This window comes from Tetrao urogallus (genome assembly GCF_951394365.1).
Source record: "Tetrao urogallus genome assembly, chromosome: 12".
Taxonomy (NCBI): Eukaryota; Metazoa; Chordata; class Aves; order Galliformes; family Phasianidae; genus Tetrao; species Tetrao urogallus.
Window position 1 is genome coordinate 4,592,581 of NC_136825.1, and position 72,089 is coordinate 4,664,669.

Consider the following 72,089-nt stretch of genomic DNA (forward strand, 5'->3'; position numbering starts at 1 on the left):
CCATAGAAGCATCAACTTCATCTGCAGACAGAAGATACTTGAGCTGTCCAGAATAGCCTCATTTGCTGGTCTGAAAGAGAAAAAAAGAAGAGACTTGTGCATTTCCCTGGTGTGAATTTATTAGGGTGTGTCATTTGGCGTTGTCATTTGCTGAATCAAATGATTCTACCTCGTGCATTACTGAATGCTGGCAGGAATCACATCTACTGTGTCACCTCAGGCTGTGCTACCCATCTGCCTGTGGCTTTTAGCCTGGGCACTGCTTGGAGCAGGGACACTGAACGTGGCATTGAGGAGCACTTGTATGGAGTGCTGCATGTGGATGTGCTGGGAGGGAGTTTGCCACTAGGACTGGCAGCTGGCTGCTGTGTGCTGTTACGTTCCTGAAAATGCCTGTTGAAGATGAGGGGATTGGAGGGCAGCAGCTTGCTGGATGGGATATGTGGAAGATGGGAGGCAGGAAATTGGAAACAGGAAACAAAAGAGTTTTTTGTCGTCTTGTATAAAAAGCTGCCTGATAACAACACACCTGACTTTCTGTATTCATAGTCTTCTCTGAAATATAGCTTGCTTCTCCTTCAAAGCAAACTGAGAGGAGTCAGAATAGCAAGGCAGAGTCAGTAATAGAAAGTGACATGAGTGTAGGAATGAGTGGCATTTTGAGGAAACCCCTTCAGTAAGTATGCATTTCAGTGATTAACCCAGTGAAGGGTTTTGTAATCTTACAGCAAAGAAGCAGAGGAGGAAATTCTAGGCAGAAATATTTGTTCTTGACCAAGCAAGCAATGTTTGGTCAAAGTAGGCTGTTATTATTTGGATAGTGAAGTAGTCTCAAAGCCACACTTGGTTTTGTGCTTCTCATTGCAGCATTAAAAATATCTAGCTTCTGTCATGAAGAGCTTGCAAGGAGGTACGGAAGTATGTGTGTAAAGGAGGAGCCTTCCCTTCTCAGTTCATGTCTGTGCTGCATACATCAGACCTGGTGTGTTCTCCTTTATGTGCTGTTACAAAGCAGATCAGTCTGGCTTTATCTTCTGTTTAAAAAAAAAAGATAATCGTGGACTGTTCTGCACAGAGCAGTTTTAGGAAACGGGTTAAATTCATCCTCACAAGATTTCCTCAGAATGCATTTAAACTTTTGTTACTTTTTCAGCTAAAGAGCAATGCCAGTTGGTGAGATTGTTATCTGCAGTGGGCAGGGAAATTGAAGAGCTCTGAAGGTTTTGGTCTGAGCTTGTTACCCTTGTGTTGCAGAAATGCAGCTGCCATAGGTGAGGTGTAAGTAGCTGTAGGGTAAGAGTGGTTTTGAATAGCGTTCCTAACCTGTACAGCAGCTCTGCTGTTTGGTTTTATTTCCACAAAGAAGACACTGCACTAATAAATGCTTTTACATACACTAAGACACATGCAATTTTTTTTTAACCAAGCATGCACTAGAACACATAGCATTAATTGCAGGACAAATGTAGTCATCCTATGCATAAGAAATAAGAGTAATTTTGAACATGACAGTATTATCTGTTCTTCAGTGCAGAGAAACGACGTATATTTTCTACACTGACAGAAGCAGCAACAGAAGTTAAAACATCATTTCTGAGGTTCTATAAACCAAACTGACTGATGTGCTGTCTGCTGAAATATACGTTGCTTCAAAATTGATGTTGCTGTTGGTTTGGTTTTTTTTTTGTATGTCAAAACTTTGAGTTATCTATCTTCTTCAAAGAGAGAGAAGAGGTTGGGGGAAAGAGATTCCCAGCATCTGCCCATAATGAAGGATTCTTTTTATTCTGTGTTTCAAATATTTCTTTATCAAAACCATGCCATTCTCTGAATTGCTTCTCAAGGAGGAAACAGTTTTCATCTTTGAAGGCAGGAACTAAACAGCTTGCCCCAGAGGGCTTTAAAACTAATAGCAAGGGTGAACATGCTTGTAATTATTCATCCTGGTGTTTTAGGTTTGGAAAATGCAATGCAATCTGAATCATCTTTCTAAATTGCTGCACAGTAAAAGATTTTCTTGTTGTGAGAAGGTTAGGAGATAACAAACCTAGTACAGAAGATGACCTGGGATGCTTTAAGACTTTCTTGCAATATAGTTAAAGTTAGTTTATTCTTTTCCAGGCCATTACTCTGGACAGAAGGACGCGTAATATTTCTCATTAAGTGAAATGAATTTGCCATTCTTGTCTCTGCCTTTTATATATTGAAGCTATGAAGCCCTGGCTGCTTCATTACTCCAATTCAGAATAAACCAAGATTTCAGTTTAAGAAGGCATTTCCCTGCTCTTCCCCTTCCCCAGTTTTTGCCTGTTCAATGCAAAGTCAATTATTTACCTGTTTAGCATCCAGTGATAGTGAAAGGAGTCAGTGAAGTGCTGCTCGTTGCACGAGGGGAGGAGGAGCGGGTTGGAGGGGTGAGGGCAGCGGACACCTTTCCAGCTTTCATTAATCTGGATTTTTCTGCTGTGTTCAGAGGAAGGTCTATGCTAATCTTGTTTGTTTTGCCTGAAGTGGTTTTCATGCCGTTTAAAGGGAACAGCCAAGAACTGCTCTGAAAGGCAGTAACCTCTGCAGCTGAACTGCTGATGAACATCTGGGATTAACCTTTTCCACCAGAACGACCCTCTGCAAAGTGGGTGTTTATCTGTGCCTTTAATTCCTTCTCTCTGCAGGGCTGAACTAAAAATCTAATACAAGAGGTGCCTTTATACAACAGTCTTAGATATCATTTTGTGTTCAAAGCTTTGCATATTAATTTCTTAGTGTCTCTTACCCTTTTGTGTTTGTATTTTAGATTATTGGAATACAGAGCACAGGGAGGTGGGTGCTACTATGACACGTCTTGGGAAAATATACTAGCTCTTGAACGTACTGTTAACTGAAGGATTAGCAAAGTTCTTATTGTATAGTTGCAAGAAAATATTGGCAAGATACTGCTTTTTATTTTACTTTTTTCCCCATGGGTTGAATAACTTCTTGAGGAGTTAATAGCTGCATCTTCCTTCTCTTCCCATTTCTTGATCAAGGATTTGCAGTAGGATGAAGCAGAGAAGAGCTGGTGGCAGAGGTTGTGTTTTGCAGAACTGCCAGTGTGGTGCCTTTAATTGTTAATTAGGTATCGATTAAGAACGCGTGGCATTGTCTTAAGAGGGAAGATGAACTCGAATGGTGAGCATCCCTGTCAGCCCTGTGCCACTACGGTGCAGAGTAAACCTGTTCCTGTTTTTAGAGATTGGGAGCAATGTCCTTGCACAGTTGTAAACAAAGTATGCTCCTTTATGGTGTGTGGGCTGTGGGAGTACAGCGTGTAAGTCTTACACTGTGAATTCTTGATCCTGTGAGAAGGCAAAGCAGTCTGTTACGAAAATTCTTATTTGGAAAAATGTCATTTCTAGACTTAAGTTTGCAGGAAACACATAAACCACACTTGAGGCAGGTAAACAATGTGCTAAGGTTTTCTCAGAGTGGTGGAGTCGCCATCCCTGGGGTTGTTCAAGGAAAAAGACACGGTTAGTGGGCATGGGGATGGGATGACATCTGGACTGGGTGATCACAGAGGTCTTCTACAGCCTTCATGATTCCATGGTTCTGTTTGTCTTCGCCATCCTCTTTATTCTCTTCATTATTTTCTTCTTGAGAAAATACCTTAACATGTCAAGAGCACAACGCTTGGAAATTAAAGCTTGGGTAAATGATTGTCTAGTACAGAAGAAACTGACGTTAAAAAATTATAGAAGGAAGTACATTTTAGTGAAGTAGACTCTTCTGTGCAGATCGTAACAGCTGAAGTTGGTTATTTAGCCTTTGGGAGAGCTGGTCATAGTTTGTGGTGGAAAATTAGAGATGGTCTAGAATTACAATAAAGATCAGCAGCTTCTTCCTGCTGTTCTGCTTTTCTTAGGCTTCAGTGCCTTGTGCAGTGTGTGCTGGAAGACCTTTGGAACAAAGACATCCTAGATTTGATATTGTCTCATGACTACGGAAGAAAAAATATTTCGCTTTGCAGATATAATAAAAAAGACTCTCCTTGTGTGTAAATTATTACAGCTCCATTTACTTTAGCAGATCACAGTACATAATGCACAACTTGGAGATCTGGTTCAGAATAATGTTTGTACAATATTGTATGCCACTAATATTGATATCTTTCTTGCAGCCTAGCTAAACAGCTAGCAGATATCTACGTAAAAACAAAATAAAATTTAAAAATACATTACAGATGTACATCCCACCAGAATGATAATATTTGAACAGTTTGTGGGGGAAGAAATAACCACTCCAAGTATTGTATTTGTGCACCTGCATTATACTGGCTGTGAAAATAAGGAAAGTGTTCTCCTGAATCATGTATTGGTTTTAAAACTGAGAAGCCTGGTTTGGGAAATTGATGTGATCTCAGCTTCTTGCTGTGTTCACTCACACCTGTAGGAGAATATGGAGTGTCAGAACTCTCGGATACATCAGCGTTGTTTCTGGCAGATGACACAGACTGGTAAAAACCTAGTATTGTTTCTTATAGATCAGTGGCAAATGATCTGCTGTCACTGTCATCTGCCCCACCTACCAACTTCTGGAGTAAAAAGTAAAGAATGAATGAAGTAAATATGTCAGCAGAGCTGCATTTCCGACCTCGTAAATGCTCTGAACATCTCAGATTCCTCTCTGTGTATCAGTTTGAATGTTAGTGCCTCCTGGTAGATCCAATGGAGTGCAACCGACTGAAACATGAGGGTTGGGATTCATAGTGAGAACTGCTGAAAGACCATGAGATCAGAATGCAGGAAGTTGGGGTGTGTCAGCAAGGAGAGCTGATGTACACGGGGACTGAGGAGGCGACAAGAAAAATGGTCTGAATTTTATCTGTGGTTATAGGATTGCTGCAGAAGTTGTTGCACATGAATGCATGCACTCACAGCTGGTTTTTAATGTACATGAGCAGTGCACGTCTTCCGTTCTACATTATGCTTCCTCCTCCTCCTCTCAGCAGCAGTGAAAACCCTGCTTGCAGTTGCTGGTTATGGCCATGCATGGAGGCAGTAGTGCAGAAGCCAGGCTTTCAGTAATGAATACACGCTTATCCAGCAGTGTGTGTTTTCCAAAGTACTTAGAGTTCAAAAAGAGTAAGTTATTTTTGGAGTTTTCGGTGTTGTTTCATGGTTAATTCCTTTTCTGTAACAGCAAGAATTCATCTGCAGTTCTTGCTCCGCATGGAGCTGAATGAGGGGGATTGTAAAATAATCTCCATTAAGAAAAGTTGTGTTGTAGAGGAAGATCTGCTGTGCAACCTCATTCTGCAGTGTGGTTTGCAGCGCTTGGAAAATGCGTGAATCTGAGTATGTGCTGCCTCCATCAAAAAGCTGAAATTCGTGTTGCTTTGCAGTTTGTTTTAAATTCATACATCAGCTGAGTTTAAGCTTGAGAATAATACCCCTTCTAAAAATCTTTTGTGCAAGCTGTTGAAAGAACATTGTCAAAATGCAAGAGTGAAATTTGTAAAAGAACTTTCTGTACATTAAATGGCCACCAACTTGGCTTTTTTTTCCAGTGACTTATGCACAGTATTTACACTGAGCCATGTATACAAGCTGATAAATTCCTTCAGAGGCTTTCTGCTCCGCTGTGTTTGTTTTGCAATCATCATTTCTTTTCAAAATGGTCTAAAAAATGTGAGTGCTGTTCCCATTTTACAGGTAATGAGCTGAAGCAAAGCAAACTTAATGACAGTTTAAAGTAGCTCTGGTTGCCTATAAACAGAGACTCCTAGGACCTGAATTATGTTTTTTCCACTGCTACGTGGTACATCATATGATCAGGGAATGGCTCCCATTGCAGCTGGTCAGCACTCGGAAATATCCTACTAGGATCTCCACTCAGAATTATGGAACAAGTCTGATTCTAAAGATTTTCCATCTGTGAGGAAAGAAAGCAGAGGTGGGGGTGAAATCAATTTCCACTGTGCAGCATTTAGGTGTCCTAACATGGACTTCCCTTTTTTCTTGCTGTTCCCTCTGCTGCCCATCACGTTTCAGATGTGCTTGCGACTTCAGCAGTGACATGGGCGAAGTCAAAAGAAGTCAAAAGAAGCCTTTTTCTCCAAACAGACTAAGCCGTGTGTGTGAACCATCCTAAGCAGAAGGCAAAGAGTAATATGGAATTGCATCATCCAGGCCCGTGTCATACTACTTGTTTTCCCAAATACTTGTTCTGCTGGCACCACGTATGGTGCTTCCCAGCTTCTTTGTGTTCCCTTCCCCTTGTGTAGTCTTATCTTACCAAACGTGTTTTAATTCTCTTCCCTGCTTATCTGCTGTTCTTCTCCATCTAGCCAGACTACTGGCATGAACGTTTCAAGTCTGGCAAGGACATTATCAACTGAAAACAGAGTTGCTGTGCTGCGCTTTACCTTGTTGGGGCTGCAAAGCCGGGGGGATTTCTGTAGCATAGCTATAGCTTACCAAGCTGCTGCTGTGCAATACCCAAGCACGTTTTTGTGAGAGAGGCTTTGTTGGGCTTCATTGTAATGATTTGTTGACTTAAAGTATAAAGCAAATAATCAGGCTGAGAACCCTTCCTAAATGGGACCACAGTAACCTTGTGTAACCTCGTACTACTTTCTGTGATAAAACCTCTGCAATAGACAAGCTTGCTCTGTGAGCTCATAGCCCAGTCTGGTGGCTGGCCCTGGAACAAGAGCATTTAACCACTTAAACAAAGCTGCTCTTAGCTTAGAGCATGGAAGATGAGTTTGTTTCTTGTTTCAAGGTGTGAAAGCTCCAGTGTTCGTTGCTGAGCAAGTTATATGAGTTACATGTGAGAGTCTCATGCATACAACATGCCAGTTGATTGACTCTATGTGTATAAAATAAGACAGTTTAGTTTAAACTTTCACTATCTTTATATCCTTCTATTTTCTTGAGTGCAAAAGAATAGCCAAGCATTCTTTCTTTTATTATTTAATAGTACCTATGGAGAGGTTTTATTGTGTCCTTTATATCAAAATTTGTGACTGGAGAAACAAAGGCCTTGCATGTCTGGCCACTGTACAGCACACACCTAAGAGCTGTAGCCTTATTTGGTGACACAGGGCAGAATTTTTATTTCATACAAATGTCCTTTGGCAATAACTGCTGACAGAGGTAACAACAGAAAATAATGTTACTGTAGTGGTGGTTAATGTTTCAAATCTGTTGACTGTGTCGTGGCACTAGTGACTTTCTGCAGCTGTCTGCAGAGACCCCAAGGCATGCTTACGGGGCATTAAGCAGGAATTGTTTTGTGTTTATTTTAAAAGTCTTAGGAAAGATAGAGCACAAAAGAAGAGAAACTTGTCCATGATCTGTCGTTTCATTTGCAGTATATGCAAAACAATCTGTAGCTTTTGTTTCCCTTTCCTGGAGCAGACTGCCTTTTTGTTGTGCACTTGCAAAATATGCAAGTACAGCTGAATGTTTGTAGTCTTAGGTTTTAGTTTGCAGACATTTCTGTTTGTATGTGTAAATGGGGAGCACTCTGTAAGTCAGAGATTTGAGTGCCCCATTTTGAAGACATCTTGATGGTAAGAACACCCATGTCTCTTAAAGGTAACAGAAAGGAGAGAGATGACTTGAACCGTTGAGTTGTTGAAATGAGTTATTGGAAGGGTAGAAATGTTGAAGGCTGTTAATAGCATAACTTTCCTTCCCCCACATGAATGATGTATTTTGTAATAAAAGTGTGTTGGGAAGAATGAGTAATTGAATGAACTGTCGCGTCTCCTCTGCCACTCATCAACTTGTGGAACCACGGGTAGAGACACTGCAGTGATCTGAGCTGTGGGGCAGCAGATGTGAAGCTCACAGCTAATGTGGGACACTCTCTCGGGAATCCTCACTCAAGGATTCCTGTAGACCTCACAGAAAGTTACTGCTTGTGAATGGGCAAACACGGAAGGCTCAGTAAATAAAGCTGCATTTGAGTCTTGCAAGTAGTTCTAGTGATATTCAGCCCTTGATTTATGCAGATATTTTCAGTTGTATTTTTCTCAAGTGTAGCTTCCATCGTAGGTCATACTAAAAAAGCTGCAGTTATTCAGTATGATAGTTTAAATAGCTCAATCTGCAAGGAAGTTTTGAGGTTTAGAATGACAGTCTGGACGGAGTAAGTAGTTTCTTCTAAAAGTAACTTTCCCTGGGTATGATGTATTTTAAAGTGTGTTTGGTAATGAATGCTGTGGTTAAATTAAGACTTGCATGGTAATCTTGTTTTATAAACTCATTTCTATTCAGCAGACTTTTTCTCATCTTAGGAGATGATCTTGTATGACTTTAGATTTTGAACCAGACTGCAAAATCCTTCATCTGTCCAAGCTTCTTATCAGCATTCAGTCCAAACAGTATTTTCTGAGTGTTTTTAATATTCCTCAGGGTCACAAGCCAAACCACATCACTGATCTCTTTGGACATTCTGTTCTCCTGAGCTTCAGCCTTTTTCATTCTTGCGGCCTCCTTCCATGTCCCTGCTTTTGCTGATGTTTCCCAGAGAGGCCTCCCTGCTTTGGATAAGTTTTCTTCTGAACTGGGAACTGGTTTTGCCCTTTTGCAAAAGAAAATTCGTGATTCCTGATAATAGAGATCGCATTCATTTAGAATTAATGGAATCACCATTTGGTGAGGAAAAAGTATTGCTTTAGTGTGTCTCAAATGAGCACATCATACCTATGTTTGGGGCAATGTTTCAACGTGTTCACATGCTGAAAAAACAACATAAATGTACCTATTAAATCTAACAAAATTTCATAAGCAGAAGTTTGATTAATTCTAATGTTTTATAATTTTCTGCTCTTCAGAGAATCACTTTTAAACAGGATATTGATTCTGTTTACAAAAAAAAACCAAACAAACAAACCAGTTTATTAATATAATATTGGAATTTTGCCCAAATGGAAATATGTACTCCCTTGCAGCTCTCTGCCTTGTGTTGGAGCTAAATGCTGAGGTTCACTCACCACCTCCAAATAGCCCTTTATTGTAAAGAACTTCTAGAATTCCTTCCCATTTTTTTTTTTTTACTTTCTATATATCCTTGGTAGATTTCCCATAGAGATTACATGATTGATCTGCTGAAGGTCTTGGCCAGTGCAAATTAAAATGTCGAGGTTCTCAGCAGGAGATCCCTAATGCTAATCCTGACCTCTGGAAAGGCGCCTGAGCTTTGTTGTTGGTCTGAGACTACTTAGAGGCCTGCCTTAAGAGAGATCTGTAGACAGCATTCGTGCAGAATGTATTATTTATTTGCAAACATAATTGTCCAGTGACTAATTTCTTAGTCACTAAATTCTGCATTTATATACATTTCTATTTGCACACTCCATCTCATCTGTGCACGAGTGGCTAGTCTGTGCGATGTTTATTTTTCAGAGGAACCTTCGTACTCAGAGAAAGAGAGTCATGCGAGGGTTGAGCGGTGTGCACATGTGGAACAAACGTGTCTCTCCGTTCCCATTTTGCGTCTGAGCTTTTAAACAGTCTATTCTTATTTTCTCTCCAAAGCATGGCTTTGGAACTTAGCACAAGAATTTGGATGGGATTCGAGACTCATGGTGGGGTATGGTGCATAGTTGATACAATTAGGCTTAGGTGTTTTCAGTGACAGTACCTAAATATCTTTGCAGTTTGAGACTAAAACCAGCTCCCGTGTCACACCGCACGTTTTGCTGGAGGAGAGAATTGAACCTGGATTGCAGTCTTCCACCATCACAGATCATTTAAATTCCATCGTTCCTTGGGGTTTTAGAATTAGAATTCCAGTATTTTCAGAGGAGGTTACTGACTAAAGGTGAGGAGCCATCCTTTCTCTGAGATGAAATCTCTTTGGCTCGAGGTCCCTAATTCATTTGTCTTCCTACTGGTCACAGAACAGCATCTTTATATTTTTAGAATCAAGTGTTCATAAAATCAATTATGTGGTACCAGTAACTGCTCGTTTGGTTGTTGAAGTCATTGTGCACTTTGTGAACACTCAATTTTCAGTATCTTTGTGTGGCTATAGTTATTTTAACCATTGTTGTTAGCTGACTTTGGAGTACTTTGCAAACTAATCAGTGCTTTACTCTCTCCCTCATATTTAGGCTGGGTCCTACTTCACCTGTAATACCTTTCGCTGTGCAGGCTGCCAGGGGATCCATAGACAAAGTGAGTAATTCCACAGTGCAATCATGGAAGAAACATTGTATTTCCCCTAATTATCTGTATAAAAAATGCACTCAGCTGTCCTGTTGTGTAATAAAGCCCCATTTTTGACGTCATCATTTTTATGCTTTGCACTGTTAGTTTCTAACTGCTTTGTTGCTGAAGTTGTTTAACAGTTCTTCTCTAGTAGTTGTAATGATTTGCACTGTTAACCCAGGGTTCTTTTTTTTCAGCTGCTGTCTCCTTGTCCCTTAATTCTCAGCCTCAAAACCTAGTTTTAAATCTGACACAAACGTATTTTGTCTCCTTCTGTTTTGTATTGATCTCAAACACCTCCTTCTACTGTGATGATTGAAATAAATGAATCTGTGTGAATGCTAGGTATACTCTGATAAGCAAAACTGGCGTGCCTCCTGTCTCTGGGCTTGATGCTATTTTCACTCACGTTGGTAAAAATAAATAAATAAATAAATTGTTTTTAGTATAGCAAGATCAATATTACATATCCTATATCTGTATATATAGCTGTGCATTTCTGATAGTCAATTTTCCTTTTTATGCAATAGGACCTACATTTTTGTATTATCACAACATCTTGCATAATTGAGCCAAGTCTTATATGGGATCAAGCCTGTAGCACTGCATGGTGTTGTGACCAAAGTGCAGGACCTGACACTTGGTGTTGTTGAATGTCATCCCTTTGGCCTCGGCCCGTTGATCCAACCTGTTCAGGTCTTTCTGTAGGGCCTTCCTACCCTCCGGCGGAGCAACACTTTCCCCCAACTCGATGTCATCTGCAAACTTACTGAGGATGCGCTTAATTCCCTCATCCAAATCGTTAATAAAGGTTTTAAACAGGATGGGCCCCAATACCAACCCCTGGAGAACAGAGAGGTATCTGCAGCAGTGGATATATAATGCCACAGGAAATAGAGACGTAATTCTCCTAAAAACGTAACATAAAACTATGCAGAGAATGAACTTGCAACTGGCTCTCAAATCAAAGCTTTCCTCTGTAAAGCCTGAAGAACTGAGTCTGTGGGCTAAATGTACATAGGGGATGTTGGTCTTACATTGGCCAGCACTGCAGTGCCTGAATCATAAGGACCCCCAGCAAGGCAAAAAGTAACTACTCAGCATACCAGTGGCAGTGCTGCTGTGTGTGCTGGTACATCTGGAAAGCAAGCTGCAGTGTGTGTTGTGCAAAGGGAGGGCTGGACGGTGTGGTGGCTGACTGCAGACGGATTTGGGCAAAGCAAGGTGCAGAGCTGAGCAGTAGCAGATGCAACCTAATCTTCATTTCTTGGCTGGTGCTGCTGCTCAGCAGTCTCCTTGATGACTCAGTTACGTGGTGAAATCAGCTTTCTGAATCCAAGGGAAAAAGTGGCTTTTATGGCAAGGGAAGATTCTTTCTGGTAATCTGTTCACAAAGTGGAATATTAACCTGCTGCAAATCACTCTTCTATAATATAAATGTCATCTTCCTTAATGTTCAAAGTGCAGATTTTACGCAGTAAAAACTGGGAATTCTTGCAGAATAGAAATGTTCTCATTTCAAGCATTAATTGAGTTATAGAGTGAGCACCTCACGGCAAGCAAGAGGGCTTGGCATTATGTTCTTTGTTGGCTGTAATTCCTTTTATATCCATTGAAGATGACCTATTTTTCTAATGTTTCAGGTAAGATTTGAATCTCTAAAATGTGCATCATTCTTCTTATCAAATGAATGAGGCCTTCTTCCTATTTTAAAAATGTCATTATTTCTGTGCACATAGCCTATGAGCCACTGCTTTCATCAGAAACCAAAACCAATCTTTGATGCAGTGTGTTTATAGATGATATGCAGGTAATGCACAAGCAAAACGAATCTAAGCCTCCACGAATCCAATCTCTCTATTTTGGAGTGTGATTTGATGACTTAATTCCCAAGAAAGAATGTTTCTGAACATACAAAGGTTAGGGATGTGGGAAAGATGACCGTCTGAAAGCCATGTCACTACCAGCATGTTCCACATGTGCCTCAGTGGTGTGCTGTTATCAGCTGATGCTCACTAAAGCTGGCAACTGTGTGTGAGCAGAGTTTGCCTGAGCACTGTGTAAGCTGTCTGCTGTCATAGTGGTTCTGCGAACACTACTTAATATTTGATTTAAGAACAGTATTTTTCTGGAAGCTGGGCTCACGTTCACTGCACCCTATTGTTAATTAGCCTTACAGATACAAACAGCTCTTACTGTGGAATATGAAGGTTGTGTGAGCAGCTCTGGCACATGTTACAGTGTTGGATATTTATTGCATTTCTACCACAAGTGGCAAACTCCTGTCAGCAGAAAGAGGAGCTGACGGAAAATCAGAATTTCTCTCTCCTTATTGCGGGTTGTTATCTTCTGAAGATAATATTATAAGTACATTATCAACGTTTTTCACTCTGGTACATTTTATTTAATTTCTGCTATGGTTGCAGTTTTGTGGGACAGCATTTCAACTTCATTCTTATGCTGGGTTTTTTTCTTTTTTTTTCCCCTCTGGCCTTTTTATCTTCATTGACACAGTTTTCAGTTATAACTATTAGCCATTTCGCGAGGCTTCTTTTGCTTCCTGCACGTTTTGCTTACACACAGAGTTCCACCTCCCTAACCATATCTATCCATGGCAAAGCATTTTGGTGCCTCTGTTGCCCCATCCACTCTGGAACGGAATGCCATACCTCTGCAGTGTGCTTTCTGCTGTGTCACCCCTTGCCAGTTCAGCATGTGGCCTTCCTGACAAGCTCTTCCTTGTTGGTTTTAGATTGTGACTACACAGAAGAGCTGCTGGCTCCACGGCTCCTGTGTATTTATTTGTTCTTGTGTTAAGAATAGGAATAATTTTTTTTTCCATTTATGATGCAATTTCCGTCTATTTACAGTGGAACTTTCTGGTGTTCATGGCTGCCCTATTTGAGTGCCCTGAATATTTCTAAGTTTTTCTTTTCTCAACTGTAGCTCTTGTTAGGGAAGTGGGAAGCCTGCTTATAAATTAGAGCCTGTCTGGCTGCTGTGTAGTGGCCATTAGAATCCTTTCTGTTTTTAAACTGATTTGCATAATGCATGAAAGCAAAATGCATTTCATTGCAGAATGTTTTTGCACTTTTTTTTGTAATTACGTATAATTATAGTGGTATTTAAATACAACCTGACTTAAGTTTTTATTAGTACTTTACTGCTTAATTAACAACTGTTGCTGAAAACAGTCTCTGCGCTGAGATTCATTTCCACTTAAGCATCCACCCTGATGGAACGTATCTCCCCATTTGAAGGAATAAATGACATTTTGTGGAATGGTTTTTCTTGGTTGTTTCTCAAAAGTGAGCTGCTTATTTAGTGCTGAGTATCTGAAATTATTTAAAGCAGTCTGTGCTTATGCTTTCTGCATAAAAATTGCAGAGACATATAAATGAAATTCTCACCAATAATTCACATTCTTATCTGTGTGAAGAGCCTGCAAAGAGCAAGTTTCCAAGTTGTAAAGTGTTTGGACTCTTCTGCTGCTAAATCAGCAATTGTGGTGCCACTTCTTGAGCCGCTTCATTCCGTCTCTTTCTGTCCTGATTTACTCAGTGTGTTGTAAGCAGTAAACTGGGCTAATCTATAGGTGTTGTAATTTCCCAAACTGAGGTATACATGCAAAGAAGTTGTTTGGGGATAGGAGTGCGAGAATGGGCAAATAATTTTCCATTTGTAATTGGTAGATTTTTTGCTTAGGACTTTTTTTTAATGGAGGAGTGCTGGTATGTGAAAGAGTGCTCTGGAGAGTTCTGTAGCTGCAGGATTTCTTGGAATTAGTGCTGGGGTGATGCTGGGAGATTACTCAGGGCTTTCTGCACACAGGAAAGATGTGTCATGATTTCCTTCCATAAACTGTGAGCATAATTCTGTAAGCTGACAATCTTTTTCATTCCTCTTCCCTTATGAATTTCTGATGGAGGTGTTTACCAGAATCCACTGAAGTTTTGCTTTCAGAACTGAAGTTCTGTGGGACTCAGTTCTGTTTTCACATTTGTATAAGCTAAATGTGAGCTGTGAAAGAATCATCCACGGCAAATTACATGGGTTTCCCTTCAAACTTCTGTTTTGGTGCTATTTCTGTATTTCCAGTCCATAAGGTGGTGGTGGAGGGGAATGCAGTGTTTGAAGAGAGAACCTTCTTGCTGCTGTGCTCCTCTGTGGGAGGCTGCTGCCTTTCAGATGTCCTAGATTTTTATCACCTGGTTGAGCTCGTATTCAACTCCAGTGTCTCTCTGGTGCAGATTCAGCTGTCTCCTCTGCAGCCTCTTCTGCAGTTGGTGACATCTGGAGGAAGGAGGCCTGGGGCGAAAGTCCTTCCAGCCGGGCTTAGCTGCTGCTGCCATCGCTGGTGACTTTCTCAAAATGTTGGGCTTAGGCTTTACAAGGGCAGAGGAATGGGAGAAAAATTCCCTCTGGGGAAACTAACTGAATATTTCCATGCTGTCATACGTGAGCTGCCTGTACTAAAAGTTCTGCTCTTAGTTTCACAGCTCAGGTTTAATCCAGGCCAGGAGATCCACTAAATCATCTACTAAATGGATATCACTGGCTGTGAGTTGAATTCCCATACAAGATGGCTCAGGCCATGGAGTTCAGCGATGCAATGTGTGAAAAAGTCCCTCATTTGTGTAAGATGGAGCAGCATGAGGCATGGCACAGCTAGCTGTTCTCAGCCTCTAACTGGAAGCCATCTCTGTTCATTAATGGGATAGCTGGAAGTCCACAGCCAGCCTATAATCACCCTTAGCTAACACTGTGAAGATAATAACTAGAGGCTTTTTTCTCCCCTTCCACTCCCCTCCTCCCCAGGTGTCCACTGTGGTTATTTACACCTGTGGAAAGTGAGTAAGAAAGTAGGTATAAAATGCCACCATACTGGTTTGGCAGTGTTCTACGGCATTGTAAATGAGTGCTCAGATTTGCAGCTGGAGGACTGGGGCCTCTTTCAAGTCTTTTTCATGTTTTTAATCCTCAATCTTTGTATCCTTTTTTTTTTATTCTCCTGAATAGTGTATCTGGGGTGAGGTTGCAAAGTGATGCTTCAGTGGGGAATTTCTTAAGAGGGATTAATTTAAAAATGATTTAGGAAATCTCATGATTTCGTCAAACACTTCACAGGAATACTGTGAAGCAAAGCAGCGTGCACAGATACTCCTTTGGGAGTATGACAGATCAGCTGAACTGTGTTTTCATGAGGAAAATGTGCTCCTTTTTTTGTCTGTGCAAGTATTTGGTACTGTGGGTTATAACGCCCTCATGAAAATCTTCTGCACTCAGCCTTGCAGGGCTGTCAGTGGCAGTTCTGTCAGAAGAAGGGCTGTAGGGTTGGACTGATACATGTTCATGAATCTCTTTTCCACCACTTTGCTGATTGCTATTTTCTTAAGCATTTCTCCTAAATTAAAACTGCTTCTGTAAGTTGGAAGAAAATTGAGATGTCTGCATGCGCTACTGAAAAAAAATATATGTATACTTTTTCAATGGGGTATTTTCATTCTGGTCTTTAAAAAGTGTTCTCTGGAGTGAGGGTTAAATGCATTCTTGACACTTGATTCCCTCCCTGGCTGCTGACTCATCATTTCGTTGGCACACGGCCACCGTGCAGTTGTGCAGTGTGCTTACCGAGCGCCTGCATCGCGAATGGAGCGCTGTTGGATTTTCTCATTCCTGACTGGAATGGTTGGGATAGCTTTAGCCTTTCAAATCAGCCATAGTGCAGTCTGTTTCTTTCACGTTTGGTTTAGTCCTTCCGTAGGTTGTACCAGAAGTGGTTTTACTTAAGATCCATAATGTGAGGAGGACCTGTGTCTGTATTCTGTCCATGAGTGGAAGATGAATCCTTTCAGATATGCTGTGTGTTGAGGTATTCCTTTCCAATAGGCATCACATTAACATCCAGGAAAATACGTCTGTCTTTTATCCTGGTACATGTAAATATGGGAAGTCCTGTTTTTCTGGTCTGATTAAGCAAGGAGCAGCGTGGTGCTAGAGGTGGTACACGCATCATGATCACCTTGCCCATTGCTCTCTTCGGGTGAGCCTGGCCACTGCCGTAAGAAACTCCCAGGTTGCTCTATGGTTAATAAATTACATGTCATTCTAGGAGCAGCCCTGTGCCAGGGAGTGATGAAAGGTCATTAAGGCAGGAAATCCCACAGTGGGCCAGACCACTGATATTATTAAGGCTTGCTTTAAGGAATAAAGGCAGGAATAGGGTGCAGCGGTTGTTGAGTGCAGACCCACGCTGCAAGCAGTGGGAACGCTGCTGCCTATCAGCACAGCTCATTTGACCTCTACCCTTGGAACAGCAGGGAATCCCTTGGCAGCTCTGCTGGCAGGAGGTTTGAGTTGTTGCTCATTATGAGCCTAATGGGCAAAAAGTGGACTTGGAGGGAATTGCTTGCCAGAGTCTGAGTCCCTGATAAACAACTCACTGCAGCTGCATACAAAATAAACAAATGAGAGGCTAAGATAATGCAGATCTTGAATAATTAGGCATGGGAAGAGTTTTATGTGAATGCCTTTATCCATTTAATGAACCTCTTGTACCAAGTGCGTACCCTGGAGCCCTGCAGGCAGCACAGGTAATCACCAACCAGAAGGCTGACAGGACAGCAGTGTGAAACTGCTGATTTTTTTTGGGAGCATTAGAAATTGTAGCACTTATTTACAGACACGTCAGAAACACATTTCTGGATGACTGTGAATAACTTACTTCTAGATGATAGTAATTAACTTAATCCTAACAAGTCAAGATTGCAGCTTAGTGTTTAAATCATTTTTCATTACAGAAACTCCACTGTTAGATGCAGCAGTTCAAAAGCCTGTTTCAGACGTGACTCTTAATTGCAAGGAGCATTTTCATTTTGATAGCTGTGCAGAAACGTATTTCCATGGCCAATGAAGTAAGTTCCACAGACATTACACGGTCATCTGGAACCCAAATCGGTAAATGGGACTGGAGAGCTGCAGAAGGTTAAAGCATAGAGTACTGTGTCTGTCAGTTCACAGCTCCGGTGGTGTGACCTGCCCTTGTGGATGAAGGCTGTGCCTGTTACGTGAAAATGTGCTCGAGGACAGGTGGAATTTTAATTGCTGGGATTGTTCCTGATTCATTAAGTAGCGTTATTAGTTTTGTACCAAGTTTGGTAAGGATGGCATTCAGTGAATGTTGCTATGATAAAAATTGTTGTAGATTTTAAGATAATTAACACTCTCACCCCCCACCCCAAAATGAGCGTAGCTCATCTCCACGTAGCTGGAGATGATGCGTGTGTTTAGATATTCCCATGCAACCAGTTAGAAGCAGAAGCCACGTCCTTATGCTAGGACAGACTTTCCACAAAGCCTTCATTCCTTCTTCTGCACTCCTGGTCTTTGTTTCATGCTCTTGTGTTAATTCAGTTATTCCCTACTAAGTGATAAACTGTTTCTTCTTTCTGAAATGAAAATTCCCTTCTTTCTGCCGTGGTACTTTTTGACAGTTTCAGGTAAAAATTACCACATCAGGCCAGATGGGCTTAATAATTGGTATCCAGCAGAGCTCTGAAGGGTCCCATTTTTATTTTACATCTGTAATGAGCAAATTCTGTACAACTAAGAGAATAGTATAAATTGGAGTCGAGTTATAGCACAATTTAACTGGTTTGAATTCGGGAGCACGTTGTTGCTCTGTTGTTTCTTAGAAACTTGAAACTCTCTCCATGCTTTGAGAGCAGATTGTTCTAAGGATGTCAGATGTGAGCTGTAAGCAGATGTGTTAGATTTTATTAATTTTTATGATATTCTGAGGGGTTTTCGTGAAAAATAAGGCACCAAGGTGGATGAGTTTCACATCTTTCTCCTCCAACCACTGCGTCCTCATTCAATCTCCGTGTCCCAGCTTACTCTGAATGCCTCCCACATTAAAATGGCAGTCTGCTTTTCACATCACCTTTCACTTGCTGTTTGTTTCAGAGCCGCTCCTTTTCTTTCCATATGCAGTGTTGTTGTACCTGTCTGTGTTACCAGAGCCCAGAATGAGAAGTGTTGTGTTTTAGATCATGTGGTATTTTGAGCTGTTTGAATGCTTTCTAGATCTTGAATTAGATTGATATCTGCCCATTCCTTTTCACATGCAATCCATAAACTGTTTGCTTAACTTTATAATGCTGCTTTGTATGTACTTTCTTATTGGGATCCTCTTTTTGTAGCTTGTTGGCACAAAAATTTACAACCACAAGCATCAGCACTTTCCTTGCTAAAACAAAACCTGAGCCCATAATGTTTGTGTAGTTTTTCTTAACTTTGTGTAGATTGTTTTGATTTTAAAGAATTTACTTTCCTTTCAAAATGATTTATTTAAAAAGAAAATGTTGGTCATCTATGTTAAAAACAAAGCCTTATCAATGACATGTTTGGACAAGGAAGGTGTCGTACTCTGCTTGTTTTGTGCTTACAGTCCAGCATAAACTCCAGTAAATTAATTCCTGACAACAGTCATTGTCATAATTAATTGGATTTGTTGATGGTGAAGTGAGACCGAATTGCTCAATCCTCTGCTGCAAGTAGCTGACCACAGTTACTGCTACCACTGTCTGCTACGTTAGAGCTAACCAATGTAATTGCTAGAACATTGCTGTTGTCCTTTTAATGAAGTGTATGTCATGGTTTGAAGTCTTGCAGTGTGTGTGGGTGCTTTGGATGACGCTGGCTCCCTGTAAAAAATACCCTTCCTTGGCTGCCCCAGGAAGAAGTTTCTTAGTTACTCTTCCAGTCCTGGGAGATGCCCGTTGGTATCAGTGCTCAGGGCTGTGTGCAGGCAAACCAAGGGGTTCTGGGCTGGATCCAGGCCTCCCTGGCTGAAAGCACTTCAAAATCCTCTTCTCTGTAGCCAAAACACTCTATGCAGCAGCTGGTTCAAAGCAGAGATGCTTTAGGTGGTGAGTACATGTCGTACAGTGGAATTGATTGTAGTGTAGGTGTCCTAGAAATGTATTTCTAAGACAGTCCTTGGTGGTTTTCTTGGGCTTCATAATGAAATGATAAATTGGATTGGTGGTGATGAATGATCGCAGAGATTGCTTATTGCAGCAGCTTCCACTGCCCTGGTTTGTGCCATTAAAAATAGTGTTAAGTTTCACTGCTCTTTTAAGCCGCCTGCTGTATGCCTGCTTTGTTTGAAAAGGCAGAAGTCCATGAATAGCTTTATCATATCTAATACCAGATCATGTACAATGTTGGTCTGTGGCTGCTGCTTAGCATATTCATTCTGATTATGTAAAACTGAAAACGACTGCATTGAAATGAAGTTTCAATGTTTTTATTCAAAGCAGCTTCTCACAATGTATAAATACTGCATATTAACACACATGAAAAATACAACTTCTAAGGCACCCAGAAATGTGTCCATACACTAGTTACAGGACCATCAACAAATAAATTGTGTACAATTTGATCTAGACAGTCAATATTTGATATATCAGAAGATACAAGTCCCTCAGTACTGTACCAGTTTCAGAAAATATTTACAACACTGTGATATAGGGGTGCCTGTACCCTTATAGTATTATAATATGTACTCATCATTACAAATATTAGAAACTGTTTTAGTCTGTTCCATGGCGTTCTGACAAAATAACTTAAGGGTCTAATTTGGGAAGTTCTACAATTAATTACTTGTGCAAGTTCTGAAAATAAATTTACATTGACATAATTTGTGAATTTTTGGTTCTTTGCTTCATCTCAGAGGTTTGGTAATAAGCCTTACCAATAGACATGCCATCCTAGCTGAACATCACTCCTGTCCCAATCCTCAGTGGACACGTCTTTTCCCCTTACGTTTGACACAGATGAGAATGCAGTGTTTGTAGCAGAAAGAGACTCTTTGATCTTCGGTACAAATGTCCTGCTAGTTCTCTGGCTACGGAACTAACGCTTCATTAGAATAATGCAGTTCTTTGGTCCTTTGTTTTTATGGAAGGCATAATATTTTCTTTCCCTAAAAATCGAAGTCCTGTCTGTGAGCAAGCAAGCTAGTGAATGACTTTCAGTGTAGTATTTAAAGTAGCAGTAAAGAGATTTAATATGGCTTAAAACATATGGTTAATTGGGCGGACACAGATAACACATCTAGGATACCGAGTACCCAAATGTACTATGATTAAGATTGTCTATAAGTCTCTTATGTAAACTTCTTTAGTGTCTCCTAAAGAGTGGTGGCTTTAGCCAGATTTGACTTTTATAGACCCAGCCACACAAAGCCTGAGATTAAACTACTGTGGTTGGGAGCACAAATGCACAGTTTAAATATAACAAAGCCCATGCTGACAACTCCAAGTATGTTGTTTGAAGGAAACAACCCGTATTATCCTTTTCACAAGAAAAACTTAAGGCCCTGTACTCTGATTTGCTAACTTTCTTACAGCAATTAGTTGGGGAAGTCCTTAGTACTACATAAGCCATTATGTAGCTTTAAAGATTTCTTGTACCTAATGGTAAGGCTTATTCACAAATGCAATACATTTATAAATTACATTTAAAACTTTAAAGGCTGGCAAAATAATTAAAAAAATAACAAAATAAAACAAAACAAACCCCAAACAAAATTGTTTGTTTATCCCTAACATTAAAAGAGCCTTTTTTTTTTCTAATTAAAAACTATTGGCACAAAACCATTTTATATTATAGATTAAAAGAACAGTTAATAGTAGTGAAAAAGATTGCCTAAAACGCATACCCTAACCTACCACAGAAATATAAAAGTTTATATTCTGAAAATATATATACTGTATTAAAGTTTGTAAGCTTATTCATTTAAACAGAAATGTACTGAAATAGTAAACAGAGCAACACTTATCTACAGCAAAAATATACATGCAGGACAACACAAAATAAATTGCTTACCTTTAATATCTACAAATGCAAAACTGTAGATTTTTAAAGATTGTACAAAACAATTTACACGAGAATAAAATAACATACTTAACAACAAATTGCATTTATCATTTAAATACTGTGAATATTAGTGAAGGTCCCCAGACTAATATGTACAGTACATCGAAATGTCTGGGTACCTCGTAAGGACAGAGCAAATCGATTCTGATCTTTAAATACTGGAAAAGAGGCTTCAGACATTATTATTACTCTTTTCTGGAAGGGAAAATAGATTTCATGAAAACTAGACTGTAGCTGTATAGATATGAATAATCAAAAATGTTAACTATGGTTAGCACTTGCTTTAATGGAAAAATAATTATAGAAAATGTATTTCAACTATTCCTTTGTCGTAAAAAAGGTAAGCTACGGATATTTGAAAAATCAGATGAAATGATGCAGTTTAAAGGTCTAACAGCTTATCATTCTTCTTCGTTTGAAAATCTCATATAGAAAGCACACCTTCACATTGCTGAGCAGTTTCTCTATACTTATCTACAAAACCCAAGCACAGTGTCGAAATAAACTTCCTAATGTCTTATTAACACGTGACGAGGAGTTATGGCTCTCTGGACGGGAGTAAAGGAAACAAAGGAAATTGAGGAATCGTGGTATTTTCATTGCTTATAGAAGTTTTATTATTTTGTTACAATTCTGTAGTCATCTGCTGGAGGCCTGATTGTGCAAACACTTGTGTGCGCGAGTGGTTCTCACTTGGTAACCCCTCATCTGGTGCAGTGCAGGTGACTCCATGCACACACTGCACAGCAGGAGTTGTTGGTTTTGAGAGCATTTCTTGAAACATGAAAGCAGGTTTATTAGAAGCCAGGCCTCGTCTTTTTAATGAAGAATTTCCACGAGAACATCTGCCTTTAGGGTGATCATTTCCTTAAAATTCAGTGGTACAATTAGGCCATAGAAACAGTGCTTCTAATTAGCTGTGGAACAAGAAATGTTATAAAAATGTTTTGAAGGGTTATTGTAATCACCTGTGAGATAATTTTGCAAAGGCTTTGTCAAAGCTCTTTGTGGAAAGGCTGTAGGGAGGCAAGCTCCCAGCCTTGTTTGCAGAGATTTAAGCCATGAGCTCAAGGATGGAGAGCAAGTGCACAAACTGCAAAACAAAAAAATGTGCAAAGCTTCTGCTTCAAGAGGCGGTAGTTTGGGTGTGCTAAAATGGCAGCTGGAGTCACAGAGCATGCTTGAGTCATTTCCATATTAATTGCCTTACTAGCAAGAAATAAACGAGATCGATCCAGTGTTCAGAAGTCAGTCAGTGTCACTGAAAAGTACTAGGATCACATTCTGAAATAGCAGATTGGACTTTAGTCGTTACGTGTGGGCTCTGTATGGATAGCCGTACATTCTGGGGGCCAGATGGTGGGGGGGCCAGATGTGGAGGGCCGGGAAAAGCAACCCGAAACTTCTCCCTCCGCTTAGCTCAATGCCTAGCACCTTGTATAAACTGTTGGCCCACACCCAAAGGCCTCCAGAGCAGAAATTATCTCACACCTGAGGAATCAGGCAACTAGACTAAGGCTCGTAAGGGTTTGCTTCTAGACTTCAGACCAAAAAGGGATGTTTAAACCTGAAGAACAGTAAGGTGCCACGGAACGGCACCGCTCACCCTGTCACTCACATCCGGCTAACAGGACTGTCGTAAACTTAAATAAAGCTTCTTGTTGGCAAGCCCTTCAGTGCTCCTCCAGAAGGCAGGAAGTGAAGAGGGACTTAGGGGGAATCTCACTAGTTCAGAATCCACTTTTTTTCCCTCAACCGTGGCGAATGAATGTGTTTCATACATTTTTATATGATTTTACGTGTACAGGAGCGTGTACGTGGCTGTTGTTTTTTTGTGCCCACAGCATTCTGTGTGCTTTCTGTATATTCTTTGTTTTTCTACACATGTTGCTGCTCAAAGTGTGTTTGCATTCCCACGTGATGCCATTAATTCAGTCAAGGGAAGTATGAAAATAAGATCTGTGATCAATAAACAGCTGAATATGAACACAAAATAAATAAGTTAAATAAATTCAACAAAGAAAAAAATCCTAGTAGTTTTGGTAAAACTAACTTTACATATTATACATATAAATTACCAGATTTTTCCATTACACTGTTAGAACTTAGCAAAAAAAAAAAAATCAAACCATTTCAAAAGTACGGCGTTTGGGTCTACAAAATATTGCGCCGACCCGGTTCTTAGATTGAGCCCTCTGTGTCCAATGCGTTGCAACAGCAGGAATAAGTTAAGGAGGACAGGCAAAAAAGATCCTTACAGATGGTGTGCCTTAGTGGGCCTCAGTGGTGCTTCTCAGCACATGGAATGTATGTTTCTGTCTGGATGAGCACGTGAAGGATGCAGCCCTCTGTAGAATATGTGCACTGAAGAAGCCTGCCTACATCTCGCTTACACGAAATCAAACCGGCTACAAGCAGCGTGTAGCTCACAAGGAAATCGACACAACCATACGCAGTAGGACACACTGTCACAAACTCCTCAATGACGCACTGCCTCTGCTTTTCAAACACAGGTAACGTTGCACTCTGTTCACAACTGGAGCGTTTACTGCTTAAGTTAGGCCAAGACATCAGACTTCGTAAATCTTGTCTTGCAAGTAGCTGAATAATGAATCCAGTCCTTTGGAAGAACTCCACAGCTGTTTCAACATCTGACACTCTTTCTCATTCACATCTTCAAGTCCGGATTTCAGGAAGCTCCGCATGAGGCATTTGGACTCTTCCAATACCTAAAGCCAAAATATCACTCAGTATTTATTATGAATTGGATAGAGTTATTATGGATGATGGTGTAAACAGCATTTTTTTTTTTAACTGCGGACACCATTGTACAACCTAAATAACTCATTTGGGCACAGAAATCAGAGCTGATTCACAGCCCTATCTCCAGTCGCTAATAGTGTCTCTAAGAATTAAGGACTTCTGAGGTTAATGCCAGTGTTTTTAGTGGGAATGAGGGATTCTGAAGTACCTTAGTTTATTGAAGGTCTGCCATGAAGTATTACCAGAAGGAGCCGAACGCCTTCCTTTGGAAATGGGACCCCTTGAAATTAAGGCGTTTTCTGTAAAATAATCTTTAAGGTTATAGAGGCTGGAAACCCAAATATGGATGTGCAACTTAAACAGCTGGTCCCCATGCATAATTTCATTATCAGAAGAGAAATGGACAGAAATGGACCTCTACTGCACATACTTCAAAGTTTATTTTCTTCAAAGCTTATAGAAGTGAAAAAGCACTCCCTGACTGTGTCCTGGAGGTAAATTTACTTAGCATAATATAAGCAGTCGTAGGAAATAATATTCCTATAATTCAATGAAATGGCACTAATTGCAAACAGTGGGCCCTGCACATATTTTCTCTGTGAACAAGTACCCACAGCAAATTTGGATGAGCTCATCACGTCCACTATTTCTTTGACTTCAGCCCGATTTGCATTGGGGATCTCAGAGAATGCATCTGTTCTTTGACAGTTTTAACTCTCATCCTTGTCCACAGATCCACTCCAGCCTTTCCAGCAGGACTCAGGTGAGGATTTTATTGACAACCAGTAATGGTGAAGGAAGGAAAATTTCACAGAAAGGCCCAGAGGTTTTCTCAACTCATAATACAGTTACATCAGCTTGATCAAATAAGCTTATGCTGCATTTCCAGGGTTTCATTCTGAATGACTTTGGTGAGATCTAATCTGTGCTTCATTTAATTAAAGATCTCCTGCGTCTCTATCTTCTCTTTTACAACAGATCATTTATATGGAACAGAGGGATATTAAGACAGATTTAGGCCCAGGAAGTACTAAAAGAAACTGCAGCAATGCGCATCCAGTTAGTAGAGCTTTGCTGCAGCCTGTATCACCTTGCCATGATACTCTGTGACCAGACTGAGGTCAAATCCCTCTGTCTGAACCTCCTTCACTGTAAATATTCGCTGGCACCATGCTGCCCTCCTGGTGCACTGTGCAGGACGTTTTGCAAAATCAGGAGCTATGCAGGTGCAGAAAAGAAGGCAGAGTCAGCTGAAACATAGTAGGCCAGGACAGTGCAAAAGGCAAATTTATTTTCTTACTGGCACAGCAGGGATTTCCTAGTGTAGATGCACAGCTTCAGACTGTTCTGCCTTCATGAAAGAAACCTTTGCTAAAATTCCTTTTTAAAATCTGTGGCATGGTGGTTCTAGTCATAGACTGAATGTGGAGATGGGAGAGTGAAACAACCCTCCCTGCTCTGAAAAATGAAACTCCACGAGTTTGCTGATCCCTATCCAGATTTTGTATTGCTAGCCCTGTTCCGCAGGCACGGCTGTGGAAGCTGAGGACTTGCCTTCTGACATGATGAGCCTCAGGAGCACACCTTACCTCTGCAAAGTGCCATTCAGTCACAAAGCAGTGTGATTTCTTACCACTGCACTGCAGGACGCCATTTCCTTCACTCGGAGCATCACTTCTTGGCTAAATGTTGTTGGCCAAAATACTTGTGACACCAGTCCTCTGCTGCAGGCTTCTTGTGCTGTCAGCTTTCTCCCACAGAACAACATCTCGTTTGCCTGTGAAACCAAAAGATCACTTGTGATCTTGGGTCATAATTCTCCCGATTTTTTTTTTCCCCTCATACTTGCCTGCTATTTTCAAAAATCAATTTACAAGTGGTCCACTGTATCTTTCCATATTGCAAAATACTTTATGAGGAGTTTTGGTAGCTATTTAAGGATTGTGCAGTTGGCCAGAGCACAGCAAGGGTTTCACTTAAGAGAAATGTGCTGGCACACGTGATGAGTCTGTATTGCTGATTTTACAAGAGCAACTGTCAGTAATGTGATGTTGTTGTGCCAAGAGAATAAAATACTTTGTGGAGCAAATTCTGCTTTGTTATCCTGCTAAAAACGAAGCAACTTCATGGGAATTACTGTGGATCACCTTTAGAGTAGTAGAGAACAGCATCTAGCTGTGTTATTGCACAGTCCTAACACAACACAGCACAGCACAGCACAGCACAGCACAACACAGACAAGAACTCTGCAACATCATTCTGCTGAAGCATTTCTTCTCTTTTCTACCATGACCTTGAAAATCTTTTCTTTTCCCACCTGTGTAAGTCTTTCCTGAATACAGCAGGTAGAGTTTATTGAATTCAGAGAAATAGGACATTGCTGGAATTAGATGAACTTTCTGTGGATTACATTTCCTCTTATGACAGTCCAGAGAAAGTTGTTTTCTGGTTTACATTTTATAGAGAGAAAGAAGAGCATGAGTTGAACAAAGGTTCTTCAGCAATATGAAGTGGAAAACCTTACCAGTGCAACACCCAGAATTTGTGGGAATGTGTATGATGAGCAGCCAGCTGGAGTGAGTCGGATTGTTGCATATGGTGTCTGAAACCATGCCTTCTCACTTGCCCAAACGATATCACATAGTGGTAAAATTGAAGCTCCTAACCCAAGAGCAGGGCCGTTGATAGCAACCACAATTGGCTTCTTAAATTGAATAAAAGCTTTTACAAAATCCCTAAAATAAAAAATAAAAGAAAGATCTTGAATACAGAAGCACCACTTAGAAAAAAATCCCGAACTTAAAAGTATTTAATCTGAAAACAAATCAGAACCACTGGTGAACTCAATAAATGCCATGGCCCAGTTTTATGAGATCAGAATTGAAAGAAATTTTCTACTTCACGCACACAAATTTTCTCTTCTATTTAATTATTTAATCTTTCATAGTTCCTAGGATATTAATAAGTTTTGCGTGTGTTGTATATGAACTGAATAACTGGAATGCAGTGACTATGATACTTTTTGCAGAGTGGTTTGGTTAGGATTAGTTTTACTTGTGGACCAGTGACTCACTTGTTGGTACACATCTTGCTTCTGTTTGCTCCAGAATGGTTAGTATGGATTCTGATGTTCTGGTTTGGCTAACTTGATGTATGTAATATAGTATGAAAGACAGGAGGCTCATAGGTATATTGTTGGGTATTTATGTTTTCAGATGTTTTCTTAAGATCGTATATGAAAGGTTTCTGCAGGTCCCATCAGCGGGCTGGGAGACAGTGACTGTTCATGGCACAACAGCTGGAAGAACAACATCCACAAAGGGGAATCAGAGAGAAATAGAAATGTTGGGGCAGGAAAAGAGTAAGGCTGGTGATCTGTTGGGTCTTTGTTGCAAACAATATGGGCAAAGATGTAACAAATAGCTACCTATTGCCCACCTGCAACTGAAAGTGTGAGGCAATGGGGTCTAACGGGGAAGTAGATGTAGTTTGATTCAACTGGGAAATGAACTGGAACATGTTAAATTCTATGCGATGAGGAGATATTTTAAATAAGTCACCTTTCAAGAACTGTAGAAACACATCTGTTGAATGGAATAGCCTATACACTGTTTAGGAAAAAAAATGAGTGTAATTGTAGGTAGATTATGGACTCGATCAGCCCGTGTACAGCAATTTATGAAGGCAAATCAGATGCTCAATTACTTGAGGAAAGAGACATAAATAAATGAAGTTCAAAACAAGAGCGGTGATTCTGTTCCAGGCCTGGGTATGTATTAGATCCATCGTGCATTATTGCTGACTGATTTTAGGAAAGAACATTGCATTTTGTCAAATGTGCCTTTCAGGGAGTTGCAGCTCTCTCACTGAGGTCACGAAGACCTAGACTTGTACATCTGAGAACAGGAGGTGTGCCTTCCAGGTTAGAGCCCTGATTTGGCAAACAGTGAAAAACATGCTGAAGGTAAGTACTTTGTCAGAGAGGAGTGCAAGGACATTGGCTGTATTTTAAATGAAAACAATGAGTCTGAAATCACTCAGTACTGTGCTGTTCAAAGAATGAGTTCTGTTTTCCAGGCTGTCTAGTGAGGAATTGTTTTTTGACTATGAGAAAACAGAAAGGCATGGGAATAAAACAGAAGATCAGAAGAAAGACAAACAGAGTGAAATAGGGAACACTGTATTTATGTGTTCAAAATAATTTCATTCAAGAGGATGGCAGAGCTAAGGAGAGTTGTGGTTCATTTTTGTTTGCAGAAACAATGCTGTTCATCACTGCTTGTTTATGGGCTTGTTTATGCTTGGGTAATGACTGTAGGTCGCTGCACCTGATTAATTCCAGAATCCTGTGAAACTCTGTAGTAAACTTTGCAAATAGGACTGAGGACACTTGGGAAACAGGGATGTGACGACAGGCAAAAATAAACAGTGTGGATAAGTAATGGCAGCCGATCTGAGGACCACATGGAACCAGCAGAAAACTTGTGGAAAAAAGCAAGAGGCGTGAGGGATAAGTGGGAACCTGAAAGGGAATATGGAAGAACAGTTGGTAGTGTGGGGAGGAAATGGTAGATGATGGGTAGCAGAAACAAAGCAGAATGCATTCGTGAAGGGAAAGGAACGAAGGAAATGTGAAATCTTCACATAAGTGAGCAGGGAAGGAAGGATTGGAGATAGGAAAAAAGTGGAACAGAACACTGAGAAGGCACTGAGCCACCATCACACCAGAGGCTGAGCAACAGCATGGCGCAACAGGAGGGATGGAGTGGAAGGCTAAAATATCGACAGGGGAAACAAATGCCTGAATTTGGTCTACAGAAGCTGCAATGTTTCAGTGAGTTCTCTGTCCCCAAAACCTGGTGTGTTCCCATGTCTCCAAACCTCATATTCACACATGTAGTTGCAGGGCTGAAAGATCCTTCTTTCAATTCAAGGCAGTCATGAAAAGAACTAGAAGTTGTAATTCTTGTTTGACAGCAGAAGCTAGGTTTGAACACAGGAATAAGCATCACATACAGAAGGTTTGTGCTTTTGCTAGAGGAGATCTGGAAAGCAGACCATCAAGCACACTCTGGGATACTTTGGTGTTGTTGCAGTGCTGCAGTTAGAACTCATAGGGACATCAAAGGCTGTAAAGAAGTTGGGCAAGTAAAGTCATTCTTCCTTTTCTTCTGACTGCACACAGAACTTTGTGTGTCGGATCACAGAGTGATGGCTGACTGGTGGTGCAACGAGGGAGGCTGCTGCTGGAAATGCCTTCCTGCAAGTCTTGTGGGTGCAGAGCTCTCTGGCCAGGCACGCATGTTGCAGCGCAGTCCGTCTGTCTGCCTTGCCCCTGCTTCAGGTGTGCAGTGCCAACCATGCCTGGCTGGTGCAGTGTGCAGAGAAGCTGACATCGTGAGCTGAAAGCTCAAAGGCAACGGATGAGGACAAGGCCCAAACAAATCACTCGTGTGAGATGTGGGTATTTAAACTTTAGTTTTAACTTGTGATCAGTACATGAGATCTGTAGTTCAGCAAGTGGAAACACATGGTAATGAAGATCTTGATTTTGCTAGAAGTGTACTGGTCTAATTTGATGTAGAGCAGTGGAGGAAGAGATGCATTAATGTGTCTGAGGACATCCTAACCACTGAGAAAGCAAAGTGTACATTTGTACTCTTCTGATTATGGTATATTTTCCATGAGTTCAGTCCTTTGTTCGTAGAAAGCACAGAGTGCTGAATGGAAAAAAGTAGTGCATTGTTTCCAGAGGTACAATAAAAATCTGTTTCCAGTGGGCCCAAGGCTGACATTCTAGATGAGGAGAGGGCACTGTAAAATAGTTCCAGAGCCCAAGGGTAGAAAACCAGCTTTGTAGTTTGGATTACAGTCATTAAGATGCAGATCTGGTAGTATGCCTGTATATTAAATGTGTACAGATAAATGTGTATGTATATAACAATACCTATCTATACAATATTTGCACAAATAAGATTAAAGTTGTATATTTTCAGGGAGTGTGTGTCTGCGTTACCAAACAAGAAGAGCAATTTTCTTTCCTCCCATTGTTTTTTTTTCTTTTTCTTTTGCTTCTGCATTTTCAGAAATCCCTCACACTTAAAAAAATCCCTTCAGAGAGATTTTCTTGCTCAGATATCACCGAGTGATATTCAGGCATAGCTAGAGTCTTAAAAGCTGGTTGTGGCTTATTATATTTTAAGGAGTACATTTTAATTCTTTCAAAATGTTTGCTACTTTGAGAATTTCAGCAGTATTAAACTGAGAATCCAGACTGATCTGCATTAGTTGTAAACCAAGAGAGTTGGCAGTTAACACGTCATGTAACAACTGTGCTTCAGCTTGTGTTATGCACCCAAAATACAGGTCCGTTGTAAAACAAACTCCTAAGAATTCCTTCATAGAATTGTAGGAATCTGCTGCTTAAAATCATGAAGCTCTCAGAATAACAGTATTTCTAGGGAGTGAAAAAAAAAAGGACCAAACCCTCTGCTGGTATGGACTGGTGGAACACCACTGACTTCAGGGGAGCAATGTGGATTTATACTGCAGGATCTGCCAAATATGTATGAAGTATGCCTTGTGGGTAATGTAAATCATTGGTGACGTGTTGTGCAGATTGATCTGTAGACTGCATGTCATAAAGTCCCAGTTTCTATTGAGGTAATGTGATATGCGTATAAGGAAAGTCACACTTTAGTTATGAAAATAAAACTACATTTGCATATATATTAAGTAATTTAAGGAAAAGAATGGAGACCCTTCTAATAAGGTTCAGAAATACAGTGGAAGACTGTTGTTTCAACAGAATATGACTTAGCCATGGATTCCCAATTGTACTGAAATTCATTAAAATGATGAACATCAAACAAGTAAAATATCTGCCTTTCAGGAACCACTTTACAAAATGAAGCAATAGTTAATTTGGAAAAACAACAACAAAGTTGTATATAAGTTTGGAGGATTAATTTGAAGTATTAAGTACAGAGAAGTGGAATAAAATAAATCCCTATGGATAGTTAGCACTGGAATAAATGTGCTTTCTTTTGTAATAAGGAAAGGTCCAAGGTTTTCACTAAACAAATTTGCAGGACTATAATTAGAATGCAATCAACACTTAAATATACAACATTTTTGGACCTGATAAATATCTTTATAATCACACACTGCATTTCATAATTTAGAGATCATAGGTAAGCTTGGGTCACCTTATAGCTTCTGCAATCCTAGTGCTTTCCTTTCTTCTGTCATTGGATAACCTGCCAATTAAATATGAGTAATCTAGGCCACTACAGAATACACTTCCCACTGCGCTGAGAAGTAAGAGTTTACTGTCATCAGCTGATGCATTGCACAATGCTCTCCGAACTTCCTTCATGATCTGTGGATAAAGAAAAGTAAACAATTCGACATGCATGCCGTTGCAATACCATTTCCCTAGTTTTACAAACCTTATTGATCTTGAGAGACTTAAATTTTGGGCACTATTAATATTTACATCAACTATATATATATTTGCATCATTTTAATAGAATGATAACACTGAGAGTTTACAAAATATTTTATCTTTGGAAGTGCTTTGTAGATGCTTACTAATTCAAAGAGTTTTTAGGATTTGGCTTGTTCTGTGGGAAATTCTAGCTAGCTTACGGTATTTGCAATTTAATAATTTCAAATATGACTTTTTTTGTTTTCATAGTTTATATTCAGTGAACATCACTATATCCTCTGTAACACGATTACCACAACAATAGCCTATAAACCTCACCCAGTTGTAAATAAGATCTGTAAACCCCATTTTTTCAGTTCTTCAACTGCTTTGGTTTATATGGCATGAATCAGAGCAAGGCAGGACAAGAGGACATCATATACATTGACATGACAGGTATATTATTCATTTTTCTGTGGTCAGTGATACTGTTACAGTCTACAGAAGTTAAAGCAAAAAAGCCACTGGGGAGAGACACATTTTTACACTCTGATTTAGAACGGGATCGAGCTATTAATCGCATCATAAATCGAACTAATCAAAGTCTGTACAGAACTGAGCTGCAGTTATTGTAAGGAAATAGCCCTTCATCTGAGTACAACTGCTTTCCTAGTGATTTTTAAAAGGAAATACTATTTCATGAAATTCTGGTGGCAACTCCTTGTGACGATTCAGCACAGTTTGGAAGCTGTGATCAATTTAAGCAATCTGAGCTTCCCCTCTGCAGCGAGCTGCTCTTCACACTTGAGTAGGGCCATCACTGCACCTGGTGTGACGTGTCCTGCCCTTACACATACTCGTGTCTCAAAGTACTTCCTTTACACAGGACCCCGCTGAGTCAATCTTTCTTTCTCATCTGTGCTGAAAGTTAATTTTGGTAAAAGGCAGCAAAATGTGGTTGGGGATCAAATATGGTTTCTGCGTAAGAGAAAAATACGACTGCTCGCTTGTAATTATTTCTGTTCACTGCTTTCTGTTTCCAAAAAGTTCTTAGCTCTCTCAAGTGCCATATTTAAGATATGTCCCTAAACCCAGAAGAGAAGTTCAGGGCAGACCCTCCTGCTCCTCTCTACAACTCCCTCAAGGAGGTTGTAGCAGGGCAGGCGTTGGCCTCTTCTCTCAAATAACAACCATAGCATGAGAGGGAATGGCTTGAAGTTGTGCCAGGGGAGACTCAGGTTGGGTATTAGGAAACATTTCTTCTCAGACAGAGCAGTGATGCAGTGGCACAGCTGCCCAGGGAGGTGGGGGAGTCATTCACCACCCATGGAGGCGTTCAGGGAACGTGGAGATGTGGCTCTGAGGGATGTGGTCAGATGGGATGGGTTGACAGTTGGACTTAATGATCTTAGTGGTCTTTTCCAACCTTAATGATTCCATGATTCTACGATTCTATGATAACTAGGTAGGCTTCTGTAAGGATTCTTGTGGCTTCTGAGAGCAATTTTGAGAGTACAATGCTACCTGGCTGTTTTCCATCTGTCTGCATAAACCCCCTGCTTGTAACTGGCTGCTGGGTCTGGCACATGAGAGAGCAGGTGGTGGACTTCTCCTTGCTTTGGTTTACAGATGCGCTTCAGAACTTCTGTACTGACAAATATGTGACAATGTGTGGAACTGAAGCAATGGAAAGTGGATTTGAAACTCTTGTGCAGGTACAAAAATGCCATTAGGAATGTTACAAGCACTGCTTATTCTCAGAATCTCAGAGGATGTCTCAGCCCCCTCTTGGTAGAAGCAGAGGCACAACTGCACATTCTGTAAAGAGGAAACGAAGGCAAAAAAAAGAAACAACAAAAATCCTCTGTCCAAAATTGAAAAAGAAACTTGAGAAGGTGGTGAATGTTAGATTAACAAAAAAAAGTTTTTTCTAGTTACATGTGAATGCAAGATCACCTTAGTTTATTTTAAATGTCCTCAAGATCTGCTCTTTCTTAGGGAAGATGTATAAATAATGTCAGACAGTAACAGTCAAACATTTTTATATTTTATATATATTTATATATATTTATATATATTTATATATATTTTATATTTTTATATACAATGGGGAGTTTGCTTTAAATGTGATGCCACGAAATGGTACTTCATTCAGCAACTTTCTCTTCTGTGCCCCTTCTCCCAAGGACATTTGCTTATGTACCATCTCTTTGATGATACCATTGCTGTCCTTCAAGCACATAATTACCATGACAAGCTTCTCTTTTTTACCTTTCCCCTCATTGATTTGGATGGCAAAAGCCATCTAAAAGTTCACCCATCAGCATTAGGAGCAGAGGCTATAAAGCTGGTAGGAAGAGACAATATTCTGCTAGTGCTGTTTTTTCAGTGTTTTGGAGAATGATATTAAAGGTCCATTATTAGGAATTGATTTCCGTGCTATAGTGGAAAATGGGAAGGCTTTGATAGTATTCTGAGTTGTGCTGCTGAGCAGGATTGGAAATTTATTTCCACTGCTCCACTACTTTCTAGAAAAAAAACAACAGCGTGAGAAAACAGAAAAAATGAATGTAGCAGCATTTTAGATCTCCAAAAGTTCTGGAGAGGGAGGATTGGGACAAATGTCTGTGAGCTTGTTAACTTCATCATTAAATTCAGAAGCTCACTGAAATATAGTAATCCCTTGTTCCTTTGCCTGTGCAGACCAAAGCTCACCTGGTTATCTTGTCACTCCGCCTATTTACATCCACCCTGCTGTCCGCTGCGGCTCCAAATGCCTCAGCATTGCTGCTCAGTAGTGTATGCACAGATATTTCCCTACAGGTGTTTAAATGATTACAGTAAAGCTACTAACAATAAAATAAGATAAAAGAGAGAGTTTGGCTTTAGGGTTACAGAACCACATACTAAACTGCATTATTCAGTACATAACTTTGGCTCAGAACCTGCTGTCTGTGTTTAAGTAGAATTTCCATGTAACGCAGCAAGGAATTCAGCTTACACATATAGAGATCCTATGTGGTTTTGGTCACATTGATCAGATTCCATGCTTTTGGTTCTTAAATCTTCCATCATTTTGGTGTAACTATGGGATTTGTCCCACTTGCTTTTACTTTCAGTAGTAGACTAAAATGACTATTAGCAGGGCTCCACAGCAGTACTCTTGAGTATTTAAAATTATTAGTGTGAACGTGATTATCAATAATTACATTATTTTATTTATATTAATATTATGAGTAAGCAATAATTATAATTATTTATATTAATTATTTAAATGATTCCACTTCTTTTACATCAATATGCTAATAATTCTCAATATAAATCATAAATTATTCTCAAGCTTCTTTTAATTAGCTTTTTTAATGGCCTTTTAGGCAGTTCTCAGTTGTGGGGCAGTATTTTTATTTGCATTTATTTTACGAACATTTCTGAAGCAGCATTTAGAAAACAATGTGGGCCAAAATCTATCAAGTTCCAAATTTAGACCAGCCCTAATGCTTCACTTACTGTTTTATTGGAGCCCAAGTATACAATAAAATTATCACTACCTTAAAAGCTGCTTGTTTTTTTAATCCCGTCAGGAAAACAAGTTGTTAGTTCTTTAATAGGACCTCGTACTGCAGAATAAACATAAAATGTTTAAAGATTTCATTAAACTTCCCAAAGCTGATTTCAATGCCTTTCACAGGACAGAGGAAGTTTTAAAAGGTGTTTGGTGCCCTTTCCTTTCAATATTGCTTACATTCCAGGGAAATCAGGAAGCTGGGAACTTATCGCCTTCATTACACAAAGTATCTTGAACAGAAGTCTCTTGTTCGTAAAAACAGGAGTGCAGGTTTAAAAGGTTAACTTCTCTGAATCGCTCAGGATTTACTACTGATTTCTTTAAAGGCAAATACTTTGTAAATGTTGCAGTAAAGCAAAATTTTAAAGCCATTCAGTTGTGTTAGAGCCTCCACCATTGTGCCTTTTTACATATGGACACCTTTTGTTACCGACTGCCTCTTTATGCAAACAGATCCGAGTCTGTTCTGATTGACAGACAGGAGCTATGAACCTGCAAGACCAGCACTGGGAGTAAGGACTGGCCAGTGAAATAATCTCTCTCTGTATGAGAGCAGAAATGCAGAAAACAGCCACGTTTTATCTTTTTTCTTAAGTTGTAGGTAAGAAGTGAAGGCAAGCCAGTGCTCCAAAATGCACCTGGTAGAACTTGCAGCCCTTTAACTCTTATGGCTAGAAACTTGAAACCTGACTGTTCTATGTGAAGTGGTACTTGCATCAGTCTTGGATACAAGCATTAGCTGCTAGGGCTGTTTTGATTCTCATTCAGTGGAGTGTTAACTCTATATTTAATACTGTAAGGTAAAAAAATAGTGGGTGGATCCATTTAATATTAAGTTTGAAACAGAACTTGGATCCTCGCGACGCGCTGCGTTACAGAAGCGCCGACATCAGTGGAGAATGTACTTCAGAAGCAGCAAAAGACCTCTGAGAGAAAATCTGCTAAAATGTGCGACTGGAAACTGTAATGATGAAATGGTTTGTGTGTCTCTTTTCGAAAGGAATGTTAAAAGTAGCAAGCTTAAGCCATTGCAATAGAAAAAGAAGCCATACCATTCTGTGACACCGGCCTGAAAGTTTTATAAGGTCTTAAAATGTAAGAAAGGATTTTGACAGGCCCTGGACATTTGGTAGAAAAATCTCAAATCCTGTAATGGCACTGAGCCAACTTCAGTGGGTGCAAATAATGCTGGAAGAGCATCGGCCCGTTTTGTGCTGCAGTCACCTGCACAAACCCACAGGTGTGCTGTGGTTACCAAAATGTACGATGGAAATGCAGGCAGCCTTTCCTAAGCTGAGTTTGATTTTGTAGCATGAATAGGCTTCATGGCCATAAGTGCAAGTGATAAATTCATCGTGTAGGAAAAGATCTGATTTTGAGTCAGCTTTGACATGCAAATGCTGTGCCATAATTCTAAATATGTTAGTTGTTTTAATTACATTGGCATAAATGCCAGAGGGGATGAACAAAACTATTAGATTTCATGGGTAGATTTCAGTAAAACACAAAGGGAAGCAGGGGTGTTCAAGAGGTAGAGTGATTTTGTATGAGGTTAATTTTATAATGACTGTGGGCAGTGCACACCTTTTTGTTTCCTGCCGTGGATGGCTGTGAACTGCCAGCCTATGATGTTCACCACACCAAGGAAACCCACTCTCAGTAAATTAACCATTTTGGATTTGGCAAACGTCATTTACTGAGCATGTGATCAAACTTAAAGTTAGCATTTCTTTTGGCAAAATGGAACACTTGCTTACATTTGTGGGGGTTCCGTGTTTGTGCCTTTTTACTACTCAGGGTTCTCCAGAGGTGTCACAACTAAAACTGTTCTTAACTTCCTTGAACTACTCTGTCAGTTTGCCTTAACTGTGGCTGTGGGCGACAATCCGCAGGACAAGGCACTCAACATGTTCCTCCTGTCAGTGTCTTGATTTTTTTGCTGAAATCGCCAATATTGGAGGTGCTGGGTTTCATGGTGTGAGTGCTCAGGGGCTGCTCTCTGGATGGAGGCCAAAGGAGCAGTCTCATGTTTGCCAGCAATTGGCCGTCAGAGAGGAACAACTTCCAGTTGCTCTCAGCCTGGATAGGTTTTAAACAGACAATCTAAATGTGGAGAGCTCATTAGCTTGATTAATTCCCGACCATCCAGCTTCTGGTCAGCAAATGCAGCTTTCTGAAATGTGTTTTCTCATTTTCAAATGAACTTCCATAAAGATTCTAGAGATGGTCAAATGTGGTGACACAAGAAGAGGGCTATTACATGCTAATCATTTCTGCTCATGCAGAGGTGGGCATATTGCATGCTGTCAAAGAATGAAATGGATTGGTTTGGCAGACCTGAAGAGCTTGAGCTCATTCACTGGTTAGTGCATCTGAACACTGCTGACGTGGAACTGCACAACAGCAATGAGAAGATATGTCTGTTCAGACTGAGAAGAGCAAGCCCTTGATTTCGTGCTTTTTTTCAGGCCCTTGGGCTCTTTCTTTAAATTACCTGCAGTGTTAATTAGTGGCAATTAATACATGGATGGAATGATGGATTTGATGCAATCATCTAATGTGTTTTAAGGAGCTAGTATTAAAAGCAGGTATTTGGTGTTCTGGGTTAATTACTGAGATAGTCTTTTTTAAACATTAAATAGTTTAAAACCTAGGAGTGATAAATGTAGGTACTGACAGTTTAAAACAAGTTCTGTGTATTAATGCCCATGTGTTTGTGTGCATCTGGGAAGGTGGAGTCAAATTAGAGCCCATCGTGCCTGCCAGTGGTTTTATCTGAAGCTCACTGTAAACAAATTCATTTAAAATTTACTCAGTTTCTTACTGCATAAAATAATTCCTGGAAGTTGCAGCCTATGTTTGCATCAAATGGTGCTCACACAGATAGCCTTAGTGTGAAGTTGCTGCCCTGGGATGTCTGGTAGGCAGAAAAGGGCTGCCTGGGGAGGAGCCTGCAGAATGCTTTGACAGCCAAACTGGTGACGGGAGGCAGCTCCTACAGCTTCCCCTTGGATGTATGGCAACTCTTTTCCATCAGGCCATTACTGCCTTCGTGGAACAGGATCAAGCATGTTGTCTGCTCTCCAAGACATGCATCCTGGTGCAGGCATTTCTTTATATTCCTTTTGCTCTGACATAGAAAGTGAATACCACAGCATTGCTGAGATTATGAGGAATGGAGGGAATAGCTCCTCAGCCCTTCCTGTGACTGTTGTATGTACTTGAGTAGTACAAGCTACAAATCTGACCCTAAGTGTGTCTTGTTGTGAAACTAGGGAATTAATTAGTACCATTTATATATTGAACATCTTTATGCAATTCAGCTGGGAACAGAGCCCTTAATTGGAAAGATTTCATAAATAAAGATTCATAAAGTGATTTAGAAAACCAGCAATTAGGGATCAAGGTATACTTTTACAATTACTGTTTCAGAATATAGCCTCAAATACCTCCCTATGCAACAACTGGAGCACTATTTAAATAAATACGAGAGAGACTAGATTTCACTAAAAATGGCATATATCAGCAACTTCAGCATGGGAACATCTGCTTCACACAATTCCACGCTGGAAATGCAGACTGTCTTTCCTCTCCTTTGCTCTGCTTTTCAGTTTCAGACATGTCAATTCAAAAATAATTTCCATTGCATTCTTTTTCATAGAAATCCCAAGCATGGAAAAGTTAGATATGTCTGAGCTCCAGACTTTCTTTTCTAAGATAGTCAATTAGGATAAAGATACTTAAAATACAGTTCAAAGGCAGTGTTTCCAGGATAACCCGCACATTAGGATGGCTCTCTTTGGCTTCTAAGGCTACATGCTTACCTCTGGGGTCAGTGCATTGTTATCTGAAGTCTGACTCGACAGCAAAATATGTGTGAAACCATCTTCTTTCCGCACCACAATGTCCCTGAACCGGCAGTTACTTTCATTCTGACGCACGCTGTATCTCAGTCTCTTATCGAAGACATAATCTTTCTCCCCATCTAGTTTCCTTTTCACAGTGCTGTGTAGATTCAGGCTTCCATTGGCCAGAGAAGAACCTTTCAGATTGAAATAATCAGAACATAATTATGCCCATACCTTCAAAGAAATTGACTCATACTTTTTATTAGCTTAAACATAAGGTGACATTTTACAATAGCCTCTATATGATAAATTTGGTAAATCAAAAGTATGCCTGTCTCGTCAAATGCGGGCTCAAGCCATTCTTATTATTCCTTAGAGCTTTACACTCCAACTTTTTTCTTTTTTTTTTTGATCAGACAAGCACTAGCTCAGGTGAATTATATTATACATAAAATACATATGGAGGACTGGTACTCTATATGGCATTCAGTTCTACTTTGAAGATGAAAGCAGTTATGTCATGGTCCTTATCACTTTGGGATGATCACTCAATTTTGTACAAAATTCTAATTCAGCTTTGGATGAAACTTGACAAGTTTTGTCCATATCCAACTTTCAAAGTTATATTTACTTCCCTTCATGGTGACCAAAAAGTCATTACAGAATGGTAATTTTAACACAAGTTGTCTCCTGATGAGCATCTGTGTGACAGCAAGGGAAGTTGTCACTGAGCAGACAGGTACCTCACCTGGCATTCTTTTCTCTGCCCACTTGGTTAGCGTTAGAAGCTGCAGTTAGCTGTCACTGCTGTGACCCCAAGCTTTTCCTTATTACATTTTACAGTCACAGTAAGCTGACTTTCACCTTTTAATATTGGTCTTTGTACACTGAAAGGATTAATGCTGATGCTATTTTGGAAGGTATCCAGCATCAGGGAAAAAATGGAACCATGAAAAGAAAGATAAAGCTCCTCCTTAAACACGAATGAGAGTAATAGCAGTTTATTCTGTCAAAGCAGTTTATTCTGTCTTACACTTTGTGTGACCTATATACTATTACCTTGCTCATCCTTACAGTTCTGTTGTTATAGGCAATGTTGGGACGCTAAGAATATCTTTACAAGATGTTTATGCAAGAATTCCTTTTCTAATTACAGATGTTTCAAGCTGCTGGTATTAAAAGGAAAGCAGGGACAGGTTGTTGAGGAACAGAGATTAAAGCCACTCTGTTCACTGAAATACTTTCCAAACTCGTTTCAACTTGGTGATTGCAGAGGTGACTGAACATTTGCAGTGGCCTGCAGAATCACTCACAGTATGTGAAATGCCCACACATACACTGCAATTAGCACACGTGATGCTAAAAATATGTAGAGTGCTTATTAGTATTCAACTGCTGTGTCATTTGGCTTCTTCACATAATGAGCGTGATGTGTCTACACATTTATCTACATGTAGAAATGCACATTTGTTAAGAAGTCTGCTACTTCACAAAACTCTAGTTATATTAAGAGATCCCATCCAAAATATTGCCCTATTATATTAAACAGAGCATTTAAATGGTAAAGAAGTTAAAAAATCAGAGGCAAGAGTGAACACAAAGTGGAGATGTGTTGGAGTAACTGTACTGATAGCTGGTGTTGAAGGTTAAGCCAAACCTGTTTCAAATACAGATGCTAAGAGAATGGTAGATTAATTTGCACAGATGATCCAGCTCAACCAAAAGCCTCATAGAAATATTTCCTTTCATATTTTTATGTTGCATTCTTCTTTGCTTGAGGAATGTGTTCCATTTGTAAATTAAATAGATGATGGAAGAAATGATAAATTTTATCATAGTATTTTAATTGTATGCCAGCTGACAAAAATGTAACTGGGGTCATGCAAGATCTAAATTAAATATGAGAGGAACATACATGGAGAAGTGTCATTTCCAAGGATGGATGGTTAACAGAACAATATGCAGTGAGTAAATCGTCTCAGTGTATACAGAGCATCCCAGTAATCTTGCTTAATCTGATAAACTGGACAAAATGATCAGGAAAATCCAAAGACAAAAATCAAGTGAAATCAGGCCCATTTAGAAGGTCTGCTGCGTGGATGTGATGGAGCTTCTGACGGCTTGCTGTAAGGCATCCAACTGCTGTTGTGAGAGGTTTAATAGTTAGCACCTGCTGAATGCACACAAAGGTAAACAGTACCTTTGCATGCCAAGATGAAAAATGACTGTGACAAAGGAAGAAAGAGGCCGTCACCAAGTAATCTGTCATGCATGCGAAATGAATTAAGGATGTCACAAATTAACTAAGGAAGCTTTAGGTACTTCTAAATGTAGTTTACCAGCTTAGGAAGGACTACATGATGCTCAGTCTAAGTACAAATAGAAAGCAGAAAATAATCCTTCCTTTAGAAGGAGTTTAATCTAATTATTACTTTGTTTTTAACTACTAGTATGACTTGGGAAGGTATCTGAACATGTATCTAGAAGAAGTTTCAGTATCTTTAAGGGAAAATAGGATATTCCCAGACCACTGGTGCCATTTCCAAGAATGGCAATGAAGGATGCTATTTGAGGAGACATCCCAAGCCTGGCCATTTTCTGCAGTCCTTTCCCCTGGTATCATCCCTGCATGTCGTGCAGGAATATGAGAAGATTCATCCTTCGTGTTTCCTTCAGTATTTGACTGCGGACCTTTGCATGGATTTCTCTAATCCCTTTTTGAGCCTGTTGATGCCGTCTGTCTCCTCAGCCTCCTGTGGTCTGAGTTTGAGAAGTTTAGTAACCACTGCAGAGGGAAGAATTTTCTTTCATCTGCGCTTTTATCTGATGATCCACCAGTTTCACCAAGTGGCCCCTAGTTCTGCTGTTGAGGGATTTAGGAAATGACAGTTCTGCATTTATTTTACTGGAGGCCTTGATGATTTTGTAAACTTTGATCCTATCCCCTCTCAGCCTGCCCCTCCCCACACTGAAAACTCTTTCAGTCCTGTAATCCACTTCACCACTTCAGTCGCCTGTCCCTGTTCTTGTCTAGCGTTCCACTGCCATCAAATGAGAGGAAATGCAGTGATATTACTGTTACTGCTCTTGGTACTAGAAGGTGCCTGAAGACTCCAGACTGAGTCTGGGCCTCTGTTGTACTTGGCACTGCAGAAAACAGATTAGAAATTTAGAATCTAAGAAGATAAGGTAGGCAAAGAGTATGAAAGGAGAGATCTGGTTCACCTTGTAGGCTCAAGAGTACTAAAACTGGTGCCAGGGAAGGGAGGGAATAATGATGTTGTGGCAAGAAGGTCTGGACTTCTCCTTTGATTAGCAGCGTGCATTTATGTTAAATGAAAAGTTCCATGCATTTCATTTTTTGTAGGTGAAATAAAACACGTTCCTTTCTTCTCACTGGTAGAAGAGTTTGGTATTCCTGTCAGCCCAACAGCCTTTCTCTGTCTCTTTTCTGTATTTCTTGTGGGCAGTGTTAATACTGTACACACTTAATAACAGTGTTCTGGTGATAATTTACCAATACTTTCAGACTTCTCCAGCTAAGGGAGCATCTGTAAGATATCTAAAAGCAATGGGTTTTTATCCAAACTGAGAAAGCAAGCATATTTGGCTGTCTTTTACTGCCAGTACATCTCCAGAATAAATAAAACTGAACAAGCTAAAAAAACAAGAGGAAGCAATGACTAAGTTCATAGAGAATATTTAAATCAAGGGCACCATGAGACTACAAAGATTTCTGTAATGGAGAAAAACAGTGGTTAGTGATACATGACAAGCAGAAATTCTTCAGCAGATGGTACAGAAATAGAGCTGTGTAGAAAAGGAAAGAAAATTAAAAGCGGGTGTTTCTTGATGCTGTCAAGAAACCTGACAAAACAATCACTCGCAATTACAATGTATGGAGGGAAACAGCAACGTGATAACAGAAGACAACAAATGTCATCAGAAGGAATGCTTTTGTTAGCTCCTGGGAGCATTGGTGGATGTTCTCCTGCAGAGGTTTTCAGCATTTTCCAATTTGCAGACCCTTAAATAACTGCCAGTAAAGATGACATTGCTCTCCTGATGAAGGGAAGTGTAGATGTCAGGAGAGGGGTTTTGATATAAAAGAGCTCTCCCAACTTCCGCGTATGAGAGTGCCATCCCTCTGTGATGCTGTAAATAGAATTCTATGCGTACATCCGTACATCTGCATTCATCTCTCTGGGGTAAATTGCTTGTTTGTGAGAGTTGTATCTATGGTTAAGCAGGAAACAATTACCCATACCCACGTAGACGTATACATACCGAACATCTTCATCTCTAGAACAACTGAAAATTTCTAAATATATTTTCAGTCCGTTCATCCACTTAACAGCGAGAGGAGGCTGACATTCATTTGGGCTTCACATAGGCAAACTCAAAACAGACACAGATGTCTGTTTGGTAGGATGCTGCCCGGGGCTGCCCAGGAGCCGTGGATTCCAGGAGCCAAACCCAGGCTCTCCCGGCTCCGGCTCTGCACTGCATACAGCGCCGGGAGCCCTGTGAGTGCTGGTGGGGCACGCCGGGCTTTTGACTTCCAGACTCCGTGGCAGACAGCCCGAAACCTCTGGCACAGCTGGCTGCCTCCGAGCTGGAGGCGGGAGACCCGCCAAGCAGACGGCCACAGAACTGCAGGTCTCGGGGGACAGAGCGTGGGGACCTTGGCTCGGATTTGGAGAAAGTTTTGAAACCCAAGATGTTTGAAAGAAAACTTCTGTTATTCAACACATGGGCATTTTTCTCTCAAAGTTTCTTCATTTGTAATTTGTAAAATTTCAGGCTAGTTTTAGCGTGATGTCTGCCCTGCTTAAAGTGATACTGCTGGGCATGTGGCAGGGTCACACCGGCATCTACTGTGAGTGTGAATGCTGGGGGAGGTCAGTGAATTGCAGTAAGTGGTGCCAGATTCTGTGATTTGACATTTCAAATAATGCAAAATTCCGTATCAGGAAACACGATTTCTCAAGTTTAGAGGGCAGCATTAAGAAAAAAGGCTGGTGTTTTTCTTTAGAGCCTTTTTCACTATTGCTGCTTGCTCTGCCTTTGGTAGTCTCATTTCTCCTCTTTGTAATTTTACCCACTATGCATGTGCTGGGGATCACAGAGAAAGGCTGGAGGGATTTCCGACTGCGGTATTGCTGCTGGGTATGGTTTTCTTAGAGGAGGACCGGATTGGGAGTCACAGATCTCCTGCCTTCAGGGAAGTCAGCAATGCAAGAGCTGCACGCATCAGCCACAAGGCAGGAGCTCCAGCACGGCCAAACACGGGGCTGCTTTCTCCCAAAACTGAGTGCTCACAGGGGACCTTGCTTCTATGTTCTGTGGGGACAAACAGCAGCTCGTTTGACCTTAGAGTTCTTTAGTCCTTAGCTTAAAAAAAAAAAAAAAATCTACATATAGGAATCAATGCTGTGAAAAGATGCATTTTGTAACAGAACTTCCTCAGTGAATAACATAAAATATCTGTGGTTAGGTATGTGAGACTGTTTAGAGGAGCACCTTACTTTTTAAGCAGGCTCACATGAGCTCAAACTGAAGAGGCAATCTGAAGGGTCACTGGCATCATCTGGGCTACTTACACGTTCACAGCTGACTGTATATTCTAGTGTATCTTTAGTGAGGCAGCTGATGTCTGCGTTACGAGCCGCCAGCCTAAGATGTAACTAGTAAGACTGGGCCAGGCAGCTCTGCTTCCCAAGGCAAGGGGAGTTTTTTAGGTTGCTGGTGGAGTGAAAAATGGAAAGCTGGGTGTTATAATTTATGTTGACTTCTGAAAAGTTTTTGGCCAGGCGATTCACAAGAAGCTGTTAAGGAAATGAGCGCTATCATGGGCTATGGAAAGTGGCTAATAAAAATAAATAATTGGAACAAATGGTTACTTTTCATCATGTCAAATGATTAGTAGTGGCTGCCCCAAGGACCTGCAGAAGGATTAATTTATTTAATGTACGTATTAATGAACTGAGAAGAGAAGTATGAGAGGAAATTTTGAAGAGAATACCAAATAAGTAGAGTAAATACTATGAAAGATTTTGAAGAGCTCCAGTGAGTCATAACAAAAAGGTGAATTGGCAGCAGTAAAGCAGATTAAATGCATAATGAAAGGAATCATACATATAGCCGTGCTCTAAATTAACTGCAACTGGAAGGGAAAAGTAACCAAGAACAACTGTGTATCACTCAATGAAAACCTTTATGCAGTGTGTAAGAGAAGAAAAAATAATACTCAAAAGTTTGTTTTGCCACTATATCAGTAAGCAGTAGGAAATCATTTGGAGCAGTTCCTGCTGTTTTTAAAAGGTATTTGAAAAAACACACACACCGAAAGCAAAGGTCAAAAATAAGCCCACGAAAGCGAAAAAATAAAGAAATACAACCAAACATTCCAAAAGTTGATCTAATAGGATGTCATGTATGGAAGTTTCTGCTACAAAGCACATCTACGCTGTGAGTTTGATAGGCTGAAAGAAAGATAGGACGTACCTAGATAATCAGAAGATAGACAGTTGCATTAAACTGCGTAATACATTGCAGAGAACATAAATTTATGTTCTCTGATAGTTTATTATTTGTGAATTGAGCCAGTCAGTAACTATGATTAGAAATAAACTTTTCCTATAGTCAAATCATCTAGTTCACTTCAAGGCTGTCTATCTTCCACTAGAGAATGTCTTGCAAGTTCTCACATCTCTAGTCAATGCCAAAGGTGAAAGTCTGGAAAGTCTGATGATTCCTCAATACTGAAAAGCACTAATCCTGAAGACCTTGAATGTTACTCTGGATGCACTTACCAGGATATGTTAGCAAGAGTGGTACTAATTATACCATAAAATGGTTCTGATCTTTGTAGACCGTTAGGTCTGTGCACGTACAACCGCTCAGTGACTTGGCACTTGATAATATAGACAAACATAATTTCAGTGTAGGCATTCCTCAGCCGTCGTTCCTACTACATGCCTCGTCATCATGTCCTCGTAAGAACTTTACACTGCAGTGCCATGAATAAAGCCCACACCGTTTTGCCTCACTCCATAGAAAAGAGGAGGAGAGATGCTAACTGAGAAAAATGCCATAAGGAATTGGGAAAGAATGTGAAACTTATGTGCTTCTCACCATATCTCTTGTGTAGCATGACAATCACTATTCCAGGAGTGGACTTTGCAGTTTCTGCAATTAACCCCCCCTCAAAAGACTATAGTTGTTGAAATCACATACCAATTCCGTTCACAACAGGTGATTCATTACTAACTTCTAACACGCTGGGCAAATTTTGCTCTCCTTCATGATCATTTATATCCATGTTTTGCTGTTGTGAGCCATTCCCAAAATGTCTAGAATCCTTTTCATGACTGCCATCTCCATTCTGCAGACCATTCTGTGGCTTTTTCAGTGGCATGATCTGTAAACCGCTGGGAGTAGTTCGGTAAGTTACAGTTTTAGCAGCCCTGTCATTAGCAGATGCTGGCTTTGCTGCGTATCCTCGTTTCTGTTTTTGTAGAGAAGGATTAATTCTCTTCCTTTTGTGTGCTGACCCTTTTGCCTTCCCAGATTCAGAAGGTCTATGTGATATTTTCTCAAGAGATGACCCTCGGCTTTCCCGTAAAAATTTTGTAGTACTGGTCTGTTTTCCATGTCTCGATCGCTTTTCTCTACTAACGTGTAGTCCATTGAACTCATCAATAAATTCCTCACAATGTAGGAGATGATGTTCAGGTTCCCAAGTATCTTCATTGCTTCCGTAACCTTTCCATCTGATGAGATATTCCCACTTGCCCTTCTTGTTCTTCCTTTTGTCTACAATCCTCTCCACCTAAAAGAAAAAAACAAACAAGTATCACATTAGACAGAAAAATACTCTGGTCGTGAGAAATATGTTCTTCGTTTGCGGCTACAAAGGCCTCCTTGACACTGTTAAGCAGCTTCAGTATTCATGAGATTCAGCCCCTACAATGCAGCGCCTAAAATCTGAAATGACTCTGACACTGAAAGCCTACCCAAGTTGGCCAAAATGCAGCAGCCTATTTTACTGATTAAAACTTATCTTAATTTCATAGGATGCAGTCCAACACCATATTCCCATTGGATCCTATATGGAGCATGCTGGCTGCTGATGAGAGTCTAATTGGTGTGTGTATAAACTGCTTGACATAGCATTTAGGAATTGGAGTTACATGGTTCTGTTTGATGAAGAATTCTCGTGAACAGACCTGGCAATACATGAGAGGAACGCCGTGGCCCCAGTGGTATTTTGACAGCAAAGCCTTTCTCCCTTCTAAAAACGTTAGGAAAAGATGTAAAATGCCTGATCAAATCTGATCTGGGAACCTGCAATAGCCAATGTGGGAAAAAAAACCCAAAAACAAAACAAGAAAAAAAAAACAAACAAGGGAGAGCCTAAAAATCTGTGGTGAAGCCATGATTTCATTGAAAATGTGTTTGTAAAACGAGTCTACTTTTGTTATATTCCTCAGCTACCTCTTGTTTGAAAGAGCTAGCCAAGGCATCTTCTGCTATACTGTTATTTCCTGATCATTCTCCTGAACCCACACATGGATTATGTACCTTTAAATGCCTTCTTCATGCCTTGAAACTATCCTGAACAGAGAACCAATTAGAAAAAAAAGTCTATTTTCATTCCTGCACAAAAGGACTACACTGGTCTGCCGTCTGAGCACGCGTTAATGGTATCATGTTGTGGAAAAGAGAAAGTACAGCTGAAGAAATCTTTGTGCTGCCTCAGCACTGCAACATCTCAAATAGAGGGAGAGCATACAGAGACACCCAAGCAGGGCTAGTGATCTGCATTGTCTTGTCAAAGAAACTGGGAGAGGTTTGTTCACTTCAGAGAAGAGGAGAAATGTAACAATCTGAAGTGAGTTAAAGACAGATACGCAAAGATAGCTGTGATCCATTCTCTGTGCACTGGACAGCAGGTCGTGGGTTTAAACTGCATCAGTTGTAATGCAGATAAGCCATTAGGAAGATCTTTGTGATGGGAGAATGATTAAGCACAGAACAGGTAACTTTGGTGAAGTAGGGAGGGTTCTAGAGCAAACAAGTTTTGTTAGACAAACACCTGCCATGAGCAGCCCTTGTTGGAAAATGGGCTATGGTTAGAAACCTTGCGTAGTGTCTCCCAAGTTTTGTTTTCTGATTAGCTTTTTTTTACTTCTTGAAAATGTGGCTTATGAGGAGGAAGGATGCCACCAGTATAAAAAAATCATTATTTTAAAACAAAAGTGCTGTTGTTAACTTAGGAAAAATAAGCACATGGATAGCTACTGTATTATTTTTCATTGCTTGTCAAAGAAAAATCATCTCACATAAAGAACAACAGTGGAATCTGTTTGGAGCGTTTAACCTTGAAGAAGGGCAATCACGGTGGTGTATGTGATTGTTCACTTTAGCTCCCCTGTTGGAGCAAACCAACAGAATAATTCTGTCTGTTCACTGGCTGGAACTGTACATTTATAGAAATCGAGGTGGGTTCCCCAAAGGAGTCTAAAAGTAATTAGCTTCCAAACGTTGTACTTCTATCCCAATTCATTTACATGGGAACAGCACTAAGATATCTGTGTCTGAATCAGACTGCACAGCTTTCCTCCATCTCCTGGGCACTCAACTGCAGCACCCAAACAACTCATCCTTGTGCTCTGTTTTGCACAGAGCCTCTCCAGAAGCAAAGTAAGGAATCATCTTCATTCTGAATTTAGCGCGGTCCCTTTCAGGATTGCTCAGTGGCAAAACAATTAACTGAAGGCAAGTTTGAGATCATTTGTTTGAAAAGAAGAAGAGCACTCAGAAAAAATGAACTGGCACTTTTCTGTTCCTGTTTGGAGACTTTCAGTTGTCAAACTCATAGACTTATGATCTTGATGGCTTTATATTGAGCAGCTGTCCAAATGATCCCTGCCTTTAAAATACTCCTTGTCCTCCTGACTAGCCGGTGAGACCCTACATCAAACTGTGGAACTCCCTGGTGGCCAGTGGTTGTCTGTGGGTTTGTTACTTTAATTACTGCAGCTCAGTACAACAAGGAGCAAAACACACACACATATATGTAAATATATATAATGGGGAAAAAATTAAATAGCTGCAAAACTCAGTAGACCACAGCTATCACTGCTGCAGAGAATTCAGCTGAGCACTCCTCTATCTGTAAGAGCTACACAAGGCAGGCACTCGCCTCCACTTTTATCGAGGAGCTTGTAGTTGGGAACAAACGGCGTCAGGTTAAAGCTTTGTCAGAGCAACTTGGGTCTCGGCATTCCCCCACTTGCTTACCAAAGGAAGAACCTCAGAAAGGATGCAGAAATAACTTGCCATTTTCAGAAATGCATATAAAAACAACTCTTCAAGCTTACCTCTTTTCCCTCATGGACGTACAGGTAAGCTTATCCGAACCCTTTACTCATTTGCACATTGCTGTGCTGATATAAGGAGGGAAAGTGAAGGGAGGAGGTTCCTTGGAAAGCGTTCTTTATTTTGGAAAGCACTGAACTATTTTGGTGATGAGGCATTATGAATTTCAATTAAGAGAATGAAAGGAGGAAAAACATTAGTAGTCTTTGTTTCTAGAAACAAAATACTGGCAATGTGATTAACCCGTTCAAAACAACACATAGTGAGAAGTATTTATGAAATTGGGTCAAATTTAATAAGTGGCTTCAGAAAAATTATCCAGTAAGCACATATATTTGGGAAAGACTAAGCATTTCATGACAGCATTTTCGGAACAAAGCCATGAAGGTTTCACTTCAAATTTAACTGAACGAAGAGGCACTGAGTAAAATATATTCAAATTTTTTGTTTCTGATCAACCCCAACTCTGTAAGGAGTTCAGTTTTGCCCAGCAAAACCATTCTGATCAATTGTTTTGCTGGGGAGAAAATAAAAAAAAAATGCAGGCTGATCCGAAATTATTGTCATTGAGTTTTTTTGGTCCAGCCACCATAACCAGTGCCTTGACTAATGGTGTACACAAGGTCTGAGCAGACATTTGTCTTGTTCTCACTACCATCTTCTTGCTTGTTCCTAGATGCATTTGTGGGTGGCATCAAACATCCTTGACCTCTCAACCTGGTCTCTTCTCTTTCTCAGGGCTTTAAGTTCTCCATCAATTTTTATCACTGTTGGAGTGCCACCGTGTTCTTTCACTGCATACAGTGAAGTGCTTCAGTGTAAGCATAAATATCAGTTTGTTATCCACACCTGGTACAGTCTGTCCCATTTTCCTTATATTCATGGTCCACAGTAATAATAAACATACCTTAGAAAATATATTAAATGATATATATTTGTTTTAACAGGTAATACTTAAAGTAATAACCTTTCTGCATTGACTTCAGATTACACAAGTTCCTATGAGTTTTCTTAATGAGAAATAATTCTATGACAGCTAGTGATTAATAGAAATAATTTCGTTCCCTTCCTAGAACAAACAATGCACAGTCTTGGGAGTATGCAGAAAACACCTACGGCTTCACTGTCTGATTTTCCATTTTCCCCTGTTCTATCTTTAGTGAGAACTCAATAAAATCTTCCTGAAAGTGACCTTGGCAGTTACACTTTGCCAAATCTCTAAATTCAGGACGTTTGGGTTGGAAAACCAAGTAGTGATATCTAATAAAACTGAAATCAGTGCAGACAAAGTGTAACAGAGGGGTATTGCAGTTAAGAGAGTGCTAGAACTGACATATCCCATTACTTGCCTGGAATCTCTGTCTCTGTCTCTACTAATTCTGGAGACCTGGTGTGCTGATATGTTACTATATAAATGTGTTTTAAGAGAACAAATAGAAGAAGACCATAGAGCCTGTGCATGTGCATTTGCATCAGACTCTCTAGCTTCCAAGTAAACTTGGCAGTATGCACAATGGCAGAAACGAAGATAAAGTCATAAATGAACTCCTTTTGTTTAAATAATTAACATTCCAAACTTAATGTGAAATTTAAAATATCTCAATTGATTACAGTGCAAATATGAGGAGCTTCAAGAACTTCATGATATAATCTAGTGATCAAGAGCTTATACATGCTGAGTATAATATACGGTTTCCTCCTTCACAAAAGTCTCAGGGTCAAACTCACCCACTGAACCACACAGTGTTATTGTCAACCTAAAGAAAAATGTAGGCCAAGTTAAAAAGGGTAATTCCTGCTGAAGTATTTCCATAGATACACGTGTAAAATCAGAGCACAATATACTTATCTCACAGCTCACAGGAACGCTGCACAGCATCCGTACAAAATCTTAATGCTCTCAGAAAATACCTTCCAGGAGGTATTTAGCAATTTCCAGAAAGGCCTGGAAGACCACATGTCTTCTTAGTCATTTCCAAAACAATTACAAGGCATCCCTTCTTTGTCCATGCGTATCTATTTAAACAATTTAATGTCATCTGTGATGTTCAGATGGTCTTTTTTAGCGTACAGTACAGAGTGTGGACTGGTTTCAAGACACACTAGAAAAACTGCTTCTCATTACTCTAAATTACAGCACTCATACTGTTTTATATGTTGGTTTTTTTCTTTGGAGGTCTTTGTCCCATGTTGTGCCTCAGGCTGTTGGAAGGGATATAGATGGGTATTTGAAGAAGGCGCCAAGAAAGGCAGTAAGACTTCTGAGAGAGATAAATGCCATCTGATTCAACATGTTTGTTTTCTAAAAATTCATTACTGCCCTAACTACCTCCTTCTTCTTATCTTCTCTTTAAAAAATAATGTATTCATTAGTTCTAAATCTCTTGCTTGCTTGTGTATGTGATGTGTTTCTCTTGTAGTTTTATTTATTTTCTCAAAACCTGCTAATCAGAGCATTTGTTCCAGATGTATGAAAAATATGGGAAGGTATCTTCTGAAAGGATCAGTTAGAAAAATAACGGTGGAATTAGTGTTGGGTCTCTCTTCAGATCTGATCCACCATTTTAAAACAGAGTAGATCCAATCAATGTTCCAGCTACAGATGCTCCCCAAGAATAAACTCATAGAGTTACCTGGAAGAAATGAAAGCAAAAGGGCTACAGAGTCATAAAATAAATGGGAAGATGTCCCTATTCACACGCAAAATATCAACTGACATCTCCCAGGAAGTTCAGTGAGCACCCTACCCTGCTCATGTCACGAAGACACTGCTTTTTATTCTCTTCCTTTTTTCTCTTTTTATGGATTTCTAGCTTTTTACAATCTTCTCAGAACCAGAAGAGGCACCAAGCTTCTAGTGGCATTCTAAGAGTTCCATATTTTCACCGACAAACACCCATGAGCCTCAGGTTAAACATGGTTGCAAACCACACGTCCTGCAACAGACACATGCAGACTTGAGATGGACCAAATACATGGCCTTGTCTTCTAGTTTTGTTCTTGCAGCTTCTCCTGTTCAGAATTTACAGTCCTCATACTCAGTCTCTAAAAGCCATCCTCCTCTCCCACTGCAACTTTAAGGACATCATCTAAATCACTGTCTTTATTAGGATATTTAAGTATACATGTGCAAACAGTGCCTGTAATGGAAGTGCCAGAATCATTATGGCTTTTGAGCAGGTAGGAATATGCATAGGAATCTTCTAATTGTGGAAGGGGATTTTTGTAAGGACCAATACTGTGCCTTTGGAAAGGACTAGAAAATTAAAAAATGATGTGGGGACCTGGGAGGGACTTCCTGGGCAACACGTGTAGTGCCTGTCATTGTAGACAATTACATCATATAAACCTTTTCATACTGGATATGTTAACAATGCAGAACATATTTCTGCCCTGGGCTTGTTGTTGATAGGTTGTGTAGCAAACAGCTGGCACTCCTTGAGTTTAATCATTTTGTAAAATGTACTGAAAGATTCCATTTCAAAAGCAAATCAGTTTTCTGTCCTAAAAAATAGAGATACTCTTGAGCAGTTGGCTATGATCATCTTGACAATGCATTTTATGTATCAGATGAGCAGTACTTTTTCTTCTGCAGTCCAACTCTGCATCCCTGCCATCAAAATAATTGTTTATGCAAAGTGCCCGTTAGGTCTGCTCCTCAGTAAATGGTTTAAATCCCTCTCACTTAGAAATGTTAATCAACACATGCAACATATGTGGAAATTCAAAGACCATCAGGTTTTCTGTTTATTTTAAAGCATAACGATGCACTGTATTTATCAAATCACTGCTTTGTTTTCTACAATAAATCAGTTCCTGATTGGTTTTGAGGGTTCATGTTTCTTACAGAAGGGAAAGTGAGAAGCATGCCATAGCAAATGTCCTCTGTATTAAAAATTAAAGTCAGTTATGATCAAATGCCCACTACAAATGAGATAGCACAATTGCTTTCAGAATGAACCTGTTATGGTACTATTTAAAACACTTCATTTTCATAAAGAATGCTTTTATTTCCATGGTAAAGTGCAGCTGGTAACTTCTACTATAGTGCTAAATTTGTTTTGTATGTTACAGTGCACACATTAAGTGCAAAAATACCGGGTATTTTCTTGGTGTGTAGACCAGCAAAGGAAAAAGTAACGTTGTTCCTATCTACTGTCGTTGAGATTTTAAAATCCAATTAGTGTATGCTGATTGAGATGTGGATGAATTTTACTTCAAGCAGGACCATTCGTTTGAGAAGAACATTGATCTGTGGCAAGCACTTATGACTAAAAGATGAATGAGAAATCTATGTGCGTAAGACAAAATATTTTGCTAGGCTCCACAAAGAGCTGCCTGTTCTGGGCACATGTATGGCTCTCTGCTATGGCTGTCATCAGCTGTTTCTCTGCTGAACTCAATGGGATTCACCAATTTTCTAACATCCGAGAGTTTGTGTGTGGGAAGGCTGTGGCCATCAGAAACAAGAGTTCAGCACAAGCACAGCTTAATGGCACCTGATTCTGCCTATGCTTCCTTTACACGATGTCAGCAGGGTTATTCCCAGTTTACTTAGATGCAATAAAATCAAAGTAGGAGTCCCTGCAACTTAAACCATAAGATATTTTGGTTTTGTCTAAAAGCAGTTTATGGGTACAGGACTTGAATGGACTCTTAGCAGTGTTATGTGAACGTAGAACTGTTCTCTCAGTAAAACTAGCTGGAATGCATTAAAATACTCAAGTTTTTAAACAGATATGAAAATGTGTAAGCAGTAGTTAAAAATAAGAAAGAATTGTCAATTTATGTAAAAGTTGCACCTGAAATGATTAGAGTAAGTTCATGCTCTGCTTTCTGTTATGTTCATTTGCAATTTGTTCTCCTTGGTCGGTCCCAGCTTATTTTCATGTTCTGTTGTGCCATTTGCTCAGTCTTTTTCTGGACCACATGACCTTCATTCAAATTCATCTCAAGGCCAGGTCTTCAGTTCAACATGTTTACATGCATCCCAAAGCTTAGCCAGAAGTGAAGATTCCACACAAGAAAATACAAAGGTTCGGCTATAGCACCATATAAATAAATATTTGAACTGCTCTGCTGTACTATCACTCAGTGACTCATTGCTTTATAAATACTGCTTGTAGGGCTGTCATAAAATAAACCACATGTTCTTGTGTGGTAGGTAGAAAAATATTTTCTCATCCCTTTTACAGAAGAGTGGTAGACATGAGCCAAAAGAAGTGGAGCTCAGTTTTGGAGGAGCTGTTTACTTCGTAGAGATTTCCACAGGTGCTGAGGACATGATTTCCTTGTTAGCAGGGGCTTCAGGTGCTCAGGCTTCACCAACTTCATGCAGTGTGATATCTGAGAACTGTTCAAATTGCAGAGCTTTGGTGCCATGTAGAAGATGAGAGACACAGAGAGGGTACAGGGATGGGGGGCTTATGAGTGACACAGGGCAGTCCAGGTGGCTGTTGTACAACACCAGCTCCTTACTGAAGGGATTGCAAGTTGCACTGCAGAACTAAATTCTGCAGTCATCTTGAAAGAGGACAAAATAATAGCTTAGTCGGTATTTCCAAGGAACTTGCCCCGTACTGCTGTAATATCTTGGGAAAAATGAAAGCTGTTTATTGGAAAACATGTTGAGTGGACAATGAAGAGCAGGTAGTTATTCCAAGGTAAGGGATGTGGAATAGCAGGTTCTTTTGGGGTAAGCTGTGTAATGTGATGGGATGTGTTCTCTAGCTACTGTAATACAGGGATATGCACATATTTTTGAAATGATCCACACATATTTGACAGAGCAGCAACCCTGAAAGAATTCCCAACCTACAGGCCTAGATATGAGCAAGGATGGTATCTGTGGCTGAGCCAGGAGGGAGAGAACAATGAAGAACGCTGTCCATGTGCATTAATGTCCGGTCAGGGATGAGGAGATAAATCACATCTCCATTTCATGCTTTCTATCGAAACTAGAATAGAAGGAAACTGGCTTGGAGCATCCATATAGCAAAGGTAGTGGCAGCCAAATTTGGGAACAATACCATGCAATGATGGGCTTTAGAAAGAAAAGGCTAAAAATAGGAGACTTTGTACAATATAGAAGAAGGTTAAGGGGAGATCATTTGAGTAAAAAGCTGCAGTAATGAGAGAAGCAAAGTCATGAAACACAAAGGTTTCTTTCAGAATTCAGTAGTTTTTCATTTTCTTGCTTATACAAATGAAGCTGATGTGATGGTAGAATACAGAAGTGAGCCAAAAAGAAAGATAGAGCAGAAGGAAGAATAAAGAAACGCCCCTTGGGCAGCTATAATGGCATGATAGGAGCACAGAATTTCACAATATCCAGGATACCATCATAACTTCTTAGAATAATGGCACATACCATTTCAAAAATTATCTGTGAAAGGGTATTTGTCAAAAAAGAAGAATAATGTACCATTATCCCCCCAGAAACAGTATTCAGATGACGATCAGTAGACCAAATTGTAGCCTCAATGATTGCATTGATTTTCAATGCAGATGTAATTTGAGTTCTAGATTTGGGTTTTGTCCACTGTGAATGTAACATGCTACGAGTGCCCCTATCTCAGGGACAGCAGTTAGGGCAGTAAGTTACAAAAGCTGTTAGCATTCATCAGACCGATGCATTTAACCACATCTCATAGTGTGGCTATTTAGAAACCTGCCTTCAGAAAGTGGGAATGGTGCTCTGCGTGGGAGACACAAAGGAGTGAAAGCCTACCTACTGACTTAATGTAGCACTGCATGGTCTCCATGGGGAGGATGCTTGCTGTAGGTGTGGGTGAAGGGCAGCAGCACACCTGTGCTTGTGCAGTGCCTGTGCCTGCAGTGGCTCAGACTGACTGCACCTCGTGGGCTCCAGGCGGCATTCCACCTCAAAACCCCGCTGGCAAAAGCAAAGAAGCATTAATTGGTGAGACCCTCATTAATCCTGGTGGGGTACAGCCACGCACTGTCTGTACCTCCAGCCACAGAGGTTGAGATAGAATGGAATCCATTACCCCTTCCAATGAGATCCCAAGAAACCACGTTGGAGTTTCTCTGGCAGTTGTACAGGTCCTGCTCTGAGTGCCTGTGGGATCGCTGCGGGGGTTCTGGGGAGGGACAAGCCACCTCTCTATGCTGACTGTTACCCTCTCTTTCCGTTTATTGATCGCTCTGATGTGTACTGAGCATCGGGGTGGACTGGAACTCTGATGGAGCTGAGGAAGCATTTAGAAATGTCTGCGCTTGGAGCACTATTGAATATGTAAGTAGTGAATACGTTACTGAGGAAATTTTCCATCCATTTGTTAGTCAGATTCCTAACTTGGCGGTTGTCTTAATACCTCAGCTGCTCCTGGATGCATTTCCAGCAATGGTAAAGGAAAGAGCTTTGTTTCCTTTGCCTCCGTAGAATGGGGCACTATATTTTAATAAATGTGGGGTTTCCTCAATTTATTCCCCACATTTGTCTCACTAGGATTAGGCTAGTATATGTTCTCTGTGTGGCACTATGCCAGCCACAAACCAAAGCTGTGAAGGCTGCAGCTGTCTGCTTATTATTAATTGAGAGTTAGTGCTGAGACCAACACACACTGGTGCTCCAAAACCCATACTGTTTTGCAGATAGTTTATGAACAGAAGCTTAAATTCACAATTTAAGATACCTTTGGGTCACACTTAATACTAGGATTCCACTTGCAAATGGTTTATGAAATTACAAGTGGCTAATAAGTTGTTAGAAAATTTCATGATTCTTGCATCTAATTAATCTTCTAATGAATCCGCGATAGTCTTGGGGTGTTTCCACAGTCATCTCTAACACAAACTACAGGTAGTCCAATACTGGAACAGGTGCCCAGAGAAACTGTGGAATATCCATCCTTGGAGATGCTCAGAACTTGCCTGACTAGGATCCTGAGTGACCTAATTAAGTTGGTGCTGCTTTGAGCAAGGGGCTGAATCAAATGAGCTCTATAAGTCCATTCCAACCTAAATTATTCTCTGATTCTGCAATATATAATTTTGCCCACAATATTTACTCATCAATTACTAATTTATTAATTCATTTCCACTTGGAAAAGCAGCTGCATTTGGAAATTGAGTTCTATTCAATCTGTGGAAGTGGGTGTATGATCTGACTCTGAGGGCGTTTAGATCTACCAGGCTGCTGGAAGGGAGCTTCCCATAAGCAGCTCTGAACTTCCTTCCTTCCTTGACCTTGTATCACCAGGAATTGCTGACTTACAGGTCAAACAGCAAGAGCATCTTGCTCTAAGATGGACAGGACAGAGATGGCTTGGAGGACCAAGGCCAGCTGATCACCAGGTTAAACGGGCATTTTTAATAGTGAGATGCATTGTGAAGCAGTTGTTCCCATTTAAATTACAGCTGTGTGCTTTCCCTTTGGATGAGCAGTCAGTATTTATGGTACGAGCAGAACAAGGCAATATGTGGTAAACTGGGGTGTGAACAAACAACACACCATGAAAACAGCTGTATTTCTGCTCTTCATCCAATATGGAGGAAATAAAGGCAGTAAGAGAGATTAGTTACCATATATTTACCACAAAGATAGGAGGAATCATGCTAATGCAAATGTAATTCTCAAATTTACCCCAGAATTTTCTTCAGAGATGGTAAGAGAATTCAGAGCAGAATGCTTAGGTGGGGCTTGAAAATCCAAGCTTGTGTTTCAAGTCCTCCTTGCCACCTCAACCACACTTCCTTATTTTTTATCTGAAAAGAAATCCTCCTCTGTACAGTGATCTCAGACCTGCTGTTGCAAATGGGAAAGTTGCTTTGCAATAACACCCAAGTAAAGAATTCCAAAAAATGAAAAACAAAATGAAGGAAACCTGTTTGGGATCCTAATAAGTAATATCAAAATAGGAAAAAAGATTGTTTAACTGACACTGCATTTCTGCACTTAGTGTTTGTGTTCGCTGCTGCCTGCATTCGGTAGATTAGTAGTAGATCATGCAATGCAGTGTACTGAAAAGACCAGAAAGTTCCTAGCATACTTGGGAGGAGTGAGAGACTCATAACATGGAACTCTTCTTTTATCATGCTTGTCAGTTGTTAGCCTAACAAAAGAACAAAACCTCATCGTTTTGGAGTATGTTTAGGGACATTAACTGAGATTGATTAACTATAACTAAGCTTGCCTTCTAGATAAGAAGGAAAAAGTATTTTATGTAGCTGTTTGGAATATTTCAAGATGGTATGCACATGGTTAACGTGTTTGGTTGGATTCCAAGGAAACAAGAAACTTTTGGTGGTCATGGAAAAAGGATTTAAACAAACTGATAGTTTGTCTTTAAATAATCAGAGAACTTCCCTAGGGAGCAGTGCGTATTTGCTCCATTACTACTCTGAAATGTTATTTTCATAGTTACAAAGCATGATACAAATCTATCCTACTACATGGGTACTAATGATCATTGCTATTATTTAATAGCATAGCAGGCAGAGCCTGGTGCTGTGAGCACTTCCTTGAATATGTAGTGTGCCGTAACACTGAGTTTGTTCTTAAAATTAAATGGTCAGAATGTTGATCAGAAAATCTGGTACGGAGCGTCTGTCAGATCAGTGCTAACAAGACTGAGTATGCTCTGAACCCAACGATGTGAGTTCTGCAGTATGAAAATTCTGGAAAAGACCTTGCCCTGGGCTGCTGAATGTCACATGCAGCACTCAGAATGTGCGCTGTGCAGTGCAGGACAGAGACAGAATGTGCAGTGCCGTATGCTACGTTATCTTTGCCATTCTGCTTTGCTCATCCTATGAATGCGCACAACTACGGACACTGCAGATTTTAAAAGGCAAGTTCACACCTGTGAATTACTTCTAAAGGCAACCTGAGATATTTTACGACACATGCAAGGATACAAGCTAGTTAAAGGACAACTGGGGAAAACTGAATGGAATATCCTTGAGTTTCTCTCTAAACTGCTTCTGAAGGTGACAGTGTGGGAGAACGAAGCATATGAGTCACCTGTACATCTACATTTTCCTGGAAATACTTCTTACTCACATAGGAACACTTAAGTGTTTAGTGCTTTCCCCCCAGTGGCTATATAATACCAAATAATTTTAGTCAAAATAACAATCAAAATGTCTGAAAATCTCTTGACTTTCAACTGTTTGGTGATGTACTTTCTTGTTTTTCTTTTTAAACTCTTCTAAATCCTACATTATTAACAACAGAGAGCCCTGTCCAAGTTAATCAATAAGCCACTTCAGTTTTGCCTGAGGAATGAACACATAATTGCCTATTTTCTTCCACGTAAGAATCTATTTGGCTTCAATTTTTTTACAGTAGATATTTACAAAGCAAAGAGATTTTTCAGGCTTCTACTTCTCTTCTACTCCAGATTTTGTCTTTTAGGACCTAGGCTCCTTCCCCTCTCAAATATCCATCTGCTTACAGGCTTCATAGTCAGCAATGTGAAATCTAACTATGTAGGGAATCGCCAGCATTGCTCAGTGAATGGCATCCTGCGATAGCATACGTATGCTTCATGCACAGTGAGAAAACCTGTAATCCTGAAGAGTTAAGATGCTGAATTACTCACAGTATAAAGTAGTGAAATTACTGCCACGTAAGAGTGATTCGTACTTTATCATGTAGTCACAGAAGTGAACTTATCCTTGAAGTCGTCATCACGCCTTCCTTAAAACAGAAGGTTTTTAGCCACTGTTTGAAATAAAAAGCTAGTAATATCCTGTTCATCAGATGTCACAATAAAAGCAGTGAAAGGCTCCCCATGTTTAAGCTTGAGCTTTCCAGCTTTTTAAGCCAGCATTTCTAGCATAAGCTTACTGTGCAGTGCAGGCTAAACTGAAAGCCATTACAATAAGAATGACTTTCCAGAGCGAGTGGCATATGATACCACAACATTTTTTTCCATGTTGCGAATGCTGTCTTTTTTTGATAAACAATTGGGCTGTGGCTATAAAACTGCTGGGGATGTAGAGTCTTGGTGACATTTTGAAAAAGAGTAGAGCACAGATCCAGAATAAGTTTTATATGCCACAACATAGCAGAAATACCAATGCAACTGGAGTGGCATTCATTTAAGAGGAACTATGTTTCTTTGCAGTGTGATGGCCCAGACTTGACTGTTTGTCTGTCATGGCGTTAGTTACAGACTCACAGATTCATAGATCTGAAGGCCAGAAGGGACAACTATATCTATCCAGCCTGTCTTGGGCTACACGGGAATGTTTTACATCCAGCAGTTCCGTTCCAGGTCCCAAATCCTGATTTAGTTAAACCACATCTATCAGAAGATCATCACATCTTAATTTGAAATGATTCACAGAAAACGCACTTTACTGTTGGTAAATCTCCCTAAGTGCTATAAATAAAATGCTAGAACCTTAATGTTAAAAAGTGCTTCTCATTTCTAATTTATGTAGGGTAAATTTCCAGCCACTGGCTCCTTTTGTATCTCTGTTAGCTAATTTAATTCTCCAAACCTTAAATCCTGCGAAGTGGTTTGCAGCTAACTGCACAGATGGTCTCCATATTTCTTGAAGTTTTGTAAAATTTCGGTGCTAATGTGATGGCTCTGTCTAAAATTTTGTAGCTGCTTCAGAAGCCATATTTTAAACCTTCATCACAGATGCTAGGGTTCACTACCTGTGTTTGAAGTTCAAATTCATGTATTTCATATCATTTTGAGGGAGAGAATTTTTAGGATGTGCGGGATTGCAATGGCTGCATTCAGCAGACCAATACAATAATTTGTTTTCTTTGTTTCATTGCTAGAATAAGAATGTACCTCTTAAGGATGTTGTGACTAAAGGCAAAGGCAAAGTTAACTAAAAGGAAGATATGTGGTGTTCAAGTCTGTGTCCCCATTTTATTCCTGCTATACTACTTATTCTCTTAAATCTGTACCCATGTGTTCAGTCATATGGACAAAGCAAACAGCTTCCCCCTGTGCTCTACTGGATTATTGCATACTGCTAAATAATTGCCCACATCTGTCTACAAACTGCTTTACATCCGCATAAATCTGTACCTCTTCCTTCTGAAACAGGACAGGAATATTCTCATCTGCCTGTGAAAAGTTCAAGTGCTGTCTGTCTGTCTGAATTTATCGGGTCATAACACCATGCAGGGCAAAACCCTACAAAGAGCTCATGTATGAAAGTTACACATGCTGTAAAAATTTAGGAATTTGCCTTCAATTAATGAAATTCTCAGTGTTTGATTTTTTAAAAACACTTGCCTTGAATGTAAAAATGCTAATTAAACCAATTAAAACACATTAGGAGTACACTGACAGCAGGCACGTAAAGCACTAATCAAATGTAAGGAAAGAGCTTAAATACTTTGGATTTGCCAGTTTTTACTACAGTTGAGTACATTAATCTTGGATGCACGTACCTGAAAATAAGAAAGGGGCTGGTTTTGCTGACCTGAGAAACCATTCATGTGATTCACCATAAAACTTGTAGGAAATGAGGAAGTGACAATGTTTTCTTCTCAGTCTTAAACTTACTAACTAGTTTGTTGAGACTGCTGGGGAACGTAAAAGAACTGCTGTCATTTGAGAGCAGACAGAACTAAAATTTACATGATTTCCTCAAACGAAATTCATGACTCGTGAATCAATTTCCACTAAAATAACCCAGTTCTGTATTTCAGAGATCAGGGAGCTCCGTGGGGTAAATTCAGTCAGTAGTTTGCATTATTGGTACATGAGCTCACTGGTCCAGGGCAGCTGGGCATGAATGAGGTTTTCTTTCACCAACTAAAGTTCAGCAGTCCCTGTCTTTATAATACCACATAGCAACACAACAGGAGGGGAGAGGATGGGATGGGAAGCGAACAGAGCAGGGCTAAGCACAGGGGAAAAAGGGCCTTTGAGCTTTTAGAGTAGAACAAGTGCTTTGGGATTAGGAATCATCTTGAAATTGCTGTACCTGCCTAAATCATGTGTCCTGGCTGGGGAAGGAAGTGACTGCCTTATCCATGTGCCACATGGGAGATCTACTTCTTCCCTGGACTACACACACACCAAATGAACAGGGCAGATCCATCGTACACACACAGCAACCCCTGTGTGTTCAAGGATGTCTTCATTTTCCTGCAAGAGCACCATCACCTCTTACACTACAAGCATTTTTATTTCAGGGTCATGCTCTCAGGTATCTTCTGTTTTTAGATACCTGGAATCCTTTTCAAAATGCTTCATAAAAAAACAAAACAGAACAAAACAAAAACACCAGAAAGGAAACATGGCTTTATAAAACAGCAGTAAAGTATTATTTTTTTAATCCATCTGTAAATTATATGTTCCCCTAACACTAGTACCTAGCATATCACATTGTGCCCTAATCAGCTGTGTCAAAATCTATAAATAATGTCTTGGTGGAAGTCACAAAGGATTACACTACCGGTAGATTCTGGTGTGTTATTTAAACAGTGCTCACTCATAGCCATGCACAGCCAAATCTCTCCAGCACCGTAATGAATAAGGTCAACTTGGTCAGCTGAAGTTCTGTTTTTCGAATGGCTTTTGTAAAAATACTTTGCCTGAGGACTTTTAATTTTCTTGGTCTATCTACCATAGTTATCACTTCTTGGTTTTAAAGCACACTGGAATAATTTTAGGAAAGATCTTTTTTTTCATTTTGAGTGTAACAAACTAGACATTCCATGAATACATAATTTACAATTCCTGTCCATTAGTAAAGATGTCCTGTAGCCAGGAAACAGGTACGATAGTACTTTGCTCTTAAAATGATGCCAGTTCATCACTGTGAGTCATTTTTAGGTTTCTATGGTGAATTTTTTTTCTGCAGAGGAGGCCTTGAAGTTGCTGACCAAGTCTTTCCTCCAGTGCATTTTCAGTCTTAACCACTCAGGGAGTTAGATGTTACCAATCCTTTCTAGAAACAACTTTGAAGTTTAGGCTCTGAAGGTGAGAACCTTGTTCATTTCAAGATAAAGTCAGATCCAGATACCCATTTCTCTTGGTGCGAAGGATCATATGATAAGGCTGACTGTAAAGGTTGATGAGATGTAGAATTAATGATCTATTTCCATCCTGTTTTCCCAAATGCAAGATAAATGGTAGTGCAATGAAGTTTTTTCCTTTGAAGGCCAGTGTCTACTCCACACATGAAATGAGTCCTTGCCATTTGTGTTTTACAAGAACAGTATTAACATTCATGAACATTTCATCTTTAGCCATGTGATAAGCTTGCTTAACAAAAAAGCCCATCCTTATCTTCTGTGGATACTTCTTTCACAGAACCAATCAGTCTGTTTATACACAAGTAGCTACCTTCTGGTCATCTATGCACGTGATGACCTGGGGCAATGGAAGCCATTTGCAGTACAGTGTCATTGAAGCTCTGTGCAGAGACGTCTGATCAGTTGATGCTGAAAACAGCTGCTAACGCAGGCAAACACTTAAGAGTAGGGTTGGGATGTTGCTGAAATTGGTGCAGCACAGAGCTGGTGCGGTTTTTTGGAGCTCCACAGTGCACAAGGCTCAAAGGTCAGGTTAGGAGCACTGCTTTGAAAGACTGAGGACTCCAAAGGAACTCTCAGTCCTATATAGGATTTATTAAGCTCATTAAAATAATAACACCCAGTCCTAAATGAGCCACAGCTTTACTTCTTCTCTGTTGTGGCTCTGGAAACTCACAGAGTGTGATTCCCTAGCACAATAGCAGTGAGAAGCCACAGATCAAAAGCAGCTGCCACCATGTCTGAAAAGGGGAACGCTCTCCTAACCGTCTGCAGTTTCTGTCCCAGAAGCACAGCAGCTACCGGTTTACCCTATTTCGAGATGTCCCTGTTTGAGTCAGAGATTCATGTATCCTTCTCAGAAATGGAGCTAAAGATTAGTCACTTCAAAAGGAAATAAAAACAACTCACAACAAAATGACTGTAGAACACTCCTGGTTCATCGTCTGTCTCACTCCCCTGCACTGTTACTGCAAAGCCATATTACACTTTGTATACCAGAAGGGAACAAAAAAGGCAAGTCTTGCAATCAGTACTGAGAGATCTAAGGCTAAGCAGGCAGTTCCTCAGCTAGCCCTGAGGCCCCAAGTACCTTCCATGTCTTGAATGAGTGATGCATCAAATACTAAATATCCAGTATATCCCCTTGCTGCCTGTTCGCATATGCATCTAAATACTTGTCCAAAACACATCTTTGTGATTCTCAGTAACACATGACACACTTGGTGTGCAACCGCACTTTGCAAGATCAACTGTAGCTCACTATTACCAGAGATGCTTGTGCTCTTGGACTGGTGATCTTTGGGTGGTAACAGGAGGAACAGCAGCTGGATGTAAAACATGTGAAGTTCTGCTAGAGCTGTTCTGAGCTGCACTGAAACCTAGAATTAACATGGGAATCTAGAAATTGTGCAGAAGGGTTACGTTAAGCTAGAAATCGTACTGATCACCTAAGGAATTCTGTCTAAAATGGCATTTAAGAACTTTCTCCTTGGTTTGTATACTGTACTGTGGGCATAATCTTGAGACGGACTGCAGAAAATCAAAGGATGTATATGCTAAGATACAAGAGCAATGGGGATTGCATATCCAAAGTAAAAGGGTTACTTGCACATTGTAATTTATCTGTAAACGGAACTTCTTTTCCTGCATACTAGCTAGACTTCAAGAACAGCAGTTAATAGCGGAGGAGAAAAACTGCATCACTTATGGTAAAAATGGAAGGTCCAGTTCACGCTCAAAGACTTGCCTTTTTTCTTCTAGGCGCAGCAGGTTGTCAGTGGTATTTGTTATGAGCAAATGAAGCACAAAAAAATAACAGCAGTGCAGTTGCAGAACAATTCAAATCACAGCCCACTGCAGCCTGTCTATAAGTGGTAACCATGCACACACTTCAGTGTTTGAGACCACTTCCAAGAGTGAGAAATTTTCTACCACCAGCACTCACTGGAAATGCTGTAAGTCATGTCATGTCAGAAAGCTAAAGTGTCTGATGGTCAAACAATGCAGGAAAAAGAACCAGCATCTCTCGTATGACTCACGACCAAGCTAGGAGACATTCAGTTGGTAGAAGCAACTTCTTGGAAGAAGTCTTCCATCAATTCTGCTAGCCTTGAAGCCTTCTGAGGCTGTAAGAACAGCAGTTCATTACTATAAGGCACAACAGGCAGCCCACAGGTTAAGCCATGAGGTTCTCCAGTGCGTTCTTTCAGGGTAGTGAAAGATTGATGAAAGAATAATTATGCAAAGATTGCAATGTTTTAAAAAAACACACACAAAAAAGGGTGTTGTCCTTGGAGCTTGGAATCCCTGTTATCTTGATAAATGTCATGCACCATATTGTTTGCAAAGACTTTAGTCAGCAGGGAGAGATGACAGGACTACCTTGGCACTCCTGCTTTAATCACTCCTCCAATGCAAATGCATGCCAGTGCACAGAGAGGCAGCAGAAGTCACCCACTGTGGTGGAAGGCAGCAGGGAAGGTGGCAGCAGAAGCAGTCAGATTGTCGCTACAGTGCTGGAGAGGGGCATAAAAGCTAGCCAGGGAAATTACTGTTTGTATTTTGATAGGAAACTTGAAGGTTCCTGTGATGTAAAGTAAAAGGTGCCTGTAGAGGAAATGCTAAGTCGCAGCTGGTGGGCTGGTGAGAAACAACTGGTGGGAAGGCAGGGCCAACCCAGGGGAGCTCAGGTGTGTGCAATGCACCTGAATGACTGGAGGAGCTGGAGCCAGGATCCACCGCTTCCCAGGCCTCGTTTAAGGGTTGGCAGTGGAGGCAAGCATATTTTGCTGGGGAAACCTGCCTACCTGAGGCCTCCTGTAGGTAAGCAGATATTTTTTTGCCTTTGTTTATGTGTCTGTGGCTGCTGTGTTTGAGCATGTTGTCACTTGCTGCAGCCTAGGACTTTGCTACTCCACTATCATTGCTGCACTTTTCATTGCATTATGGCATTGCAGTGCTATTTACTCTGTATACATGAAACTATGTTATCAGACACAGCTTTCTCTGGGGTGCTCCTTAGTCACCTTTTCTGACTGTTACAGTACTTCAGTTTTTATATTTTTGTGTAGAAAAAAATTAGGAGACAGTGGTAAATTTCAATTACACGAGAGGTTGCTTTTCAACTTCTCGCATTTTGGGAGTGTGACAAACTTAAGTTTGTGCACCCAAACTCTGTTACAATATAGTCTGCAATTACTGCAGCCAAATGGTGTTGTCCCTTATCAGTCATGAGCACCATTGTTTATTCCTTCAAGGACTTCAGGTTATTTTCCCTAGAGTCATGTGGAAACACTGCAATACCTAAACATAATTCCAAGTACTTAATTTGTGATCCAGAATGTCTCCATTTTCTTTCCTATATTGGTTTGAATGAGTTACATTCCTATTTAACTTAAAGCTGTATTGTTATGTCATGCTGTTAGTGAATCGAGAAGGTGGTTGCTTCCTCTGCTTATTTAGAGGCAATTTCAACTACTTTTCATCCAAAGGCAGCTTTGTCTTGGTGTATCTCCTGAATCTGAACATTCATTGCTGTATTGGACTTGATCATTCCTTCCTTAGAGTAATCAGCAAAAAACTTTCTGATAAACACATTTGCATTTCAAATGTTTCAAAATTCATTGTTGTGCATCTTTTTTCCACGTGAACTGTACTTAGTAGGAATTTTCCAGCACCTCTCCTGTCCTAAAACACCTGATAACCCATTGCAAAAAGACAGATTCATCAGATGTATTAATGTGATTTTGTTTTGTAATAGTCCCTTCTCTAAAAAGGAAAACAACTTTAAAAATATTATTAGAACAAATTTCAACTGTGTAAGACTTCAAAGGAAGTCCATCAGCACAGTCAAGCCAATATTACAGAAGAATATAAAAAAAAAAACAAAAACAAAAAACAAGAAAAACAACAATGTCACATTCTATTTTGTAATTCCTTTCTTATTATGAAGAACAACAAGATACATAAGTAATGCAGTCTCCTTTGTAGTTAGCTTGACATCTGTGAACAGCTTAAAACACCACTACTCATTGCAGTGAGTGCAAAGTGATGACAAAAAGTTCATTTTTGTATGTCTCAAAGAATATAACAAGTTGAGCTGGTCAGTTAGAAATTGGGCTGTTTCTGTTAGTAATCACTATTGCTGAAAAAAACAAACACCACAGTAGCAACTTCACGTGTCTGTCAGGAGTTAGTGGCTTTTTATATTCCCAGAAACCCTTAAAGATTGATAAATGTGTGTTAACAGTCCTGTACAGCACTGAGGAAGTCCATCCAAAAAGTTTTGATGCTGAACTTCTTTTTTTTTTTTTTTTATAGAAGTGAGTTATTTTTATTAATTAAACTTATATATTATATTGCCTCACTCCATACATTTACTCAGATGCTTTCTGTTATATCCTTCTCCCTTTTACCTTGTCTATTAGACAGAACTATGGCAGTGAGCCAAAGCTTCACTTTTACTACGTGTGTTTGTTTTGATGTTACTTCATCACCACCTCCATTCTTCTGGTCTTTTGTTTGCATCTTCCACCTGCTGCATCTTGTTGGAATTCCGAATGGAGAGGTCTCTAAATCAGAAATGGTCTTTTCTGCTCTGGAGAGTGACCCACTATTACCATTTGTCCTTTAATTTGCAAGGATGCTAATTAGCAATGATTAGCAATTAGATACAGAATACAACTTGTAAGGCATGTATGTTTGTGATCTCTACAGACTGCAGCAACGTCTTAATCAATACTTATGTTTGTTTAACGACTGTGGTATGTACAAGGCTAAGAACTACCATACAAGGTCAGACTAAACGTCCATCTAGCTCATGGCTTACTATATTCTAATAGAAATTAGTATTGGGTACCTAGAAAAATAGAATCTATAGAGTAAGTGCTGCCTTTGCTTTTCCTTTCAGGCAATTAGCAGTTTAAGGATTTCTTTCTACTGAAAGGTGGAAAGGGATCTGTCCTCCAAGATGCTGTTTTACCGTTCTTTGAAACCCTTTACAGCTTTGACTTCCACAACATCCTAGAACAAGGAATTTGAAGATTTAAATGCTGTGAAGATGTAGTTCTTTGTCTCAGCTGTTTGCCTGATCCCTTCATTTGTTGCATACTTTTTCTTGCACAACAAGAAGTAGCTTTCGTCACTCAATTAACTAATCATCCTCATTTGTTTTTCCTGTAGCACTCATATCTCCCACAATCACTTCTGCTAGCCAGAAAAATCACCAAAAAGTTATTTTGAATGAAAGCCATTCCACCCTTTGGAACCTCCTGTTAGCCTTTCTTGAAATGGATGCAACACTGCAAACAGGAAAGGTGTTCTGCAGTAATACTGCAGCAATCAGCTTCTGTTTCATTCAATTGCTTTTCTAGTAATATCCTAAATTCTCTTTGAGGTTCACCTCTGCTAAGCAGTACTCTTGTCCTGTGCACCAGACTTCTCTTAAGAGCTGAAAAACCTTTTCTGGTTTAGTTTCACCTGCTCTTGTTTTGTGATGCAAACTAAGGTGTGGAAAATGGAGATGATGATGATGATGAGAGGATTCACTATGAAAAGCACACACCTGATCCAAATTAAAATACTAACGTAGACACATCCGAAAACTTTTCAGAATGATTCCAGGCTATCTCCTGATACAGTCACAGCTTCTTCAAGGCTCATCATGTGCATGTACAGCCAGCATTACTTTTCCTTTCATCATTAGCTTGCATTTATAAACACTGAATTTCAGCTGCTGTCACTGAGCTCTTCACTGTCAACCTTTCCCTTGACAGTGCTAGTAATAATTTATAGAAGTTCCATAATAAATATGGCTATTTTCAAATAACTGATGATTCTGCTGTACAACACTGTCCCAGTACTGAGGTTTGGAAACTATCATAACAGCCTATCACCGCTTCTTCTCTCAGAACTCAGCTGGCCAAGAGATGACCAACCCTTCTGGACCATGGATCTGTTTCATTATTAGGTGCTCCTATGAGATCCTAGCAAGAGATTTCTTTGAAAATCCACTCACTGCAGCCATGGCCATTCCTATCCATTTGTCCATCGGCTCTGAGAGTTCTGTAAGACCTGACTTCTCTCTAAAACAAAGTTAACTCTTCTCCAAATGGTGACACATTCACACGTATCTGCTGAGTCCATGTCTTTTTATAAGTGCTACTAATTTTCATACAGCAGAGCTCACAGACTGAGTGGTCTGTAGTCCCCTGTATTCCTTCGGGTACTGAGCGCCTGTCAGTGAACACATTTTAATAGGATGATTTCCAATAAAATCCACCAATTTGAATTAGTGAAGTGCCTTATGGAAGAGGACGTCCTCATTATCCCTTCTTGGCCTTTCTGAAGGAATGGGCTGTGAATCTTGTGGGTGGTTAAGAGACATTTAGCAACACCCAAGTGGGTCAACTGATCTTTTTCAAAGCAAAGAATACTTCTGACAGATGTTTCAATACTTGTTTTGATTTAGTGCTTTGTTGTAAACAGCATGATCAGTAGGCTACAATGCTGTAGGAATCAAATTTCTTTGATAAGCCAAAAGGAATAATTGTTTTCCTGCATAAGTCCAACACATCAAATTACTGAGAAAGTTTTTAGAGACCTAACAGATTTCCAACAGTATTTTACATTACGCCTGGTAACAAGACAGTACTGAAATCTATATTCTCTATGCAATAGAAGAAAAGAGATTTAAGTGTATTTTCCTTCAGCTGTGCAATATTACCAGTCTGAAGCTCTGATAATGCAGAGTGTGATGCTGTTACTGAGCAGGCCAGAAAGACTGTTTTTCTTTTGTCAAAACCAGAAAATTTTCATTTGCACAGATGTAAATTGAGCCTACATTGAAAATATTTGTGTTAAATTATTTTATATATTCTGTTGTTCTAATAACTTAGACCAGGAATGATCAAATGGCTTTTTACTTTGTAAACTAATATTAAGATGCGTTTTAAACTGTCCTACAGAAAGTTTTGAAAAATATGTGAGTAAGGAGGAACAACAAAAAGGGGTTGCACTGATGAAAATGTACAGAGCCAAGAAACTGTAATACTGCTAAAAGTCAAATGAATGGACAAAGAAATGCCATTTACAGCATAGCTGGCCATTACAATTACTCCATTGATTAAAAAAAAAAAAAAAGCCAATTTATTTCAATATTAGATCACATTTAAATTCTGCCATTATTTAAAGTAGTCTCTCTCTAAATATTGCAACCTTCAGAAACAATAACTAAACAATGAGTTTGTTGCCAGATATTAATTTTGAACCAAAGACCAAAGCAAAACACTATTTATCATTCAGAAAGCAATACAAAAATGTGTTGTTTTCATCTGTTAGGTGTAAAGACCAAAACTGGTAAATGAAGAGAAGCAAGTTTAGTGCAAGGGCTTTGGTGGGAGGAAAGTCTTCACTTCCCATGTTCAGGCCTTTGAGCATGATAGATGTTTCCAGCAGTCTTTCCAAGCAGGAGTAGGCTTGTACCTTGAGTTACGTGATACTCTAGCCAGATAAAGCACTTTGTTACAAAACTGGAACATGCATAAGCGATTAATTGGTTTTTAGTATTCCAAAATATGCCAAGCAGTCTACAATGTAATGAGGAAGTTGGAATAGTAGCAACAGTGACGTTGCAGGTAAACAGGACAGTCATTATGTGCATTGTAATGGTTTATATGCAGCTGACGCTGGAATTTCTTAGTAAGGTAACAAAAATTGCTGGAGTTATGCAGCAGTTGCTGTATGCTATTGAGACTCACTTGGTATCTTTAGTTTAGAGAACTGTGACCACTGAGAAGGCACTCCAGTCTAGCTTCTCCATTGGTGTTAATTCTCAGTTCAGTCCATCATGCAGATAACTGCCCAGTTTGTAGTTAAAGAATACTGTCTGCCTTCATCAGGCATTAATGTTTCTATAGACAGCAAATAACATAGCTTACATGTTACCTTATTTCGGGTACAGTTGTCTTGTAAGAACTGATTTTGATAATAATTCAATGATAGCTTATAGTAAAGAGCTGGTCCTTCAAAATACTTGTTAGAAAAGCTTTACTGCAACCAAATGCTTGGCTGGCAGGATTAAACCCAGTATTAGTGAAGTAAGCATTGCATCCACAGCCTTCAGTTCCACAGCACAGCAGCTTAATGCTGTTCTACACCCCCCAGATCCCACGTCAAGTCATCATTTTCTGACTGTGAAATCTGCCTTGCTTCTTTAGCATGGGATTATTATGTCATTGAAGAAGTTGATTAAAGTTGGGAAATAACGTTTTTTTGCAAGTCACCTCTGCCATGCAAGATGCATTTGCAATACTTCAAAAATACTTTTTGGCTTTCCAGTAGAGTTCAATCAACATTTTAAGTATGTATCTTCTCTAAAAATTAATTCCACTGAAAGAGAAGCAAGATAGAAAATACAGTGCTCAAAAGCCTGCATTTGTAAGCCTCACTTTGGGGGGGGGTGGGGGGAGGGAGGATTATTTGCAAAACTCTACATCTGCAAACCAAACCTCACATCCAAAAAGCTCAGTGGTGCTTTCTCTGACTTGCATGTCTCCACGTGCAGTAAGGCTTCAGCAAGCCAAATGGTGCCATTATTATCTTCAAGTTCTGACTCTGCTGGTACTCAAGTGCAGTTAAAATTGAGAGATGTTGCAACTCATCTAGAAATATTATCTTTCTAGTGGATCACATCACCTAAAACAAACGACAGCTCATTCTTACACAGCTGCATAAATAGACTATGATTTAATTGATACTTGTCACTAAGGTGGACAAGCCTCCTATCAATGCGCATTGTATCATTTCATTAAGATGCTGTTTTTTAAAATGTCACTTTCCCAAATTGAGCAACACTTCTAAACTGCTCAGTTTAAAAAGTGACTTCATTACTGTGATCCAGAAATGCATGCATATGGCAGCCCCATTCAGAGACTGCGCTGTAATCCTTAGATCACTCAGTGTTGTA

General features: G+C 39.9%; 1 protein-coding gene across 1 annotated transcript; it reads right to left on the reverse strand.

Moving 5' to 3' along the window:
- Nucleotides 1-23,716: 23,716 nt before the first annotated feature.
- Nucleotides 23,717-46,924, reverse strand: CDYL2 (chromodomain Y like 2; the record flags this gene model as incomplete). Its single annotated transcript, XM_079541528.1, is given in 8 exon segments — nucleotides 23,717-23,875; nucleotides 25,543-25,686; nucleotides 26,434-26,644; nucleotides 31,118-31,290; nucleotides 38,728-38,945; nucleotides 45,991-46,585; nucleotides 46,817-46,861; nucleotides 46,865-46,924. Coding segments are annotated over 8 exon segments (1,605 nt in total).
- Between the last annotated feature and the right edge of the window lie 25,165 nt (nucleotides 46,925-72,089).